The following is a 72,089-nucleotide window of genomic DNA, read 5'->3' on the forward strand; positions in this document are numbered from 1 at the left end:
GATGTTCTGAACCCATGAAACACCGAATAGCCGCTGTCACATCCTTGCCAACAACTGGCCAGTAGCGTTGATAAAAAATAGGAGAAAAGCCATCAGGTCCAGGAGCCTTCATAGGGTGCATTTGCTTCAAAGCCTTGAGGACTTCATCCTCACTAAACTCCTTAATTAATTGGGAGTTCATCTCATTTGAGATAACCTGTGGGAATAGGTTTGTGAACAGCTCCACATTTGTAGGATGATTTGTTGTAAACAAGTTACCAAAATAGCCCAGAACGATTTTTTCTAGCTCCGACTCCTCCGTACACCAAACTCCTTCACTATTGTACAACCCTTTGATCTCATTCCGTCTTCTTCTGTTAGTAGCTTTCTGATGGAAATATCTCGAGTTCAGATCGCCTTCCGTTAGCCACATAACCTGGGAACATTGCTTCCAATAATTATGCTCATGCAATAACAAATCATTTAACTTTGCTTCAAGACAAAGTCTCTCTTCCTCAGGCGGTGCCGACAATGATTTATCATAAAAAGTTGAGAGCATAGCTCTAACCTTCTCTATCTCAACTTTTAGATTACCAAACTTTTCTTTACTCCAATCCCATAAAGCTTGCCTTGTACGTTCAATTTTCATGCATACAGTGTGGAATGGATTAAGCCCCTCCACTTCATTCCAACCTCTCCTTACCACATTGGCACATTCCGCATCCTGGAGCCAGTGTGCTTCAAAACGAAATCTTTTCTTCTTTCGTTTCTTTCTAGGGCGAGTTGTACTGACTTCAATAAAAATTGGGAGATGATCCGACTTTGAAGGCTTTAGGTGTATCACCCGGGAAGAAAGAAACAAGTCCATCCACTCTCTATTGGCCAAGAATCTGTCTAGACGTACCTTAATCTCCTCACCCCCTCTAATACCCCTCCAAGTGAAACAGGGTCCAACGAAGTTAAGATCAGCCAAACCACAGTCCTCTACACATTTTGAAAACGCTTCTATCTGCCTTGGACATCTAGGAGGACCCCCCTCCTTCTCACAGCCTCTGAGTATCTCATTAATATCTCCCCCAAGTAACCAAGGCCTAACGTTGTTATGTCCTATTTTTTTAATAAGCTCCCAAGTAAGATAACGTTGTTCCACCTTAGGATGGCCATAGACCCCAGTAAATCTCCATCTGTTTCTATCACCCACACACCCGACCAAGACATCTATGTGATTGTTTGAATAAGTACTGAGAGCAACATCCCAACCCTCCTTCCATAGTAGACAAAGGCCCCCAGCTCTCGACAGCCTCCCATTAGGTTGTCGAAAGATCCTACAAGGAACTGTAAAAGCATTCTGAAATCCCACTGCAACCTTTACTTTAGTCATCTCATGAACGGTACACTTAGTTTCACAAAGAAAAATAACATCGGGAGAATTGAGGGCGATTAGCCCTTTAAGCCCATTCACTGTCCAAGGGTTCCCGATCCCTTGGCAGTTCCAACTCAAAACATTCATGACTCGTGATGGGTCGAAACCGGACCCATCACGGAGGGACGTTTGTGAGTACGCCCTTGACTCTTGTTTGGAGAAGTTGTAGCCACAGTTACCTTGCGCATCACGTAGCCACTCTTCTTCGTACAGTCACTACCAGAAATAGAAGCCCCACTGCTTTGGGCTGACCCCTCAACACCCTGGCCCATTATGGCCTTCTTATTCTTCAGTGGGCTCAACTTTGACTTAGTTTTACCTCTGGACCCCATCTTAGACTTACCCGGCCTAAGCACATTTAACGCGACATCCAACTCAGAGTCGCTGAACTCCCGCTCTTTTCCAATTGAAACTCCCCCCTTATTTGGCCACTCCTCAGAAGGCAACTGCACCAAACTTGGATCTTGATTAGTGACACCACCTGTCACTCTCTCACTGCCTGCAATCACGCCTGACAAAACTCCGTCACTTGAATTCACCATTAAGACAGTCTCCAAATTGGGCGCCACCCGCACCGGAACATCCCGCAAATTACTCTGTAATCCTATCTCCGCCGTAAGCGACGACGTTCGGCCTCCATGCACCATTGTCTTCGGCTTCTTCCTCAAGGGAACATCAACCTCCTCGTCCACACTATCCATCATGTCCACTTCCCTTGTCGCTCCAACTTTGGGAGCTTGTACAGTGACATCGTCATCCTGCTCCTCCCTAGTTCGAACTAAACCCGAAACTGGTAAATCTGGAGCTGTCATTACCCAGCCAGATTTCTTTCTAGGGTTCAGCCCCAGCCTACCACCACCACTGTCAGACCCCAGACTCTGTATTTTAGCACTCATCTACTTCACTAGCCATTCCTCCTTTTTCTCGGCGTTCAACAGGGCATCGTATGCAGGCTCCGTCAACTCCCCACTTTCCCTTCGAGCGTACTTTCCCCCAGTGTGAGAAAGTAAACCACAGAAAAAACAAAAATGAGGGAGACGCTCATATTCCAACTCGAACTGCTGGCTCTCCGACCATCCAGCCGGCCTAAAGGTGACCCATTTTTTCAAAGGAGAATCGACATCAATCCCCACCCTAATCCTCATAAAGTCTCCTAAGCCGCTCACCCCACGGCCTCTCCCAGCTCTTACGCACTGCCCGATTGCATCACCGATACATCTTCCCGCAGTCTCCACCCTCCGGTCCTCCAAGTACACAGGTGGTAACCCTCGTATCCGGATCCAGAAGAACTGTGTACGGAGGGAAACTTTTTCCGGATCCTCTCGGCCATCCGTCACCGCCACAGCCACCAAAGCCTTGTCGAAAGACCATGGACACCCTTTTACTGCCCACATCAGATCAGCCTCATGCTTGAACGAAAACAATACCCGATTACTCCTTCCCAACTGACACGCCGTAATTCGCTGCCGATCCGGTGGATCCGACTTTGGAATCCATAACCCCTTCATTGTACTGATAAACCACTCCACCCTATAGGGCTTCGCTGTGAGCAGTTCACTCACCAGAAACCAACACCTTGGTCCCTCTTCTACCACCGCAGACGGGATGACCACCTCAACCCCCGTCTCAGACAAAGCAAGCTTCCTCGCAAAACTCCCGACGACCTCCTCCATCAAGCACAGAGATCGAGATAGCAGAGACCAGCACTTGACAATACCACAAAACCACCCGGACATACGTCAACACCGAAGCACCGTCACTAAAGACGCCTCTCTTATCAGAAAGGACAACAAAAAAAAACCCTAACTCTGCACATTTTATATTATTTGTTTGTTTGTTTTGTGAGTGCGTGTGGTGTGGCTTGCTTCTTCTTCTTTTTTTTTTTTTTTTTTTTTTTTGTCATTAACAGATCACTATAACATATCAAAATCCAGAGACAGGATGCCTCACGAAATCAAGCAAAGTGTACAGATTTAAAAGTTTCTTCGTCCGAATAAGTACTGCATATACGTACGTACATTTTAAAAGTGGGTGAAGAAGTACAATAAATTACACACACCTTATAACTAGAATTGAAAGTACATGTTCTTGGAATTACCCTTGATCGAAATAGCAATGGAGGGTCAGATTACTTGGAGCTTTGTGTGTTCTCATGCAGTTCTATCATAACACAAGAAGAAACCTCAGCAGGTGACTATTATTATCATTACAAACATATAATAAGAAAAAACTTTTTTTACACTGAGTCCATGTATAATTCCCATATCCATTGCTAGCTGCGCGCTCTTCAAGCTGAAGATGCGCATAGAGTACTCCGAGTAGCTTTCTCGAATAGAAGATCCTTCATAGATGCCGGGGAATTGTGTGGTGTTGGTGCTACTTTGGGCGGAGGTGGTGGCGACCTTTTGGCGTATCCACTGTTATCGGTAGTATTTTTCATAAAGAGCTTACTGCAACTATCTGCTGTGCCAAGCAAAGAACATATGCGATACTCGGAAGAACTTCGGTCTGCATTATTAATAGCCCCAGTTAAAATAATATAGGAAGGTAAGCAACATTACAAATCTGGAAATCCCAGTTGGGTTATGGGTATATATATGTCGAAAATTTACATTTGTATCCCCTAACTTATGTGTTAAATTATTTTTAACTCTCGATTGAAATTTGGGCTCCCAAAGTTTTTTCGAGTATCAAGTATGTCACGCCCCGGATTTTGAATGATAAATTCAAATCCGAAACCTGAATAATTACAATTACAAAAAACCAAATCTCGAAACTTCGAGTTCATTATTACAATTCACTCTCACAATATATTATAAAGCTCAAATGAGCATAACACACCTCACAACTTACAATTGTTGTAAAACTCTAACAATTGCTCTAACCGCACGATCACCGTCCTGGTTCTCCTGTCCTGTAGGATTACCCGCTACACAATTTGAATAGTGTACCGGGAGTTGCAACAACACAAAACCCGGTAAGCTTTTTACAGCCAGTATGAGTAAACAAGAAAGAACTGTTGATTTATTAGATTTCAAGACTACCACAAACCCACGTTACTTTCTCACTCTCATATATATATATAGACACTTATGAGTTACTCTCAATTTAGCTCATAAGATCACTCACTCTCATATATATATGTAGACACTTATGAGTTACTCTCAATTTAGCTCATAAGATCCCTCACTCTCATATATATATATAGACACTTATGAGTTACTCTCAAATTCGCTCATAAGATTTCCCAACATTTGGTAGACAGACTCATATATATATATAGACACTTATGAGTTACTCTCAATTTAGCTCATAAGGTTACCATATATATATTGACACTTATGAGTTACTCTCAATTTCACTCATAAGGTCACTCCACATTTGGCAGACAGACTAGAGCTCTAACTGAACGTAACCACTCGTCCGGCCACAGACGTGATTACGATTTAATACTATTAATAACCACCAGCCCGGTACGAGAGCGTGATTCACTAATAGATGCCATGGTCACCTCGTGACCTAGTGATCTCCACAGATCACAACAATTTATTGTTCCTCAACAATAAAACTCAACACCTCTCACAATATATTGTTTCTCAACAATAAACTCAATACCTCTCACAATATATTGTTTCTCAACAATAAACTCAACACAACTCCAACAATACATATTATTTCACGTAATAATATATATACAGACATTCACACAGGAATGTCTAATACACCAACAATAGTTCATATGATTGCAAAATAAAGCAATTAAATATATTGGGTTCGTAATATGAACCACGTGAGGTTTACTCACCTCTAATCCAGCTGCGTCTTCTTAACAGCTCCATTAACAATCTCACGAATCGTCCGCCAAATAAATCCATCGATCACCTAATCCAATAATGATCTTAACTTAGCCAACAACTCAAAAGCACACATATACGGAAACCCACGGTCGGATTCTAATTTTAATGATGATCCAACGGTCAGATCGAAATCATACGATGATCCAACGGTCGGATCTGAATTTAATGATGATCCAACGGTCGGATCCTCACGGATCGCCTTTAGGATCATCCTCCAAAATTATCACGAAGACTCCGATCTTCTTGAATCACTCTAACAAACATCTCCATAAAATTATATGAAAATCCGACGGTCAGATTCTCACGAATCGCCTTCCGAATCACTATTTCTCAATTATACGAAGATCCAACGGTCGGATCTTCGCCCGTGACCTCACAAAGTCACCGGGACAGTCATACGATCAACATATCCAAAATTGAAGCAAAACCGATGGTCAGATCTTCACAGATCGTAAACCGAAGATAAACGTAAAAACGTTAAATAGTAACGTCAAAACGAAAATCCACTATTTATCAACTTTTTCTAACATGACCATGTTATATATCAAAACGCTCGTATGGATGCATAGATCATCACCTAGATAATGAAAACTCGAAGTATGGTCTGATGCGCCGCCACAAGCGGTGGTCAGTGGGCGGTCAACGCGGCGGTCAACGCCGGTCAACCACCTCAGATGGCAAAGTGACCAACTACAAACTGGTTCAAAATGAAAGGGTGGTCGACTTTCATACCTGGAGCTAAGCCTGGTTCGGCCTAGATCGTCCTAGATCAAGCGTTGAAGTTGGATTAATCTCGTGCGTCTGATCAGATTCCAGATTGAATCAGGGACGTCGAAATCTTCAACTCGTGATCTTTCACTCCACACTCCAAATCGTCAAGCAAGGCCTATATGGGGATGATCAGGGGGAGGAGGAGATCACGAAAATGGGGACGATCGGCCCATGCAACGCCGGAAAAATGGTTTTCCGGCCGGGTCCGAATGTTGCTTCTGGGTGGCTTCGATCCAGTTTTTGGAGCAGCGGCGGAGCAAGGCGACACCAGAGGGAGGCTGTGCGTGCGACGGCGAGCTCGGGGAAGGCCGGGTCCGGGGCCAGAGGAGGCTGGAGGACCATCGTTTGGCCGGGTCGGGTCGGTCGGAACCCGAGGGTTCTGAAGGTCGAAGGAAGAGAGAGAACGGAGGTTCTGGGGGCTTTTCCGCAAAAAGAATATTTTTTTCGTCCTTAAATGAAAATAAAAATCAGAAATTTCCTATTTATAGAAAATTCCCAATTTTCAAAAATTCATAACTTATTCATAAGAACTCCAAATATTGCGTTCCACATGTCCACGAACTCGTATCGACGAGCTCAACAACTTTCATGAAGGAAGTTTTCCCAAATTTTGAACGTATAAAAAGTCAACTTTGTTGACCCCCTAAAAACGTTCGTTTTCGAAAATAAAATCGTTCGAACTAATTCCACAACTTCTCCAAGCTTCGTACTCGCTCCTACTATCGTGAAATCATTTCTAAAAATCCACCGAATTTAATTTGGATTTTCCGGGGTATTACAGTCTACCCTCCTTAAAGAAATTTCGTCCCGAAATTTGAGCGTAAGTCAATTCCTCTCGATTAAGGTTGACCTAACCATCGAATATCCATCTTTCCCAAAGCTGTAGTAATCTACAAAGCCTCAACCCTTGTATAAAAATACATTCCTATGGCCACTAAATCCTTTCATCACAAACGTAGACTCACACAACAACTACTCAACAACACTCCACATCACATACACAAAATCGTCACATGGATCATCTCATAGATCCTCACATAGATCTTCACATAGATCATCACTCTGTACTGGCATACAAGCACAGTAAACACTCCCACAAAGTGTTTCGCTACTCAATTAGCATCACGGTAAATCTCCATAGTAAAACTTAAGCATGCACCACTCTTCACAACCATAGAGATGCATCACTCAAAACAAATCATCCCCAAAAGCACGCCAATAAATTATGTCATCCAATGATGATGACTTGGGCTTGCTCAATCCTTGGGTTAAGCACTAGGGCTGGCCAATTGGGCCTGAAGAAATCGGACCATCCACATTTCGAACCGGCCCAAACCACTTTGGGTTTAACATTTGGGCCTACTATTCGGGCCGAACAATTGGGCTTACCATTTGGGCCTACCATTTGGGCCTACCATTCGGGCTTACTATTTGGGCTTACTATTTGGGCTTACTATTTGGGCTTACTATTTGGGCCTACCAATCGGCCCACCAACTTCCAGCTCGGCTACGGTATGAAATTGTACATACCGTATATACGTATGCATACCGTACAGATCGTATATACGTATGCATACCGTACAACTGTATATTCGTATGCATACCGTACAGACCGTATATACGTATGTATACCGTACATACCGTATATACGTCGTATATCAAGCATATACGAGATCCAAAAATATTTGTAAGAGGTAAGGTTCGAACTCCCGACCTCAAACACGAAGGTTTTGCTCCCAACCACTGAAGCAAGAGCTACCTTCATTAATATATGCTCACGTGTTATATTTATTATGTCATAAGCGACATAAATAAAATAACGGGGGAGGCAAGGTTCGAAACCTTAACCTGCTGCACAAGGGCTTTGCCCACCAACCACTGGAGCACAAGCTGTGCTTAATATAATGTGTACAAATGTTTTACTTATTATGTCATAAGCGAACATAATAAAAATAAACGAGAGGCAAGGTTCGAACCTCTGACCTCTTGTACATGAGCCTTGCTCTTCAACCACTAGAGCACCAGCTGCTCTCGTTACTATCCATGCAACTTCTTTTATTTATTCTATCATAAGCGATAGAATAACAACAAACTGTCGGTACACTCCACGTGCCACGACACGTCTCTTCCGTGATTTACGGAAAGCAAATCACTTTCGGCTAAAGCTGTCTGCCACAGCGTCTCGAGGTTCGGCCTGTCCCCTTACACGCTCAACACGCGCCAACAGCTTTTCCGGGTTTCGGGGCGACTTTAATCCAACGCGTAGAATGAATCACAGGAATCGTTCATCCAACGGTGGAGATCTGCTCACCTCGCTCTATAAATAGGTGCATTCTGGAGAAAAACTGTTCACTCCAAAAGAAAGAAATTTTCTTCCGAGCTCAAGTCTTTCTCTCTCAACTCTTCAGCCTTTCTCTTCTCAAATCCTTTCTTCATCAATTTCAATCCTTCTCTTCTGATCTTCTCTCCCATCTAGTTGATTCAATCCCATCTTTCCTCTGAACTTTCAGATCTTCAATATTTTCCTCCAAATCTTCAATCCTTCTTTCTCAGATCTTTTCTTCCATTTGAAGATTCGATCTCATCTTTCCTCTGAGAATCTCAGATCTCCAATCACCAGTTCAACAACTCCAATCCTTCTAACAAAATCTCCCTCAAACACTAAACCATGTATTCCTCGATTTCCACATCCTCTCACCCCATGACCCAAGAGCCACGAACTCTGCAACTAATGGAGCTCCAAACCCCGCAACAAATGGAACCACAACAACAGCAACCAACAGAGGAGGGAGGAAACACCCAAGCAGCTGGAAGTAGTGCCAACATGGATTTCTGGCGAAGCCGTACCAGGTGGATTCCTACTCCAGAACAAATAAGAATCCTCAAGGATCTTTACTATGTCAAGGGATTTAAGTGCCCAACTACAGAGCAGATTCACGAGATCTGTCTCCAGCTGAACCAGTATGGGTATGTTGAGGGTAAGAACATTTACTTTTGGTTCCAGAACGTCGGGGCTCGAGAGAAGCAGATGAATAGGTGTAATCAGGCTGCTCCAGTGCCCATGAGAACTAGTTCTCTTGGTACTGGTAGATCCATTGATCTCAATTTTGGGTCCACTGGTTCTACTGGTGCTGGTGGATCCATCGACATCAATTTTGGGCCAGCTGGTGGATCCATTGACATCAATTTTGGGTCCACTAGTTCTACTGATGATGGTAGATCCATTGATCTCAACTTTGGTTCCACCTATTCTACTGGTAATGAAGGATTTCTTGATTTAAATTCTGTTTCATATTCTTCCTCACACTTCAACACTAATACTAGTACAACTCTTTTGGCACAACAGGAGGACAAACATCCCTGCAACAACGAGGAGGAGATCACCAGGAGGTTCAAACTCTTCCTCTGTTCCCCGTGCACGGCGAGGACGTCTTTGGTAACCTGAAGGCTACTTCCGAGGAAGGTAGCGCTTTTGGTTACTATTCTGGTGGCTCAGGCGGTTACCACAGTGGCTCAAACGTTTCTCTTGAGCTCAGCCTCAACCCATCCGGAGCTGCTGACTAGGCTTAGTATAGCATAGTCCTCGCTTTTTTTTTTTTTTTTTTTTTTTTTTTTTTTTGTAATATAAACTCAATAAGATGGTGTGCATGTTTTCTTTCCTGTTTGTTTAACCAACAACAACACCAAGGATCGAACCTTGGTCACCCAATACTGTTTTCAAAACCATAAACAACTCTACTGCACACATCTTTCATAATGATGCAATAAAAACAATCACTCAAAAAGAATCCAACAATCAATTAAGTCGCATCGAGGTCTAGCTAGTATCCTCTGAGTCAAACCAAACACAACAATTTCATCGATAGGATTAGGGATTTATAAAGCTAAACACATCCTGAGTTAGCTAGGAAAAACCCACGTTTTTAGAGTTACTCTTACAACTCTTATAGAATCTCGATAATTCCATCTATCAATTGTTTCAACAAAAACTCACCACAATTCAATCCCTAACATTTAGCGATTCAGAAATCAAATCAAACTCCATATCACATAGTAATTCACTTGAACCACTATGGATACCTAACAAAATCACTAAAATCAATATCCGAAATTGCGTTTAACTATAACACCTAAAATCAATCACCAAAGGCACACACTCTCATCCAACATCATTCACAAGAACTGATTCTAACTCTCCCAATTAATTACACCAAAATCAACTCCATTGCAAAACTTTAAGTGTCCCGCCTACTTAAACTTAAAACACACAACAACTTCAAATTCACTGCAGCCCATCTCCATACTACGATCCAAAACTTAAGAAAACTAGTTCACCACACAAAGGCCACAAAATTCAATTTCATTCACTTGAACAAAACTATATTCACAAGTCACGGTCAGGTCATCAACCCATGGTGTTCAAATGAATAAATTTCAAATCCAGTTTTCCTTGTGAATCGTAACGTATCGTTCCAAAATGATGCAAGTAACATCAACCACGTATATAAGACACATCTCGCGAACTCAATTCAAATTCAGAATCACCAAAACTACTACTAATTCCAATTCTACCAACAATCCTGATTCTGAAGGAATTATAGTACTCAACGACAACCCAAAACAATGGTCTCTCCTCTCTAACCATCGAGCACAAAATAAAATTCTTGTCTCGCACCTTAAACCCTGCTTAACAACTTACAAGCACAAGGAAGAAGTAACCGCAATAATTTCTTCCCTAACCTCAACCCTACTAACAAACTCCACAAGGACATCTCATTACAAAACAAGATATCTATTATTTGACATGTACATCTCATCCAAAAACATATGTACGTCCAACTTAAGAAGGCAACTTTCTATCCATTAATACTCGTATCCACACTAGGTACGTGCATAGGTCCACATCATGCCTTCAACCAAACACTTCAACATCCAAAAGAACCTCACTTCCATACAACAATCCTCGTTGACTTAACAGAGTTGAATCAAGAGGTTCCTATTCCTCAAGGATTGTAACTCGCGGCCACTGAACTTATTCCAATACGAACCTACAAGACAACTGTAAGGTTCTAAGTACAACCCCTTCGAATCTCCATCACCTAAGGAGTATAGTATGCTTGGCTAATACATGTATAACACTTAAAACACAGTATAAGTCAAATACAAATTCATATTAACCAAGTCAATACTATAGGGAATGTATTCACGTTCCCTAAACGACCTAGCGGCCTAAACAACTCCCAACACTCACGCATACCCAATGACTTAGCCAATACCAAAGAGCACACGATGGGGATCCGCTGCAGACGGGCCATCACTCGGAAGGTATTGACACATCACCAAATATGCACCTTACGCTCTGATACCAAACTGTCACGCCCCGGATTTTGAATGATAAATTCAAATCCGAAACCTGAATAATTACAATTACAAAAAACCAAATCTCGAAACTTCGAGTTCATTATTACAATTCACTCTCACAATATATTATAAAGCTCAAATGAGCATAACACACCTCACAACTTACAATTGTTGTAAAACTCTAACAATTGCTCTAACCGCACGATCACCGTCCTGGTTCTCCTGTCCTGTAGGATTACCCGCTACACAATTTGAATAGTGTACCGGGAGTTGCAACAACACAAAACCCGGTAAGCTTTTTACAGCCAGTATGAGTAAACAAGAAAGAACTGTTGATTTATTAGATTTCAAGACTACCACAAACCCACGTTACTTTCTCACTCTCATATATATATATAGACACTTATGAGTTACTCTCAATTTAGCTCATAAGATCACTCACTCTCATATATATATGTAGACACTTATGAGTTACTCTCAATTTAGCTCATAAGATCCCTCACTCTCATATATATATATAGACACTTATGAGTTACTCTCAAATTCGCTCATAAGATTTCCCAACATTTGGTAGACAGACTCATATATATATATAGACACTTATGAGTTACTCTCAATTTAGCTCATAAGGTTACCATATATATATTGACACTTATGAGTTACTCTCAATTTCACTCATAAGGTCACTCCACATTTGGCAGACAGACTAGAGCTCTAACTGAACGTAACCACTCGTCCGGCCACAGACGTGATTACGATTTAATACTATTAATAACCACCAGCCCAGTACGAGAGCGTGATTCACTAATAGATGCCATGGTCACCTCGTGACCTAGTGATCTCCACAGATCACAACAATTTATTGTTCCTCAACAATAAAACTCAACACCTCTCACAATATATTGTTTCTCAACAATAAACTCAATACCTCTCACAATATATTGTTTCTCAACAATAAACTCAACACAACTCCAACAATACATATTATTTCACGTAATAATATATATACAGACATTCACACAGGAATGTCTAATACACCAACAATAGTTCATATGATTGCAAAATAAAGCAATTAAATATATTGGGTTCGTAATATGAACCACGTGAGGTTTACTCACCTCTAATCCAGCTGCGTCTTCTTAACAGCTCCATTAACAATCTCACGAATCGTCCGCCAAATAAATCCATCGATCACCTAATCCAATAATGATCTTAACTTAGCCAACAACTCAAAAGCACACATATACGGAAACCCACGGTCGGATTCTAATTTTAATGATGATCCAACGGTCAGATCGAAATCATACGATGATCCAACGGTCGGATCTGAATTTAATGATGATCCAACGGTCGGATCCTCACGGATCGCCTTTAGGATCATCCTCCAAAATTATCACGAAGACTCCGATCTTCTTGAATCACTCTAACAAACATCTCCATAAAATTATATGAAAATCCGACGGTCAGATTCTCACGAATCGCCTTCCGAATCACTATTTCTCAATTATACGAAGATCCAACGGTCGGATCTTCGCCCGTGACCTCACAAAGTCACCGGGACAGTCATACGATCAACATATCCAAAATTGAAGCAAAACCGATGGTCAGATCTTCACAGATCGTAAACCGAAGATAAACGTAAAAACGTTAAATAGTAACGTCAAAACGAAAATCCACTATTTATCAACTTTTTCTAACATGACCATGTTATATATCAAAACGCTCGTATGGATGCATAGATCATCACCTAGATAATGAAAACTCGAAGTATGGTCTGATGCGCCGCCACAAGCGGTGGTCAGTGGGCGGTCAACGCGGCGGTCAACGCCGGTCAACCACCTCAGATGGCAAAGTGACCAACTACAAACTGGTTCAAAATGAAAGGGTGGTCGACTTTCATACCTGGAGCTAAGCCTGGTTCGGCCTAGATCGTCCTAGATCAAGCGTTGAAGTTGGATTAATCTCGTGCGTCTGATCAGATTCCAGATTGAATCAGGGACGTCGAAATCTTCAACTCGTGATCTTTCACTCCACACTCCAAATCGTCAAGCAAGGCCTATATGGGGATGATCAGGGGGAGGAGGAGATCACGAAAATGGGGACGATCGGCCCATGCAACGCCGGAAAAATGGTTTTCCGGCCGGGTCCGAATGTTGCTTCTGGGTGGCTTCGATCCAGTTTTTGGAGCAGCGGCGGAGCAAGGCGACACCAGAGGGAGGCTGTGCGTGCGACGGCGAGCTCGGGGAAGGCCGGGTCCGGGGCCAGAGGAGGCTGGAGGACCATCGTTTGGCCGGGTCGGGTCGGTCGGAACCCGAGGGTTCTGAAGGTCGAAGGAAGAGAGAGAACGGAGGTTCTGGGGGCTTTTCCGCAAAAAGAATATTTTTTTCGTCCTTAAATGAAAATAAAAATCAGAAATTTCCTATTTATAGAAAATTCCCAATTTTCAAAAATTCATAACTTATTCATAAGAACTCCAAATATTGCGTTCCACATGTCCACGAACTCGTATCGACGAGCTCAACAACTTTCATGAAGGAAGTTTTCCCAAATTTTGAACGTATAAAAAGTCAACTTTGTTGACCCCCTAAAAACGTTCGTTTTCGAAAATAAAATCGTTCGAACTAATTCCACAACTTCTCCAAGCTTCGTACTCGCTCCTACTATCGTGAAATCATTTCTAAAAATCCACGGAATTTAATTTGGATTTTCCGGGGTATTACAAAGTAGTACTGAAATGATTTCCAATTTGCTCATTCTTTACAAAGAATCCCTTAAAGAAACTTAACAGTACGTGTATAGTTAGGATCACTAGAAGACATTATATTGTTAATTTTTTATATGAAAACAGGGACAGTAAATTTAGTTTATGAAAAATGTCCAAGAATCAAAAATTCCAAGAGAAGAAAAAACATGTAGAGAGAGAGAGAGAGAGAGAGTGAAGAAGAAGAAGAAGAAGAAAATTTCTTTCATGCATGCATAGAAGTGTGTGTATGTTATATATTAGCAAGTTAGTTAACAATTAATCACCTACCAACACGCAGTTACATAAAGAATGAAACTATAAATATCTAAGCAGCAGAAATGCAGAATGCCACTAAATTACCAGCTAAATATCTTGCTTCAACCGAAACAGAACCTGAGAAAATTCCTTGAAAAGTAATAGCTGAAATCAAGATGGAACATATAACGATTGGGATCTTCATCATTTAACTTGCTTATACAGTGTTGGATCATAAACAAACTTGGATGTGCTTTGCTTAATTTCTTCTCGGCATATTTATAGTAATGCAGCAGCTACGTACATTAATGGAGCAGGTGAATTCGCCAGCATCATAGAAATCCACCATAGATCCCATCTCTCATTATCTCATTCTCTAATTAAAATGGTCCTCTACAACTCGACATGGTACACCTGGTTTTAAATCCTTAACTAATTTATGCTTTGTGCTGCCCCTATATATAGTATACACGAGGTTGAGTGAAAATGGTCGGTAGTTAATACTAGTTGTTTATGGCAACATAAAGCATTTATCAATTATTAAAGATGAAAAGTGATGTCATGATTCTAACCAAACGCAGACGTATATATGATTATCAATACAAACATCCTTAGATTCTCACAGCAACCAGGAAGAAGGAAATTAAACAATCTCAACATAATAGGGGCCAAACAGAAACTTATGAAACAAGGGAAATTCTAGTGTACTTGTAGGTATCTCATACCCACATTTACAAAAGTGACAACAAATTTGTTGTCAGAGTGGTAATGTTGAGTCCTATTTTTGTGCAATCTTAGTTCTAATAATGGTAATTACACCTCTTACGACATTGTTACAAGCTTTTGAACAAATTCGTTGTCAATGTTGTAATTGTTGTTGTAATCTTAGTTCTAATAATGGTAATTACACCTCTTATGACATTGTTACAAGCTTTTGAACAAATTTGTTGTCAATGTTGTAATTTTTGTTTAACTATATATAAATAGTGTAAATGAATATCGTAACTTTTGTTCTCAATGTTGTAATTTTGGTTCAAATAATTGTAATTTTTTGTTCAAATAGTTGTAAATGACACTACAAGAAAATGACTCTTTTACCGCGCACATTTTACGGCGTGCATTAATGCATGCCGTAATAGGTATATATTTACGACGCATTTTCATGCAAGCCGTTAATACCCTTTCTGATATGGTCTTTTACGGCATGCATTAGATGCACGCCGTTAATGTCATTTTTCATTTGGTCTTTTATGGCATGCATAGATACACGCCGTAATAGTGTTATCTTTTACAGCGTGCAAGAATAGTACGCCGTTAATGTATTTTTCATTATGGTCTTTTACGGCATGCATTGATGTGTGCCGTAAAAGTAAAAGGCGCAAAAATTTTCGCCAAAATTTTATTTCCCTCCATCTCTTCCCACTACACATTTCATTTTTATTTTTTTCATTTCATAACACAAAAACTCCTCTCTCTCCCCGACACAGACCTCAATTTTCGCCATCTCTTCCTTCCACGTCTCTTCCCACCGCCAAGTCGCCGTTCACTGGATTTGCTCCACCGCCGAGTCGCTGGCTGCGTACCTCCCACCACCATCATGTTCTCTGCTCCTCTCATCGAAATGTCATGGATCGATTGAGCTACGAATTAAAGAACATTGAAGTGGTTGCCGCTATTGGAGATTGGGGCCACATGTTTCAGGGTCTTGAAGTTCCTGAAACCCTTTTGGAGAAAGTTGAAAACTTTGGCCTTGTATTGCTCATTTGCTATCTGGGTTTTCTTCTCTGGCCAAATCAAGGTACAATTTTTTTTCACTTATTGTTTCAATTTTCATCTTCTGCTTGATCTATTTAGGGTTTTTCAATTGTGGGAAGGTTTCTTGTCTGCTTGGTTTGCCTAGTTTGTTGGTTTGACTGCTTGTTTGACCGTATGTACCTACATTTGAGGTTTTATTTTGATCAATCTTGATTGTTCTTAGCTTTAGTGAGACTTTAGTTGGAGAGTGTTTCGATTCGGGGAATCAAATCCCATTCTGGGTCTATTGAGTTGTGTTCAAATTTTGAGTTTTCTGCATTTATGATCAAGCCTAGATAGATAGTTTAGAGAAAAAGTTTATATTTTTTTGTTAAGTTTGAAGTTGAATATGTGCTTGGGTTTGAATTTTGAATGGTTGTTGTTTTTGTCTATGATGAAAAGAACACATCACATCAGAAAATGCTGCAGATACCACTCAAATTACCATCTGCTGTAAGCAAAAAAGAAGAAGTTGAAGATAGAGAGAAGAGTGATAGTAGAAGAAGCAAATCAAATGGGCAATTGGTGCAGAGTAGTTTGCTAAGGACACCATCATTGCCACCGTCTTTAGGGACGCCAGACCTCAGCTCTGTTTGCCCAAAAGACTGAAATTCATGATTGAGAGAAAGAGAGAAGAAAGAAGCACAAGAATAAAGCAGAGAAAAGGAAGAGGGGGACGGGAAGCAATCAAAATCGGTAATTTTGTTTTGTTTTTCTTTCTAGAAGCGCAATTTTCCCCTTTTTTTTTTCCCTTTTGAGTTTTTGGGTTTCCTGTGTTTGCATGGTTTTTGGGATCATTGGAAAATCACAATTGTCAGATAATTGAATCTGAGAACTTCTCAAATGGGAAGTTTTCAGATTTTACCATTATCATTTCTCAATTGAATTAGATAATTGAATCTGTATGTTTGTGTCTATATATACATGTACTGCTTTTCCTTCCTTGACAGAGATATTCCTATCCTTCAATTTGGATCATGTCTGTGTCATATATACTGAGGTTAAGATTATGAATTAGTAACTATTGTTCTATCAATATCCGAGCTTCTGAGGAGAAAGCACTTGATGAATATGCGGTGTTGATTTGAGTTCCTTTCGCTTATAAATGAGATTTCTGGTATTTTTCAACCAAGCCGTTTCTTTGGATCATGCACATTCCATGTTATTATTGTTTATTGTCTAATAAATGATTTTTTTTTATTGCCTAATGCTTTGGGTAGAAGCAAAATGAAATCTCTTCTACAAGTAGTTTACTGAAACCAGTGCTCAAATATGAAAATGAAAACAACCCTAAATGCCAGGAGGAAATGTTGCAAGGAACTCTTTTGGAAAGTAAAAAATAATTGGACCACATTCTATCTTTATGATTGCTGCTATTTTTATAAGTTCAGTAGTTAGATAATTTATACCATATTGAAGAGGCTTTGTTATCTCTTTCTGTCCGACCATTATGTCGGTTTTGAAGAATATTGTTGTAATGCACTCTTATTGTCAAATAAACAAATAATACATTCATCCTCTCCACAATAATTTTTTATGTGGCTCTTTCCAGTGACATTTTAGCTCACCATTATTAGAAAAGATGCTGGACAGAAGCAAGAAATACCATAACATGACCGTCATCTTCCTTCATTAGTTTTGGATATTAATTCGGTGTTATGCGTTTCTGTTTTCTTATAACACATACTTGATGGATATTTACTAATTTGAATGTTGGCTTCTGTTCTCGGATGCATAGCATATTTTTATTAACTTCGTAAACTTGGTACATTCAGTTTGATACTTGGAAAAAATAAGTGTAATTTTCTGCCCTTCAGGTCTGGATAGGCAAAGAATTCTTTCTGCATTCCTTGCCTTGGTCAGATTGAGGGAAAGCATGTTGGCATAGGTCGGCTTTGGGTTTAGTCTGTCCAAGAGGTGTGTTATCTTTAGTATCGTTTTATAGTAGGATTTACTATTGTTTAAAATACCATATTCTTAACAGTTGGAACAACTTAACAAGTAGTTGATATTACTTCTAATGTTCATGTCAGGGATTCAAGGGAGGTTCCATTGAAATCAAACTTCTTTTGTTTCTTTCTGGATAAAGGTCTTTGCTTCCTTAAACTAAGTTAGTTCAGTTAAAATTTGCATATAAGTTAACTCATAGTAGCAGGCACATAAAGGCTATTATCAAAATTCACATATTTTGATTAATTCATATGCAAATTTTATCTCCAATGTGTTTAAATATTTAATTGTATCCATTTTTGGTGTTGGAGATGCAATTTTTTAATGTCATCATTGTCATGCGTTATTCTGGCAAAAATATGGACATACCAATCATTGTCTATGCATTATTCTAAAATTTTTCACCAATTTAACTCATATGTTCTTTGTCATTCATTAAAATCATTGCTGTTCAGGTAATGGATTGATTTTTTGTCTTGATTTTGGTGATGCAGGGGTTTATGATTGTTAGATTGGGTTTGTCATGAACAAGGAGAAGGAAGGTGATTTTTGGAATTGCATTGAGGAAAGCACGAGAGCTGCAGGTAAGATACTGTTTCCTACATTATGTTTCCCTTGTTTTGGTTTCTGAAATTGCTCTAATTTCCATATGAGTCGGACCTCGCTTAAAGTATCCAAAGTTTAATGGCACTTGGTATGAATTTCTCGGCCAATCTTGTTCTTTCTTGTTCCCTAAAATTGTTTGAGATCTGCCTAATACTGATGTATTATATGTGATTCTGTGCTTTATAATTTTTGAATCTTGTATTTTGTTACTGATAAAATATTATCAGTATGACTAAGCATTTAAGTTTTAATCAAACTCCCCAGCTGATCAGGGAGGATGAATTTTAATTTGGTGATGATGATTTCTATGACTAGGCCATTGTAAGTGTGTTTAATTAGGCATGATTATGAAGTTAGTTTTGTGCAAGTAGATAATACTTCCCTTTTGACAGTTCGATTATATATGCTGTACTCTGTTGAGAAAATCTTGTGAGTTCATGTTTTCTTCTGACCAAATATTCACTACTGCAATCTTTTACATTACTATAGGAGTTTCAGTAATACTATAGGAGTTTGATTATATTAACTTAAATGTGTGTTTGCTAGCTGGAATAATGACATAATGGACTTCACAAGGCTAGATTGCGTATTTCTTAAGTTATTTGTTTTCTTTCTTTGTTGTTTATGGTTCTATGATACCTTAATTTGTATCACTTGAGTGTTTACCTCCTTGTGAGGATACTTTTATTTGCTACCAATTTTCTTTGTTTTTGCACTTCTGATGTAAGAGTCTATTTGATTGCATTATAATTACAACCAGAGAGTTTGGAACACCAAGTAGGGCTCAAGGAAGTACAATTGCATGGCCTATCAAGTACATCAAGTTGGTTTAGCTAGTATTGAAACTTTGAGGTAATTTATTCTATCATCTCTTTTTCTTCCATATCTGTGTGCAGATATAAGGTTACTTTTGTTCTTTTTGGTTTTCTGGTTCTTACTTCTTGGTTTCATTTAAAATTATCTTACTTTTCATATAGCTTCAGATTTTTATTGCATTGTTGGAAAGTCTGAAAGAGCTGCATTTTTTCAGAGTTACTTTTGTTCTTTTTGGGCTTATGTACAGGTTTTCTTTTACAGAGTTCATATATCTTCTCCTAAGTTGAGAGCTTGGGTTTTACTTTTGGTGTGATTGGAGGAATGGAAAAGCGCTATGGCCGGATACTAGCTCTCTCTTTTAGTGTTTGTTGGTTTATTTTGTGTTTTTAAGTCATTGATTGTTTTCAGAAAAGTTGTGCTGAAATATTAGGTAATTGAACTTGTTACTGTTAGTGAAAAATTGACATCTTCATATATATGTTTAACTCAGATGGTCATTTGCTATTAGATGGTTTGCTGAGTACTTGCTTCTATTTATTATTAACTGTGTTTTACATTCATAACAGGGACTTCCAGTTTTTGAGGGACTTCCAGATTTTGAGGTTTATATTAGGACTAAAATCAGTTTACCCCCCTGAGGTTAGGGGTCGTCATCATGTTAGTCCCTCTAGTTTCAATTTAATCATGTTAGTCCATGTACTCTCAAATTTCATCATCCGTGTCCAATTTTTAGACTTCCGTCCAAATTGGACGTTAAATCAGTCCAGTGGGCCCCCTTTTGGGGGTAAAATGGTCATTTTGAGCTCCAAATTATATTTAAAAAAAAAATTAAAAAAAAATTCTGTTTCCTTTTTTTTTTTTTTTTTTTTTCTGTTTCTTCGTTTTTTTTTTTTTTCTGTTTCTTTGCTTATTTTTTTATTTTTTTATTTTTTTTTATAATTTTGTCTTCAACCTATACACCACAAGTTATAATAGGTTTATAAAGTGAAGAATAATAGGATATATCCCCAACAAAGTGAAGAAATATCTGTAAAATATGATTAAAAAAAATAAATACAGATATTTCTTCACTTTATTGGGGATATATCCTAAAATTCTTCGCTTTATCGGAGATATACCACAAGTTAATGAAGTTATAATAGGTTTATAAAAACAAAAACAAAAAAACTCTAGGTGTTTATTTTTATTTTTTTATTTTTTATTTTTATAAATTTTTTCTTCAACCTATACACCACAAGTTATAATAGGTTTATAAAAAAAAAAAAAAAAAACTCTAGGTGGTTAAAAAGTCGCTCGCTGGTCTACGATATTTGTGATATATCTTCGATAAAGTGAAAAATTTTAGGATATATTTGTAAAATATATCTATAAAATATAATAGGTTTATAAAGTGAAGAATAATAGGATATATCCCCAATAAAGTGAAGAAATATTTGTAAAATATGATTAAAAAAATAAATACATATATTTCTTCACTTTATTGGGGATATATCCTAAAATTCTTCGCTCGCTGGTCTACGATATTTGTGGAACATCTCCGATAAAGCGAAGAATTTTAGGATATATCCCCAATAAAGTGAAGAAATATCTGTATTTATTTTTTTAATCATATTTTATAGATATTTCTTCACTTTATTGAGGATATCTTAAAATTCTTCACTTTATAAACCTATTATATTTTACAGATATATCCTAAAATTCTTCGTTTTATCGGAGATATATCACAAATATCGTAGACCAGCGAGCGGCTTTTTAACTACCTAGAGTATTTTTTTTTGTTTTTATAAACCTATTATAACTTGTGGTGTATAGGTTGAAGACAAAATTATAAAATAATAATAATAATAATAAGCGAAGAAAAATAAAAAAAAACAAGAAAATAAAAAAATAAAAAAAATGCAAAAAAAAAAAACAGAAAAAAATGCAAAAAAAAAAAAAACAAAAACGAAAAAAAAAAATCTTTTTTTTTTTTAGTTTTTTTTTTGTCTTGAAATGACCATTTTAGCCCTGAAAAGTCAGACTTAACGGTCCAAATTGGACGGAATAGTAGAAATTGGACACGGATGATGAAATTTGAGAGTACAGGGACTAACATAATTAAATTGAAACTAGAGGGACTAACATGATGACGACCCCTAACCTCAGGGGGGTAAACTGAAATTAGTCCTTTATATTAACATGCCCTACTGATGATAAAGTGCTCAAAGTGATGGTCGATTGAGAGAATCTGCATTTGGATAGTTAGATGTTCAAAAGATGCAATATATTTTCTAATATGCTATATTCTTAACATAAGTTTAAACTCAAGTTGGCTAGAAATTGTACTTAGTCTGTAGTAGATTGGATATGACAAGTTTGTTAAAACCCTTTCTATTATCTATGATATATATGTTGATTCACCTATACTTTGAGATTATTATTCTTGCTTAGGATTTACAAAATGAAATGTTAGTTGACCATTTTTGGATTATGAGCAGCCACGAAACCTCTCTGCCATAAAGACTTTTATGGCTGCCTATGTGCGTCGTAAGTGACATATAAAAATTGACAGGAAAGCCTTTTACAGCGTGCAAATTGGGCCGTAAAAAACTGAGCAACTAATTCTTTTACGGCATGCAAAAGTGTGCCATAAAAACAGTCTTTTACGGCATTCGAAGTAGGCCGTGAATAGAGTGCTAGATAGCCTTTTACGGCATGCCCTGTGTGCCGTAATAAGTGGTCTAAAAAGTCATTTATGGCGTGCTTTCTTGACATTCACGGCTTGCAAACATCCCATAAATCAAATTGGATATACTTGAGAATATATTTACGGCCTGCTTGGATGCACAATTACGGCCCTCTTATGAACGCCGTTAAAGAGTAATGTCTTTTACGGCTCCAGCATTTACAGCCTGCATTTGTGCGCCGTAAAAGGGTATTTACGGCGCACATTGTGGGCGGTAAAAGACTGTTTTTGGTGTAGTGTGAGTGTATGAGATACCCACAAGTACCATAGCTTGTCTCATGAAACAAAAACACCTACGCCCTTAGGTTTCATTTGTTTAACTTTTAGCATCGTCGAGTGTAAGTCATCTCTTCTGTTTCTCAGGTGACCTGCAGATTGTCTGGCTTTGTATGGTGCAGAGAAGCACAATTCGTCAATGTCGATAATGAGGAACTTCAAAATCAAGAGCAGTCACACCAAGTCTATATAAGCGGAACCATGATGAGTAAGTACTATTTCCCATCCATGCATATGTATTGCACTGCCGGTATTTTAGTATATGGGTTACAGTTCTTCAAAATATTATGTCGTAATCGAGGTAGAAGTCGAGGTTGTGTAAAAGCTAGGCAATCAATAATGATGGTCGAGTAGCTAAAGTTGAAAGAATATATATGTTTGGAGCAGCTATAGTTCGTATTTCGTAGAACTAATATATAGTTGCATACATTAAATTGGTGGAGGTCAAAATGCATGGAGCATAATAGTTTGACATAATCCTCTCACGTTGCGTCGTGCTAAGACAAGCAAGAAATCGAAGAAATGAAGGTAGAAGGAGATGAGAGAAAGGGGAAGAAGTGAAAAGATTTCTGTCGAAATAATACATTTTTGCTGAATTGAATTGAGAGTACACTGATAATTTTTCTCTTGCTAATTAAATATTATGAAATGACTATCTTACTCTTAATACTTTTCAGACTTGTACATAAATCAACCCCGGGTCAAATACTTGATTTAGATTGTTAGAAGCGGCTCCCATATCTATGTGAGTATGTCCAAGATGGACTCACGTACTGTACATGAAACACAATGTTGTTTAACTAGTCAATCAATTCTCTACTCAGTTGTGATAAATTATCATTAGATTTAAATTCAGTCATAGATAATCGGGCGAAATATAAATAAATTCAATATTTTTGATCTTTTGCTATCTAACACTTATAAATTCAAGGTTAAGCAATGTAACAATTAGCATAATGGAGTTCTGGATGTCCATCTTAATATTAAGCACAGTGTTGTAGAGAATTGTAATTGTGTGTTTATTATTGATAATAGGAGCCCTTATATAGGGAGTTACAAGGTACACAAAAGGTAAGAATCCGAATACAATTGAATACCTAGAACCTTTTCCTATTACAACTCTAAACCCTAGTTTGTAGAGGCACACATTATGTCGACATCCTTCAACACTCCCCCTTGTGCCGCTCAAACTTGGTGATGACGCTTTGATCGTTGCCTCACTAAAAACCTTGCCAGGTAACAAAAAACTCTGTGGGACAAAAATAACCCTGGTCGAAGGGCAAAAAGAGCACCACACGTCCTTCACTCTTCGAGATCGAACATGTAGACATCATACCTCCCTCTGATGTCAATATCTCCCCCTGATACAATCATGGGAGTTTGGATAACTTTCTTAATCCGATGCTCTTCACATGTTTCTCGAATGTGGATTTAGGTAACGACTTAGTAAATAAGTCCTCTACATTATCCTCAGATCGGATTTGGTTCACTTCAATATTTAGAAGTGCCTGTTATTGCTGATTGTAAAAAAACTTAGGCGATATATACTTGGTGTTGTCGCCCTTGATGAAACCTAACTTCATTTGCTCAATACAAGCGGCATTATCTTTATAAATGCATGTAGGTTCATCTGTGGTAGACTTCAAACCACAAGTTCCTCGAATGTGTCTAACTATAGACCTTAGCCATATGCATTCTCATACAGCTTCATGTAGAGCAATAATATCTGCATGATTTGAGGAAGTAGCAACAAGGGTCTGCTTTATAGACCTCCAAGATATCGCAGTGCTTCCCATAGTAAAGACATAACCTGTTTGGGAGTGACCTTTGTGAGGGTTAGAGAGATACCCTGCATCAGCAAAACCCATCAAGACATCGTTGTCATTTTGATGGAGGGGAGGAGGAGCACGGAAGGTGGCATTTTGCCTAGTGGGGTCCGATCCCACACTCCCGTTATTTCTTTTCTCTCTGTAGGGATAAAACAAGCCCATATCAATCGTACTTCTCAAGTATCGAAAGATTGTCTTTACACCAATCCAATGGCGGCGTGTTGGCGCAGAACTGTGTCGAGCTAACAAGTTCACTGCAAATGAGATATCTGGTCTTGTGTATTGAGTTAAGTACAATAATGCGCCTATTGCACTTAGATAGGGCACTTCATCCTCTAATAAGTCTTCGTCCTCATCCTTTGGACGAAACGGATCTTTTCCAGGCTCAAGACTACGGCCGATCATGAGAGTACTCACAGGCTTTGCTTTATCTTCATTAAAGCACCTTAGTAATTTTTGAGTATATGTTGACTGATGGATCATAATCCCATCACTACGGTGCTCGAGTTCTAGTCCGAGACAAAACCGTGTTTTCCCAAGATCTTTCATCTCCAATTCGGATTTCAAGTATTTAGCAGTTTCATTTAACTCATCTAGAGTTCCAATTAGGTTCATGTCATCGACATAAACTGCTACAATTGCAAATCCAGAACTTGTCCTTTTTATAAACACGCATGGGCATATTTCATTGTTGACATATCCCTTCCCAATCAAGTAGTCACTTAGACGGTTATACCACATCCGTCCGGATTGTTTCAATCCATATAGTGAGCGTCTCAATCTTATTGAAAACACGCTCCGTAGTTTAGAGCTACTTGATTTGGGTAATTGAAGTCCATCTGGAACCTTCATATATATCTCTGAATCTAGATCCTCATAGAGATATGCTGTAACCACATCCATAAGTTGCATGTCAAGTTTTTTGGAAACTACCAAACTGACAAGGTAGTGGAACGTTATAACGTCCATTACGGGAGAATATCTCTCCTCGTAGTCGATTCCAGGGCGTTGTGAGAAACCTTGCACCACAAGGCGGGCTTTGTATCTAACAACCTCATTTTTCTCATTACGCTTTCTAACAAAGACCCATTTATGGCCAACAGGCTTTATATTTGGGGGTGTCAGCGTTATAGGCCCAAATACCTGTCTCTTTGTTAGTGAATCCAATTCAACCTGGATCGCATTTTTCCATTTAGGCCAATCTGCTCTTCGTTGATATTCTTCAACGGACCGAGGTTCGATATCATCGTGTTCTATAATTCCTTGAGCAATAGAATATGCAAACACATCATCAAGGATAATAGAATCTCGATTCAACGTCTCATGTACACTAGTGTAATTCATGGAGATCTCCCTACTCCCTGGAATTGGTTCTAACATTGGAGCGTCCTCCAATGAGACGGGTTATTTATGTCGATGATTAATGGATCTCTTTGTGCCAAACTCGCTTTCTTTCTTGGGCGAGAATCCATCGAACCTTTGGGCCTCCCACGTTTCCTTACTGGGAGCCCGGCCTGAGCCACATTGCCATCACCATTAGTGGTGGCGGCGCCATGCCCAATACCCGTAGGGGTGGCGCCATGTCCACTATTTTTAGGGACATCAATCCTTGCAGGCACGTTTGCAGCAGGTATATGTGATCTTGTCACTTTAGCGATATCAGAAAACGCATCAGGCATAGAGTCTGCTACGTTCTGAAGATCGAGAATTCTCCCCACCTCAATTTCGGACTGTACGGTTCGGGGATCAAGATGAGACAAAGTGGGGACAGACCACGACAATTCCTACCGTTTCTGTTGAACATTATTGTTCTTATCTCCCCCTAACGACGGGAAGACTGTCTCATCAAAGTGACAATCTGCAAATCTAGCGGTAAATTGATCGCCTGTCAAGGGTTCTAAATAGCGGATAATGGTTGGAGAGTCATATCCAACATAAATGCCCAATCGTCTTTGAGGACCCATTTTGGTGCGCTGTGGCGGCACAATTGGCACATAAACTGCACACCCAAATATGCGTAAGTGTGAGACGTCAGGCTCATATCTAGTAACCAGCTGGGACGCAGAAAAGGGTTGAGTGGCAGTAGGCCTCAGACGAATAAGCACAGCTGCATGCAATATTGCATAGCCCCAAGCAGAAACAGGGAGATTGGTGCACATAACCAATGCTCTAGCGACCATTTGAAGTCTTTTAATGGCAGCTTTTGCGAGACCATTTTGGGTGTGAACATGAGGAACAGGGTGTTCAACCTTAATCCCAATGGACATGCAATAGTCATCAAACGTTTTTGATGTAAACTCTCCAGCATTGTCAAGACGAATTGACTTAATGGGTTGATCAGGGTGGTGAGCCCTTAACTTAATGATTTGTGCTAGGAGTTTAGCAAATGCAGCATTTCGTGTGGACAAAAGCATGACATGTGACCAGCGTGTCGATGCATCAACCAACACCATAAAGTATCTAAATGGTCCGCAAGTTGGTTGGATAGGTCCACAAATATCACCTTGGATTCTTTGTAAGAATGGCATGTTTTCTTTAGTGTCCTTTGCATAGGATGGTTTAGATCCTAACTTTGCTAAAGAGCAGGCTTTGCAAAACGAATGATGAGCTTTGGAAGCAACCAAGGAAGAATTTGGTTGTACCATGAAGTCACAATTGACTTTAGAAGTAGAAAAAGGAACCAAGGAGGCATTAGTGGTGTCAATACCACTTTTGGGCCGCAGGGGGTAAGCGGATCTGGCCCTACCTTGGACCAAATGTTGGTTCTGACTTCTTTTCGTTTTGAAAAATGGATGTCCGTGTGAAGTCTTTAGTATACGGATCATCATATCACGACCTAGGTGTCCCAGACGATCGTGCCAAAGCCTATATGTGTCAGAATCCCATAAGTCATCTCACATGACATGGTTAGATTCAACGACTCGAATAGTGGTTGCATACAACCCACTAGAGCAACACATAAGTTTCTCTAATACTCGTTTATGTCCGTAGTCATTAGAGGTGATGCAAAGGAACTCTTGTCCATTCTCACAATGTGTTTCCACATGAAAACCATTGGCTCTTATATCTTTAAAACTCAATAGGGTTCTTCCAGCCCTAGGAGCATATAGAGCTTCAGTGACATTAATACTTGTGCCATTTGGCAACATAAATTGAGCTGGTCCTCGACCATGAATCAATTGTGATGGCCCAGCCATCGTAGTCACAGAAGATCGACTAGGCGTCATCCATAGAAATAATTGCCTATGTCACAATATAGTATGTGTGGTGCCACTATCAACAAGGCATTCCAACTCTCCAGGAAACATACTGAAAAATAATAAAGTTCGAAATTAAAAACATGTCCATGACATTGAATAATAACACGATACTTTATTAATAAATATAGCCAATGATTACATCAAAGGTTCCAAAAAGTCTAATCCAAAATAAAGAAAATCAAACTGAGACACATTGTAGTCACTCTATCCGTTTGGTAACTCCAATCAAATATGACCAAGAAAGTAGAGAGAGATGTTGGTGGAGCGAGGCTCGCTTAAGTACCAATTATCTCAATGACTTTCCTAGACATCATATTTTATTGGGTGCGCCACATAAGAAAGAGTTTATACAATTGTCATTTATTGACTAAGGCATATTTGCCATTACAAAAATTCTTGGAAAATAAAAAGGACTAATCTAATCAAAGTCTGCAGCATCCTTGTGCACTTCATCTTCAGCTTTGAAGTCCTCTATGGTGAGATTGACATCTCTACCATCTTCTTCTTCTTCTGCAAGGTACACTTCTTGCTCCCTTAGGTCCCTGTATGCCCTGTATCTTGCAGCCAGTTGCTCGCTTGCCTTACATTGCTTGAACCAATGCTCACTTGATCCACATCGATGACACATATCATTGTGGTTGCCTCCCTTCAATTGAGGTGCACGTTGTGGTCGTTCCCTAGGAGGGTTGGCTCCACCACCACGACCCATGGCTCCACCACCATGAGCTATGGCTCCACCACCATGGCTAAGGTTGCCACGACCCCCTCTCCCACGTGTGGCGTTGCCACCACGTGTATACGCTCCAAACTTGCGGTTTCCTTCCTGATTAGGGCGGTTATATGGACCCATACGTCCCTCATATCCCTTATTCCTAAGGTTCCGCTCCTTGCGCCCTCCTTTGGGTGTATTATAATTCGCCTCATGAACGCTCTTAGTTCCAATGGGCCTTGAATTATAATTCCTCACGAGTATGTTATCATGTTTCTCAGCTACAGATATGATATTGATAAGCTGATGAAACCTTGTGATCCGTCCAGCATTGACTTCAGTACGGTATTGCTTTGATACCACAATGGCTGAAACGGGGAAGGTGGAGAGAGTCTTCTCAATTAGCTCTCTGTGATAGGTTGTCCACAAAATCTCAACATGGATTGTATGCGAAGAGCTTCTGAATTATATTCAACAACAGACTTGAAGTCAGCAAAGCGCAGATTGTTCAATTGAACCTTCAAGTCAGGGAGGAGGGAATCTTGGACATTGCCAAAGCGCTTTTCTAGCGCTACCCATAGCTCTCTTGCATCCTTGATCAACATATACTCCAATCTGAGTGCTTTGTTCATATGACATCGCATCAAGATGACTGCTTGAGCATGCTTTGCAGGTGTTCGGACGAACACAAGGTCCGGGTTAGGTGCCTGGATTATGGGTAATATTCCCTTTGAAGTGAGATGGTTCTCAACATCGGTTACCCAGCTATGGTAATCCGAGCCTGTTGAGTCAAGCATGGGAAAGTTGAGTCTAGGTTCATTCGACATCCTGAAAATAAGAAGAGAAGGTATATTAGTTTCGGAGCTAAACTTCCACGAAAACTAAAATAATAAGATTTCCGAGCTATGCTACCAAGAAATCAATTTCCAAGAATCTCTTTTGGATTAGACCAAACAATGATGTTTTAATATGGTCACAATTTGATGCTTACAGACGCTCTTAGTCCAAGCATTATGAACACTCTTAGTTTATACGAATGCTCTTAGTTCGTTTAATTATGAACACTCTTAGTCCATACGAACACTCTTAGTTCGTTAAGCGTGAATCCCCACAATTCCGCTTTGTTAAATACTCAAAACCATTTGGCAACATATATTCCAACATTCTGCAGAAAATAAAAGGAATTTAAACTACAATAAAACAGCAACCTTAATTATAAAACTTACGTGATTTGGGGCTTGAGAACACGCGCATGTTGGAGTAGGCGTGTTTTTGGGGCAGCAACAATAAGTGACATCAGCAACAGCAGGTGATGTACACGGACTCAAGCAGTAGCAGCGCAGGAAGGCAGGTTGCAGGACTGCGGAGGCTTCGGCGCTGGTGGCTGGGGTGCGCGGGCACGGCAGGAGGATGCAGCAGGGGCTGCAAGGCTTGCGGCAGCAGCAGCGCAGTCTTGGCAGCAAGAGGTGCGGCAGCAGGTGTGCTGGGCGAGGAACGCAGCAAGGACGCAGGGGGCGTGCGCTGCTGCAGGTAGCAAGCAGGCGAGCTGGGCAGCGCGGGCTGCAGGTAGGCCGGTGGGCTGGTGCGCGGCAAGGGCAGCAGTAGGCTGCAGCGGCTTGCGGTAGGGAGGGCTGCAGTAGGGCTGGGGGCTGCAGGGAGGCTGGAGGCAGGGGCAGCAGGCTAGGGTTTTCGGCAGTTTTTGGTGTTTAGGGTTTTAGGTTTTTTTTTTCTTTTTTTTCGGCTAGGGTTAGGGCTCGTGCTGATAACGTGTTGTAGAGAATTGTAATTGTGTGTTTATTATTGATAATAGGAGCCCTTATATAGGGAGTTACAAGGTACACAAAAGGTAAGAATCCGAATACAATTGAATACCTAGAACCTTTTCCTATTACAACTATAAACCCTAGTTTGTAGAGGCACACATTATGTCGACATCCTTCAACACACAGGTTTATTCAATTTGAACTACATTTTTTTTTCTTTTTTGCAATACGTACATAAAAAAAAAAGTACACGATTTTGGAGTTACACTCGAGCAATATGAAAGAGCAGTAATGAATGGCCTTCGGAGCTTGCAATTAATTGTCTATCCTCTGCTGCTCTGCAAACTGCAGCATCATCATAACACTAGAAGAAACCCCCCAATAGTTGATAATTATTCTCAATATATATAAACGTCGGATTCCAATTCTCATACTCGTTGATAATTCTCTTCAATCTGAAAATGTGTATGGTGTTCTGGGAGATCTCTCAGTTTCATGATCAATTATAGCGGGTGGTGGACTGTGGTGTCGACCGTTTAATACTGGTGATGGTCACCTCCAAGGTGCAGGTGCATGCAGGCTTTGAGTCACATCCATAATTGTCACCAGTAGTCTGCAAAAATAGCTTACTACAACTATCTGCTGATGAACCAAGTAAAGAACATATGGAATGATCCAAAAATCTTTGGCCTGAATATTAGTACAAACACACCAATTAGACAAACATACTTTCCGCATATGTTTTGATCGATCAATTTGAGTAATGTTTTTAATACAGTGAAATTTGCTTCATATATAGCTGGATAGTAGATGATGCATACAGTACTTGCCAAAACCCAGATGTTTAGGGTTTAGAAATTTAGGAGTTTTTCTCTATTTGAATTTAGGGCACTTTTTAATACTGTTTTCCCTGTTGTTGATTTTTCTGCAAAGATAGTCCTAAATGGTGAGGTCTAATAAATATATATATGGTTAGAAACCATATGTGTTGGTGTTCGATTGATCGAAAGTCATTTTTGTTTGGCTCAAGCGATTTGGGTGGGCGTTGGGAATTTCCTTACAGTTACATGCAACTATATATACTCATGTAATTCGCCGACTACCAGTGAGTTGTGAGTTGCGACATGTTGGTTAGCTGATTAAACTAATATACATGTGATTTTTCAGGACGGAATTATGAACAAAAAGCCAAAAATAAATAATAATAGTAGTAATAATTTAATAATTGTTTTAGGAAAACTGAATTGGGAGAGAATTGAATCATGCTTTCATTGATAATAGAGGCCTATTTATATAGAGGATTACAAGCATAGAGATAGAGTTGTACATGGAAACATAATCGTACATTGATTGGATATCTCCTAAGATTCTCTGAGAATATCTCTAATATAAACCCTATTTCAACTAGAGCAAGTAACCTCGAGTTTGGGCCAGACACATATTCTGGATTTACTTGAACACTCCCCCTTGTGTCGCCCAAACGTGGTGCTCCTCTCGTTGCCTCATTAAAAGCCTTGCCGAGTAACAAAAACTCTGTGGGACAAAAATAACCTCAGTCGAAGGGGAAAAAGAGCACAACACACCCTTCACGTTTCGAGACCATACATGTAGACATCTCCCCCCGGTGTCTGCATCTCCCCCTGATGACAACGGTCATGGGAGTTCGGAAACTTCCGCAAACGATGCTACTAACATGTTTCTCGAAAGTGGAATTTAGGCAATGACTTAGAGAGCAAGTCTACCACACTGTCCTCAGATTGAACCTAGTTCACTTTGATCTTGAGGAGAGTCTGTTGTTGTTGATTATGCTTGGCGTTGTCTCTTTTGATGTAGCCTTGCTTCATTTGTTCAAAACAAGCAGCATTATCCTAAATGCTCGTAGGCTCATCTGTGGTAGACTTCAAACCACAATTGTTCGAACATGCGTAATTAGGGATCCAATCCATATACATTCACTAACTACTTCGTGAAGAGCGATGATCTCTGCATTGTTTGAAGATATAGTGACTAGGGTCTGTTCTATAGACCTCCAAGATATCACGGTCTTTTACCCATGGTGAACACTTAACCAGTTTGGGAATGACTTTTGGTGGGTCAGAGAGATACCCAACATCAGCAAAACCTTCCAAAACACATGTCGTTTTGGGATGGGGATAGTGGACGCAGGTCAGTGTTGGCGGCGTTCCTGGTGTGTAATGGGTCCGAATCCATCATCTCTCTGTAGGAATAGAACAAGCCCAAATCAATCGTACATCTCAAGTACTGAAAGATATCTTTTACACCAATCCAATGGCGTCGTGTTGGCGCAAAGCTATATCTAGCTAACAAGTTCATTGCAAATGAGATGTCCGGTCTTGTGCATTGAGCTAAGTACAATAATGCGCCTATTGTACTTAAGTAAGGCACTTCTGCCTCTTGCATATCGTCGTCATCATCCTTTGGACGAAGAGGATCATTTTCAGGATCAAGACTACAGACGATCATGGGGGTGCTTGAAGGTTTGACCTTGTCAAAATGCCTAAGCATCTATCAACACGATGCTCAAGTTCCAAACCGAGACATAATCATGTTCTCCCAAAATCCTTCATCTCAAAATCAGATTTCAACTGTTCAGCGGTTTCCCTTAACTCTTTAAGGGCTTCCAATGAAGATCATGTCCAACATGAACCGTGATAGAATCCGAAACTTGTTATGGAAACGCGTGGGCATATCCCTTCCCAATCAAGTAGTCATCTTAGTGAGTGTTTCAACCTTATTGTAAACGCGCTCCATGGTCTAGAGCCACTTGACTTGGGTAAATTAAGTTCACCATGAACCTTCATTTATATTCCGTATCTAGATCCCTATAGAGATACGTAGTGACCACATTTGTAAGCTGCATGTTCAGTTATTCGGAAACTACCAAACTGACAGGGTAGTGGAGTGCAATGACATCCATTACGAGAGAATATGTCTCATCGTAGTCGATTCCAGGGCGTTTTGTGTCAGGAGGTGTTGGCATCACTGGCTCAAAAACCTTCCTCTTTGTTAGAGAATCTAACTTAACATGGATTGCATCTTTCCATTTAGGCCAGATTTCTCTACGTTGGCATTCATTCATCAACGGAGCGTGGTTCGACATCATCTGACTCAACAAATTCATGCGCAACAAAATGCGCAACTACATCATCAGTTATGATAGAGTTTCTATCCCACGTCTCATGTACACTAGTGTAATTTTCATAGAGCTTTATATTCTCAGGAATAGGTTCTGACGTTGAGGCGTCCCCCAACGATAACCATAATCCAGAAGATTCTCATGACACGGATTTTGAGTGTCGATGATCAAAGGATTGGGTTGTGCCAAAGCATCCTTCGAACCCACGGGCCTCCCACGCATCCTAGCTGGGGCCATGGCCTGTAACGCCAGAGTGCCACTCTCTTTGGCATTGGCTCCATGCCTACCTCCGTGTAGGGTGGCGCTACGTCCTCTCGTAGGGACGTCCATCTTTGCAGGCATGTTTGCAGCATATTTGTGTGATCTCGTCACTTTAATGTGGATCAAGATGAGACATAGTGGGGACAGACCACGACAATTCATGTAGTTCCTGCTGAACATCTGTGTTCTTATCTCCCCCTAACGACGGGAAGACTGTCGCATCAAAGTGACATCCGCAAATCTAGCGGTAAGGAGATCACCTTGCAAGGACATTAAGTGGCGAACGATTGTTGGAGTCTCAAATCCAACTGAGTTGCCTATTCGTCTGTAAGGACCCGTCATAGAGCGCTGTGGCGGCGCAATTGGCACATAAATGGCTCACTGAAATGTGCATAAATACGATACTTGTACCCAGTCACTAGCTGTAACGCAGAGGTAGATTGAGTGGCGGTAGGTCGTAGACGGATTAGCATAGCTGCATGCGATATTGCATCACCCCAAGCGGATATAAGGAGATTGGTGCGCATTACCAATGTCCAGACTACCATCGTCGTCGTTTCCGCGAGACCATTTGGGTGTGTTCATGAGAATATGATGTCCAACATCAGTCCTAATGCAATAACCATCGAAAGTCTTCGATGTAAACTTTCCAGCATAGTCAAATCCAATTGACTGAATATGATGATTCGGGGAGTGAGCCCGTTGTCATATGATATGTGCTAGGAGTGTAGCATAAGCAGCATTACAAGTGGACAATGGCACAACACGTGACCAGCGTGTTTGCGTGTCAACCAACATCATGAGATATTTAAACGTCCGCAAGTTGGTTGAATTAGTCCATAGAATCCCCATGGATTTTATGTAAGAACAGAATGAGTATTTTCATATCCTTTGCATAGGACGGTCTTAGTCCTAACTTCCCTAAGGAACGGGCTTTATAAAACGAGCGAGAGGCCTTAGAATCAACCAATGAGGATTTTGGTTGGGGCTAAGCGTCTGAAACTCTATTTGAAGCAAAGTTGGTGATTGCAACATCACCTGGGGCGTCATCGCCATGATAGACGCCATCCATGGCATCATGGATAGGGACTGTGCCAGCCCTAGGCTGGTGGTGGATGACGGCGGTGCTAGAGGCAGCAGCGGGGGTCACACTTAGTCCAGGAATCAACTTTTGATTCATGCTTCGTTTTGCTCAAGAGAAAGGATGTCCATGTGAAATCTTTAGTAGACGGATCATCATATCATGACCAGGATGACCTATCCTGTCATGACAAAGCCAATATGTGTTTAAATCCAAGAGATCTTCTCTCATAAGTTCATTGGATTCAATAGCTCGAATAGTGACATAGAGTCCACTAGAGAGACACATAAACTTCTCTAAGATGCGCTTTTGTTCGCAATCATTAGAGGTATTGCAAAGGAACTCATTCCGTTCTCTACATGCGATTTCGCATGGAATTCATTGGCTATTCATAGGTGCGATTTTCCCTAGGAGCGTAGAGAGTTTTGCGACAGTAATCAAGGTGCCTTTTGGCAAGGGGAACTTGGGCTATTCCATGTCCTTGAATCAATGCTGATGGCCCAGCCATCGTAGTCACAAAGTCATATGCTCATAATCAAAATAGAGTCATAATGAAAAGAACTCAAAATTTTATTCCTAAGCCAACAGAGTACATCATTGTCTCTTAACCATTAGGAGAATCTAATCCAAATGCTAGCTAATGCAAAACAATGGTAGTCGTCTAACTTCTTTCGGTAATTCCAAAATAAATGTGACTAGGTGAGTAGAGAGATGTCGGTGGAGCAAGGCTCGCTTAAGTACCACTAATCTCAGAACCTTCCTAGACATCACACTTACTTTGGGTGAGCCTACTTTGAAGAAAGACTAAACCATTGGCATTTACTACAAACACTACTAGGATAAAGTTCATAGACATCAGTTCACAACTGATGTTAAACAAAAAAAATCCGATGTCTTAGTGGGCGATGTTAAAGATCGCCAAAACTAAGACATCGGTTCACAACTGATCGCCAAAATGAGACATCGGTTTAAGGTTCAGAATCGATGTAAAAACGTTAATGTGATCACCATTTTAGTGTGTTTAGCTATTGTCAAACCTTCATATTTTGGCATTAGATGCTTAATGAAATATAGGTCTAACAACACAATTATCCATTTTAACATCGTTTCTGATTTAGAAACGATGTCTGATAATATTTTACACATCGGTTCTCATAAATTTTTGCTTGTGGTTCATAAGCTTTTCGTGTGTTTGGTACATAATATTTCACTAGACATTCAATCTATATTCTGTAGTATAGTTTGAACTGATGTCCATATTTATGATAGACATCGGTTTTGTTTATTTATCGATGTCCATAGTTATTCTAGACATCGGTTTTTGTTTATATCTCGATGTCTATATTTATCCTAGACATCGGTTTTTGTTTATATATTGATGTCCATAGTAATCTAGACATCGGTTTTGTTTATATATCGATATCCATATTTATCCTAGACATCGGTTTTTGTTTGTATCTCAATGTCCATATTTACCCTACACATCGGTTTTTGTTTATATATTGATGTCCATAGTAATGCTAGACATCGGTTTTTGTTTGTATCTCGATGTCCATGTTTATACTAGACATCGTTTTTGTTTATATATCGATGTCTATAGTAATGCTAGACATCGGTTTTTATTTGGTACTAGAAAGCTAATCCACAAATAACATGAAATTCAAATGTACTTTAAATATTAGGGAATTGTATTAATTTCTATCCAAAATTAGAGCTTGAGGTAGTTTCAAAAGTTTTGCCAGAAAGTAAGCTTCTATTACAGTCAACTACTTCAAATCAGAAAAGTAACTCCAATATATAATGTACAAATGAGAGCCTTATAAATATACAAACTCATCATACCAGCCATTGTTCTGTACTCCTCTGTTTTACAAATTTTCTCCATGGCAATAACCCAACGAATTCATACCCCTTCGGAGGCTTTCTCAATTTCTTCCTCTTTCCCAAGAAGCTTCTTTCAGTTTGTAGTTGAAAAAGTGAACTGCAGATTTTCCCATCAAGACTGCTAATTAGATTTTCCCAAGAGGCATCCCTGTGGGGCTTGGTGCGCAGCCCAATACTCTTCCAGAATCGGTTGCCTCCCTTTCTAGGTCTCTTGCCCCTTCTTGTTTTTCTAAGCCAACATTGCCATAAAATCCATAAGAATACTAATCCATAATCAAATTGAATACAACCAAATCCTGATAACAAAATGAAATTGAAGTTGAGAAAATTACCTCAACACTTGGGTTCAGAAAAGCCTTGGAAGAAGAAGAACCACCAAGTACTCATCAACAATTCTCAAAAATCTACAGCTTTGACCAAAAGAAGAAAAAAATCTAGAGGCAAAATTAAGAAGAGATCAGCAATTAATAAGGTGATGAGTAGACATGCAGATGAATCACAGTGTAGTCTTCAAACACAAATAAGGAAAAATAATGTATACTGACATATGCAAAATTGAGGAACAGATGAAATATGATAATGATCTGCTGATCACAACTAAAGAAATTTGAGACTTTCAATGCTTGCGCTAGCCTTTCTATCCCTTTCCCTTATTGTCTCAACGAACTGAGCCCAGGAGAAAAACAATCAATCGTTCAATGAAAATCGAGCAAAAGTGATAAATTAGAAGAACATATGTACCTGATTGTATATGAGTGGAAGTGTCATAGCAAAACCTTATTGCGACTCGTGGCAAAGAAAAGGCTGTCTTTTGCTTAGGAATAAGCGGTTTTGGTGAGAGCGGGAAAGTTATAACTGCAATCTTGGTTTTGGCTGAACGTGGCAAAACCTGTACTGTGTTGCTGTCATTCTAGGATTTCTATTACCTTAGTTACCCTTCTGCCCTTGATGTATTAAATCCTGCTGGTGTAGACATATATATTAGGAGGGGCAATTTCAGGGTTTTCAAAATAAACAGATACCCACGTCAAAACCCACATATACAAACAAGAAAGCACCAAAATTAACATGAAAGCAAGAAATTTTCATCTTTGATCTCAGTGGGGGGTCTTCTTCTTCTATATTGCTTGAGGGGAACCATGTTGATTAACTCAACAGAAATTTATTCTTAACAAGAATATGAGAATTCCAGGTTGATTAACTCAAAACAAGACTCCTACTCAACTTCACTCCTCAAGACATGGTAAAAAAGCTGACTTCTTAAGAATTAGGATACCCAACGTACCCAACTATCTTATTCAAAAACATAAAGTTTAACAATTCATGTATATTCAGATTGTGCATTTTTCAATCTCCATCTCATCAAGAAACTCGAATGAATTCCATTGCATATATACATTTAAATCATACCCATTTAGCAGCAATCACACAAAACCCACAAAATTGTAAATTATATGCAAGTCATATCTAAAAGATCTACTCTTTAGCTTTGTAACAAGATTTGTAAAACAGAGAGCATAAAATTGATGTAGAATGAGAGCCGTAAAACTAGAGAGTTGAAATTAATTTATAGAATTTTTTTAAAAAAAAACTGACTCGGCTAGCTGCTGCTGCGAATAGACACAAAAAGAAAACTTTGTTCTACCTGCAGCAGACTCACATGGGAGCCACTAAAAAACAGAGAATAAGATTTAGTTAATGGATAAAAAATGGAAACGAGCCGATAAATCTTCAAATATATGCACCTAAAAATAAATACACGTACCTGCTTTACACATTCTAGTTTTGTTGTTTCAAATATGGCCAGCTGAGTCTCATGCACAACCAAGAAATGTGCTTGATCCTGATGAAACTGAACGCGAGTATCTGACACTGAAGATGGTGTTCTCCCAGCTGGAAGCTGCAAGAATCTGCTCTTCTGTTTTTCCCATCCATCAGAATTCCACACACAAACCTGAAGAAGAGGAGGAATCATAATCAAACTGCATGTTAGTTTTGCCTCATAAACATACCTGATAACTGAGAAATAATTTTTTCGTGGTAATTACAGATTTCACAATCTACTCAATTTACTTTTCAATATGGAGGCACTGGAAATGCTGTGAACAAGTGTATATAGACCTTAGGTAAACAAATGCATGTAGAATAGGAAACTAAAGCACATTTGTCCTATAACAACTGTATATAGACCTTAGATTTCCCAATAATCTGCGAGTTTTGGTAATTTGTATGCCTGTTAAATATATTATCTTTCCTCGGTTATACATATGAGATTTTTTGCAGGAAAGATATCTGGGCGTCTGATTAGATTTTGGACTACTATCACAGTAGTAAAACTACATAAGAACAAGATCTGATTAGGTGTACCTGAGCATCTGCTCCTGATGAAACTAGCACATTTAATACATGAGAGAATGCTAGGCCAGTTATCCTTTTAGAGTGACCTTTAAGCTTGCTCTTAACCTGCATCAAGAAAATTACGACTAAATAACAACCATCTAATACAGTACGTGCACTGCAAGTAATTAACCAGATAACCTGCATCAAAAAAATTACAACTAAATAACAACCATCTAATACAGTACGTGCACTGCAAGTAATTAACCATATAACCTGCATCAAGAAAATTACAACTAAATGACAACCATCTAATACAGTAAGTGCACTGCAGGTAATTAACCATATATCGCACCATACCTCATCCACATAGACATTATATATCTGAAACTTCAACCCAATAATCTAAAGTAATAATCTCGTCACCCTCCCACAAAGAGAGAGTTAGAGGCCAGACCGCCAGACACCTAATATTTAGTTCACATCCCTCAGGAATGGAACAAAGACCACATTCCAGATGAAATTTAATTGTCTAGGGAAGCATAAATAGTACCTGAGCAGGGGGTAAGGATGAAACCCAATTGGATGCATGTGTAAGAAGGAACCCCAATGTGTTAAGCTGCCAGGAACAATGAATATTTAACAAACTAGATTCCTTTATAGATATCATTAGGCTGCCAGGAACAATGAATATTTAACAAACTAGATTCCTTCATAGATATCATTAGGGATAAAGCAATTAAGAAAGCTGAAGAATAATTCACCTTCCAGACACCAAGTGCCGAGCACCCCCAAATTAAGAGCCATAAAGAGCAACTTTGGGCAAGAAGATCCACTTTGCTGACATTGTAGGGCTCAAAAGCTACAGAACCAAATTAAAAATCACAACATCAAGTAAGCCAACATCATATGCACATCGATTATGCAGCAATGCAGACAGCAAGTATGGTATAGGATTTCAAATATGTTAGGCTATCCATACAATACAAGCTAATACAATTTGACAGCACAATCAATTTAATCATACAATACAAGAGTAACTGACCAATAGTTTCAGAAAGGAGCTTTAGGCTTGAAGAATCAGAAATCGAAACAGAAAGTAACCTAGAATTTCTGCTTTATTGCTTGAGGAAGTAAAACCCAGAAAATCATGGAGATGTTCATGAGAGATAGATCGATTGAAAACCCAGAAAGTAAAACCCGTATTCGACTGTCAGTTCGTCTTACCGAGTTACTGACGAGGAGAGCGAGGGCCGTCGACGCCTCGATGGTCGAAGAGAGGGGCTGAGATGGAGAGGCCCATGGAGAGAGAAAGAAGAGACGGCGACTGCAATATGTGTTTTGGGGGTGATAAGGATGGTCTGTGTCTTCGGATCTCGTCCTTGCTGATTGGGAGCTCCGGCTTCGGCTTCAAACTGGAGAACGGTCAGAGGCGGACAAGGAGGAGAAGAAGGAGGGGGACGGTCGGAGGCGGAGAAGGAGGAAGAGGATGTTGGTGGCTGGACGGCTGTCGCGGTGGTTAGGTTTTGAGAATGAAAATTGACGAAGGGTAGGAAAACATAGTCGTGGGAAAACTGACTAAGCCTTGGGGGGAATGAAATTTTGGTTCCGCGCTTCCAAAATTTTGTACTTAGTTATTTCCGCGTTTTTTCAAAATTTTGAAAAAAAAATCTAGACATCGGTTGAAAATAAAAAACGATGTTAATTGTATTAATAGAAATCGGTTTTTCAAGAATTGATGTTAGAAAAATAATTTACATCGGGTGAAATCTTAACTGATGTAAATGACATGATGTCTATTAATATTATTCTAGTAGTGAAAGTATATGGCAATTGCCTATTATATCTCTTGGAAAAATAAAGACTTAAACAGAATTGGTCAATTGGCGATCTATTGATCCCAGCCAGATTTGTAGTCTTCAACCCTTCACTCTAGATCATCTTCTTGATCTTCTTGTTCCACAGAGTGAGCTTCTCTTGCTTCACAATATGCTTTGTAGGCTGTGACAATTTTTTCACGAGCTCTACAAATGTGTGTCCAATGATTGGATACTCCGCATCGAGAACACACTACACCATAAAGTCTCATTGATAGCAGTCAAAAAACGCTATGGTATCATACCATAGCGTTTTAGTAAACGCTATGTCAGCCACAGCTATAATAAGTCTAGGGTCTATCATAGCGTTTTAGTAAACGCTATGTCAACCACAGCTATAATAAGTCTAGGGTCTATCATAGCGTTTTTCAGAAACGCTATCAAAAGGTTTACATCTATAGCATTTATGAAGTGTTATTGTACAAGTTATTATAGCAATTTATAAACGCTATTACTATACAATCAACAGCGTTTAGTAAATGCTCTTAATACGTTTGCTGTCAGTTTTAACAAACGCTATTATATACTATCCAATAGCATTTTGTGGTGCTACTATCTTTATTTTGTAGCATTATCATACTTTCGTCATAACAATTTGTAAATGCAATAAGTATGAGGTCAGCTTATAATCTAAAAGAATCAAAATACCAAATGACATTCATAAATCATGAAATTATGCAAGTATTACATTGTCACGCCAAAAATCTTTTTGTACTTTTCCAATGTAGATACAAATCCTACTGAGAAACAAGTCAATATTACTAAACTCATCTAGTACTTCTCCAAAACAGTATCCAAACCTTGCAAAATTTCTCCAAACTGCAAAAGAAAAAAAAAACAAAACTTATCTCAAATTCCATACGAATTAAATACTTGTATAAGTTGATACCATTAAGCTGACAAATTATATATTTAATCAACCTTACAGGTATATGATTCTTACCTGCAAGTGCTAGATTTTCAGCCAAGGAAAATGTTCCAATTTCATTGCAATATCTACCCAAACTTTTTACCAAGAGGTTGCTGGGCCATTTTGTATAAATTTCAATGCTCTTTGCTTATAATCTTTTGTAGCTGTCATCAATTAATCAAATAATTTTTAAAATGTTTATATAATGAACGAATCACTTACAACTACCACAGTCCAAACTAGGCCTTAAGATCTCATAAGATAAATTAGTTGAAACTGTCAAACTATTTATGTAATGTGTCAATTGAAATTCAAAATATGAACCTGTAGCATAATTGCTGGACCACCTTGCCAAGAAAATAGCTCTTCCTCTCACATAAGATCCACCATCTTTTTAACAATTAAACTGCTGCATCTCTTCCTGGATGATAACGAAGATACATCAAGACGACACAAACACACCTATATAAACTACAACAGTCTACAGACTGGTCAACTCAAATTTGAGGAGTTAAATAGGAAAAAAGTTATTGTAAATAGGAAGAGAACATAACAAGGAAGAAGTCAAGACCCAAAGTTCCACTAAGCGCAGACGTAGAGCCCTATGCGAAAATGGAGATAGAGTTCACTAGCTCCCACTAACTTCACAAACTTGACAATATCATATCTCCCTTCAAAGTTGTACTGAACAAGTTGTTCAGAATGAATATCAATACTTCACCAAGAAAATAAACAAATAATATTCAAGACATATCCACAAGGCAATCGCCCCGGACTAGCTGTGGACAAAAACTCATGGCACACCCGTCCTCTCTGGGGCGTGTGACCGCTCCAAAATGCATAAGTCTGGATCACATCTGCCCCGCCTTCCTTACTCTTTGCAATCAAATAAGACCACATCTGATATAAATGTTAAAAGTATCATTAGAAAAATTAGAAATGCATCCAAGAAACAATCCTGATTACAGAGACCTCTAGCCTAGCAACATTTTCCTCTAGGAAGCTACATTTTCACAGAGAGAGAGAGAGCAACCTTATAAGTGGTTCTGAGAGCTGCTTTTACACCCAATGCTTTTCCAGTAAGGGCTTAGGTTATATTCTGGGCAATGGCGTGGCCAGGGCCGGCCCTGAGCCTAGGCGAAGCAGGCCCAGGTCTAGGGCCTCAAATTTTAGGGGCCTCAAAAAAAAAAAATGTAGGCCTGCAGATATATTTTAGGGGCCTCAAATTCCAAAGGTCTTATGTGCCATGTTGGCAATCCGCGTGACCTTTCTCTTAACCAATCAGCGCACAGCATCGGGTCCTATATATTAGAACTCCACTGCTTTACTCATTCCATCACAGAGCAACTCCCAACCCACTCTCTCTCAAATCAGGTCTGTGTCCAGGTCAAGCAACGCTGGGCTTCAATTTCCGGTGGGTAGGATCGCCCGATTTCTTAAGTCCGGCCAGTTCGCCGGGCGTGTCGGTGCCGGAGCTCCGGTGTATCTTTCGGTTGTCCTTGAATACCTGGCTGCCGAGGTGAGTTTTAATTTTTCTTAATTTTCTCAATACTTGTTCAATTGAGAAATTAGGGTTTCGGGAATTGGGGATCTGGATTTTAGGGATTTTGTATTTGTTTTGAATTAATTGGTTTTCAAATCGGGAGTTTGGGTTTCACATTTCTGAGTTTAATTTGGGTTTTCAACCCTTCGTACTATATACTCACAGATGTAATATGTATACAAAGGCTATGTTGGCCTTTTCTATCTAAATTATGCATCATAAAATATCAGAATTTGCCCTTTTCTGTTCTCAACATTATGAGTTTTGCTTTGTTCTCTGATGAACTTGCCATTGGCCAAGGCATGTAGCAGTAGAGTTTTGGGGCCTCGAATTTTTTCTCGCCTTGAGCTTCCAAACTCACAGGGCCGGCCCTGGGCGTGGCTGTCACCAACGAGACCGGGCACCTTGACGCCTTCGCCATCACAAACTGCACCTCCGCGATGCTCATTGTCCTGCTAATGCTTTTAATCATAGCTCCAAACTAAGATTAAATAAATATATATACAAGATAACAGTCAACAAAATTCAAATTGAAAAACAGAAACCCTAAACCCCAATTCACATTCTCGTACCCTGAAAAATTAATCAATGCATTGCAATATTAGCCCAGTGAGGCAATTAGACAAACACCTGCTTTGCATAAAATTTACCTTTCCAGACTTCCATCCCAAGTTGAAGTCCCTGTCTTGAATCAGCAAGACCTTCTCGATTTCGTCCTTGAATTCCCGATCGGCCATGTAGGACTCCTTCAACCGCTCAGGTTCAAGTCGGGTCTTGAAGAACTCTTCCTGAGAAGCCCTTAGATTCTCGTACGCCAAACACATACACTTTTTCGAATCGCCTTTCTCTTTGCATTTGCGCACTCGACATTGGGATTCTCTTCCTTCTTCCCTCTCTTCTTCGCCACCAGAAATTTCCTCTCCAATCGAAACCCTAACCCCCAATTTCAGAGTCTCGTACGCTGAAAAATTAATCCCAAATTAATTTCCTAACTTTTATTGAGATTGAGAATGTTCAAAAACCTAAATCCAAATCACACATAACATAGAAGGTACAAAGAACAGAAAACAGAGAAAGGAAGAGGACTTACCAAAAGGAAGGGTTTGGGTTTCTAAACGAGAGAACGAGAGACGAGGGATGAGGACTGGAAGGGTTCGAGAAAAGTTAAAAATAGTTTTAATTTTATAAACGAGGGAGATGCGGCGCTTTTCATTTGAGAAGCCCGCGTTTCGTTTTAGAAGCCCGCCCTCCCATTTTTTTCATAGCGTTTACAAAAAAAACATCTATTATTAATAGCACTTTGATAAAAAACGCTATTATTAAATGCTATTAATAGACACTTTTGTTGTAGTGACATACATCTCTTTGCTCAGACTCCATTGATTGAGGTGTTTTGAAAGCGTCATTTACATGACTCTTAGTGTTGGTGGCGCCACCAATATGGCCAGAGGCGTTGCCTCCCTCTCTCTTTCCACGTTGACCGAGGTCGTGTTCGCCTATTTTGGCGGTTACCTTCCCAAGTAGAGCGATTATATGGACCAGAACGTCCAAAAGTATCCCTAAGATTAGGGTTTCGCTCTTGGCGCCCTCTCTTAGGGGCGCGGCTATAATTGGATTCCGGAATATACTCTGTTTCCACGGATCTCGAATTATAGTTCTTCACAAGGATGTTGTCATGCCTTTCAGCGACATTCATAGCTCCAATGAGCTCATGAAACCTTGTGATTCGTTCTGCAGTAACATCGGTTGGATAGTTCTTAGCAACCATCAATGCAGAGACGGGGAAGGTAGAGAGAGTCTTCTCAATCAACATCGCATCTGTGATCTATTTACCACAGAATTCCATTAAGGATTTAATGCGAAGTGCTTCCGAGTTGTAGTCAAGAACTGACTTGAAATCACATAAGCGGAGGCTATGCCATCTCACTTCTAGGTCATGAAGAAGGGAGTCACGGACGTTGCCAAATCTTTCTTTGAGTGAGACCCATAGCCTTCTGGGGTCTTCTTCAATCATACACTCGTTCTAGAGCGAATCATCCATATGATGAGTCATTACGATGATGGCTTTCTCCTTATTTGCCTCTAAGGCTGCTCTATTTGCTTCCAAAGCTTGAGCTTGCTCAACAGTTAGGACGTCTTGGCTAGGCTTGAGAATCGTATCCAGGATTCCATCGACCTTGAGATGCTGGCGGACATCACGAACCCACCTGTGATATCCAGAGCCAGTTGTTCCCAATGGAGAAAAGTCCAATTTGTTCAGGTTACTCATCCTGAAAGAGAACAAGAAAAATGGTTAGTTTCGGAGCAGAAAAAGCTACCACGAAAACATATAAAATTTCTGAGCGTAATCGCTTCCAAGAAATTAGGAATTTCTGAGCGTCATCGCTTCCAAGAAATTCAATTCCAAGAGGTATTGGATTAGATCAAAACAATGACGTAAGTGGTCAATCATAAATTCTCTACAAACTCTAAGTTTGAAGATCTCAACAAGCTCCAAGCTTGGAGTGAGCACGAACCTCCACAATTCGGCTTAATTAGGTCTCCCTTATAATGAAGAAATGGGGGTAGAAGAAGGGAGTTTGCAAGTCCCCGAAAAAAAGAAAAGAAATTGAATTAAAAACTCTAAAAAAAACATGAACTTTTAGTAAAAAATACCTTGAAATAGGTCTCCGGAAAATTTGGCCGGAAAAAGTCGTCGGAAAACTGGCCGGAAAGTCACCAGAAACGTGTCCGGAAAGTGGCCGGTGTCGTTGACCGGCGTTGACTACTGACCGTTGTTGACCAGGAGCTGACCGAGCTGATGTGGCAGTGGGGTCCAATGATGACATGGCAGTGGGTCCGATACTGACGTGGTAGTGGGTCCCCCGGATGATGAGAGATTGTTCGGCTTTCCAGGGTGTGGAGAAGCATGTGCGTGCAATCCATCAGTCTCGATCATGAGGAATATCGGAATCAAGAGTCACTACTCTAGGGCTTCTCACAGAATGTGTTTCATTTTGTTCAATCCAAACAACTGAACCATGAGAAACTATTTTTCTCCCTATGGTAAGTGTATTTTTCTTAAGTCTCTCTAAACACTAATGAATCCGATCCGGTGACACTATGACTTTGGAGTTGTTCAGCATTACCACCACAGCCTAGTATATTGCATTGAATTTTTCTACATGGGTTACAGTTCTTTCAAAATGTTGCTTTAGCATTGCCTTAGAGGTCGAAGGTGTGTATAAAGCAATAAATGATGGGTAGTTAAATTGGAAAGAAAATGAGTCGGAGCAACTATAGTTTGTTACATATAATGATGGCGTGCATTTGTTCGGGGTCAAGATGCATAGAGCATAAGAGTTTGACATAATCCTCTCGTGTTCCGTCGTAAATCAACCTCGGGTCATGTGCTTGATTTGGATCAATATAACTAGTTCCCATATCTAATGGTGAAGCAAATCCAAGACTACTAAACTTATCATTTTGAATTGGTTTTCTAGTAGTATCCAAAGGATTGGCTGTGGTCATAATTGCAGACCTGATGGCTGCAGGGCTCCATTTCGGATGTGCACTTTTCAAAATAGCAGCTAAACCAGAAACATGTGCACAAGCTGTAGACGTCCCTCAGATCCAATGCATACATATCAAATAGCGGAAGACCATCTAAATGAGCTAAAGTTTTCCTTGGAGTCTTACCAGCTACAACATGGCCCCACGCCAGGTGCCACTACTACAAAAAGTTAATCACACAACACTAATCACACAACATAACAGAAATCATCTGTTGTGTGTTTAAGTAAGCTCGATTGTATAATGGTATTAGGGATATTCTATTGTGTGAATGTCAACAAAGTGATAACTTTTTTTATCAAAACTACATTGCACAACGGAATTAAGTATTGTCGGTCGTCTGAGTGTTCAAAAATTTAGCGGCAGATTTCCCTCCACTTTGGATCTTGGTTGGCTCTTGAAACACTAAAATTTAGGCTACGAGGTACAACGGGTTTCATTATTTCCGTTGTGTGATTGAAAAACTAAGCACCAAAGTTTGAGTAAGCTTGCTTGAATGTCCCCCTAGATAGGCCCTAGTGTAAGTTGTGGTCATCAGACAACATATTTAAATTTTTCTGTTGTGTGAACTTGGAACTGGGCGGCAACATTTTGAGCCAAAATATTGTAGGCGCCATGTTTTCCTCCATGTTTTGACATTTTGATTTTATGTAGTGCACTCATACGACAGTTGGTGAGGTTTCTGTTGTGTGAGCGACTTTAGAATTTATTGAAGTTTAATTGTGCCCTCACCCAGTCCTTGCCACATCGTGTCCGAAACAAAAGGAAAAAAAAAAAACGAAACCTAACCTCTCTCGAGCTCTCTCAGTCGCGAACCCCTCCCTTCTCTATCTCTCTCTTCCCCCGCGGAACCCCTCTCTCTCCTGAAACCTCTCTCCGTCTCTCGATCTCCTTGCTTCTATTCTTTATCCCCCAAAATCCAAATCCTCTTCAGTGATGGAGGAGATAGAGTGTCCCAAATCCACTTTCTCTCTCCTCTATCTCGTCCAAGATGCAGAAGAGGTTTTAGGTCGCGAAAGCTTCTTCAGTCAAGGTTTATTTCAAGCGCGGCGACTCCATCGATCACCCTCACCTTTGGCCCTTCCAGGTTCATTCCAATTTCATTGAATTTCCTTTCCAATTTCATTGAACAGGGCTCAACATTGAAATTCTAATTGAGTTTTCCTGCAGTTTTGGCAAGAGACCGATAAAGCAGCTTATCTTGTGAGACAATACTTCTTGAATAATCTACATGAGGAAGAAGAAGCTAGAAAGAAATACAGATGGAGGGTAAATGCAAACCAAGCCTTTCTTGGAAGTGTGCGAGAGGAGCACAGACAGAAGAGGACTCCGGCGTCCGGCAAGCCTTAATCAATGGGCATTGCCGCTAAATCATGGAGGGAGGAATAGGCCCCTGAAACAGATAACCATCCTCTCTCAACTCCTTATCCTTTCAATTTGATGTTTCAAACATCAATTGGTCCGTCTGGTTCGAGCACTGGGTGAGCATTTGAACCATTAAAAAAGTTTAGAGCTAGTTGTTTCGTTTTCTTTCAAATATTTATATATTACATCATAGTTGCAGTTTCTTTCGCCCAGAAACTGCACAAGGAATATTTGTGAATTTTATGGACATTTACTTTGACAATGGGTACAAGCTGCCTTTTGCTATTGCTCAAGTTGGCCAGGCCTTTGGAAACAAGGTCATAATTTTCCGTTATATATATATATATATATATATATATATATATATATATATATAAAGTCCGGCTACTGTGCGGACGGTACGGATTCAGGTTTTCCACCACTTTCCGATCACATTTTCATATCTTAACCGTTCAGTTTTTAGGTCCTAATGTATAGATCACCTCTGCAAAATTTCAGCCAATTTGGTGATCGTTAAGGCATCCAAAACTGCAAATTACAACAATGTACACGAACGGTTCTGGTTCGACAGATTCGGTTCGTTCGTGTAAATTGCAGTTTTGGATGCCTTAACGATTACCAAATTGGCTGAAATTTTGCAGAGATGACTATACATTAGGACCTAAAAAATGGACGGTTAAGATCAAAATATGTGATCGGAAAGTGGGTGAAAACCGGAAATCCGTACCGAAATTTCGGTACGGACTTCCGCACCTGAGAAAAATCTTATATATATATATATATATATATATATATATATTAGATATTTGTTTTTATCTATTATTACTTTTTATTTATTTATGTTTTTGTTAAGAGATAAGAAGGGATTTGGAGGGGTTTGTTTGATGGGGTGGTGGATCGGGTGTTTCAATCGACGTAATTACCACAAACTACAACAATTGATGTAAAAACGATAATTTTTGTTCTAATTATAGTAATTAGTCCGCCTACAACCTATGTACTAGTTTATGGATAATTTCACAAGTGTGACAATTAATAAATTTGTTATCAGAGTGGTAAATCTTTATGTTTTTATCATTAGTGAAATTATTATTACAATGACTATACATTTTATCACAACCCACAACAGTTGATGTAAAAGCGGTAACTTCTGTTTTATTTGTAGTAATTACTCAACCTAAACTAATGTACTAATTTATAGACAATTTAACAAGTATGACAACAAATTTGTTGTCAGAGTGGTAAATCTTTATGTTTTTATCATTAATGAAATGATTACTACAATGACTACACATTTTACCACAATCACAAAAATTGATGTAAAAGCGGCAACTTTTGTTCTATTTATAGTAATTACTCAATCTAAACTAATGTACTAATTTATGGACAATTTAACAAGTGGAACAACAAATTTGTTGTCAAAGTGGTAAATTTTTATGTTTTTATCATTAATGGAATAATTACTCAATGACTATATATTTTACCATAACTCACAACTATTGGTGTAAAAATGGTAACTTTTGTTCTGTTTGTAGTAATTACTTCAAAAATTATATCATTTACAAGATTACCAACCATTTTACAATTCCGACAACATTTGTGTTGTGAACATGGTAAAATTAAAATTAGACCAAAAGATATGTAAGAACTCAGTATTGCAAGGAGCTTCTCCACTTGATATATAATCAAGGTTCTCCATTTGATAAAAGTTGTCTAATTATGATATTTACATCTTTGACCACTCAATTACAGTAACCACAATAAGTGTTGTCATAAGTCCTAATTGTAGTTCAACTAGGTGTAATTTATTATTTTGATAATATTTGTTACATGATTTTGAACAATGTTACATATCAAGAAAGAGTGTGTTGTTAATATGGTAAATTTTATTTTTAAAAATGACACATGTCGATATTTAATTGAGTAACATGTTGACCAGTTCAGTAGGTTTCCACTATATTAATTTACTAAAAGTAAAAGTAAAAAAAAAAAAAAAATATATGGCATACATCAAGGTATTCTAGACGACCTCATCTACCATGCTGTCCATGCATGTGTTGAAGGCATTTCCTATACTTAATTCTCCTATAAAGTGGCCGGTCACCAATCGCATTGTACTCGTCTTGCCTGTATTTGTTAGCATATTGTTCGATCATTTCATTTGTAAAATCACAAGAAAATTTAATTCAAGGTGCTACTGAGTTGCTCTTATTGAAAGCATACAAAGTTACGATTATACACATACGAAAATTACAACCAATGAATATAAAACGGATAGGAGAGACATTATCCGCAATTAACAATTTGGTGATCATATGATGCACCGGGCAAACTAGAAATTAAAATTACTGGACGAGAGAAGTATTAAGATGAGTAACCTACAGGTCCTCGAAAATATTGGAGAGTGGTAACAATCTCTGAATGAACTTCTGTCTGATATCATCGATGGATTGATCGATGCTTGAACCATTCAAGCTGAAGCTATGTACGGACTTGGGGGAGCTCTCTCGGATAGGACGTCTTCTGAAATTGGTACTTTTGGCGGACTAGGTTTCGGAGCTGGCGGTGGTGAAGGTTTTGGGGCATAATCATTATCTTTGTACTTCAAAAACCAGGTTTTCTGTAACCCTGCATACACTGCAAAATAGAAATTAATCAATTGTGTGGTTCTCAGAAGATAGAAACTCATCATCTTACTAGATCCGTTGACATAGAATCATATATACCGACAAAATATTAATAAGATAAGAAATAATTAATATTTAATTATTTATAATTTTATGCTTAAAAATTTTGGTCTGATCATCACTAACAGTCTTTCTAGGTCGTACGATAGATATAAACTGGGAATGATGAAATGAAATATGTCCAAAACTGTGAAGAATTTTTTTTTCCTAGAAACCGGAGATTAAGAGAGACAAAAAGCCTACTTAAATCTAGAATTTATTGAAAAAATAATTGCAAAAGGAAGGAGACCAAACCAAACCTCCCAAGCAAAGTCAAATAACTAAACCAACACCAACGGCCCAAAACGAAAGTTTGATAACCGTAGTCGGTCTCTATTACAATTAGCATGAATAAAAGAAGGAACCGAGTCCCATTAAATAAAACCAACACAAGATGAACCATAATTCACTAAAGCATTGGCAACATGATCAAAATATATACAATACTACAATACTAGCCATGCAGTTTGCTTGTTAGTTGTGGCAAAATTGTGGAGATAAAAATTTCGACAGTCAACTACAATACTGGGATTTGCCATGCAGTTTGTTTGTTAGTTGTGAAGTGTTACTATGTGCATCTGCTTTAGTCAATAAGTTCAGGAGGATGTATAATTAGAATTAGATCGATCTGTAGAAACAGGCCTGCTAAGATTTCAGTCAATTAGGCCGGGCTGGGCAATATATACAAGCAGGAACTAAGCAGAACTTTTTGACCCAGCTAATATTTAACTAGCAAAACTAAGTTCCATAGTAGGTAAACCAGCAAGCTATGTACCTTGTGAAGTAGTTGCTACTTCAGCCAAAGCAGAAGTACCCAAAGAGATCTGTAATGAGCTGATGAGAACAATTAGAAAAATGGGATTGAGGATAGCCATCTTCATCTTCTTTGGCATGCTAGCTACTGGACTCGGTAGGCATATTTATATACGTACAGAGAGAAAGTTAGGTATATAGAATGGAAGAATATGCATGTATCACTCTCACTGACACGTGCTTAACCTGCTCCTTCATTATATATACAGCAAGTGATGGGATAGAAAAAAAAAACTTGCTATGTATAATTGTATATATATACTGTCTCTCTCACATGCAAAATTATATCATTAATTTTTAAATTGTTAGTTGGAGGCAGTTAATTAGTTCAAGTGTGACTATCTGTCTGGGGAGGGTTCATGTAATTTTTATATTGATTTTCTAATGCAAAGTCTTATTGACTTTACATATATATAGTACGTCCCTAGAGAAACAAAAAGCTGGTATCTGGAATCTTAATTGAATATATTGCTAATTGATTAAAAAATTAATAATAATAAGTTCACATAAATTATTGAGATTAAGATACTTACAGTCCTCTTTTATTTCATATAGAGAGGCTTAGATTTTTCAATAATGGTGAAATTAAGCTTGGGTTTCATTTGTGAAGCGTGATATTATGCATGAGAGTTTTTTGGGTTTTCGGCTAATCTTTATGTAGTAATATTGTCACATTATCAATTTCTCTTGTAAAAATAAATAAATAAATAAAAAAAGAAGAGAGAGAGAGAAGGGGGGGGGGGGGGGGGGGCGGTAGACGAAGAACAGAGAAAGGAAAATACTGTTTTGGTGTTCTTCGATCACTTGGTAATTATACGAGATGCTAACTGACGAGCAAATCAAAGAGTAGAATTCCCAATTATATATACTAACTAGCTGCTAATTACTCTAGTTGTAACTGATTTCCCAGACTTTATGTCCAGATGCTTGACATCTGTCCAAGTTCACTTAAGCTGTAGCCTTAACATCCCCTCAACCTGATGGTTGGGGATCAATCATCAGGTTGCACAACAACAAAAGAAGAAGAAGCTAAGGCAGCAATATAGAACGACATGATACTTGTGTCAACCTGGAGGGATCAGAAGCAGTGATTGCAACTAATCGAGCTCGCTACAGGTTGACACAATTACATTGAGCCTCATATCCTTACAGATTCGCACTCGCTATACCACTACACCAAAAATGTTATCGGGCAACGGCAGAAAACCGTTGTGGGATTTGGAGACCCACCGTTGTAGAGCGAGCCGCTGTCTGATGAAAAATCAGACAACGGTGGAACACAGTTGTGTGATAAACAGCCAGACAACAGGTATGTGTTATAACTGTTGTGTGATAGCTCGGCAGATGGCTCGGCAGATGCCAAGCGCAGCAGTTGAGGCGCTGTCTTCAAACAACAGTGCCAGTTTTAAGCTGTTGTATGTTAAGTGTATCAGACAACATTTTTTTATTTCGTCTGTTGTCTGATTGATCTTCAAACTTCAGTTCTTGGACTATATCTGTTGTGTGATGAACTTTAGGACAACAGATAGAGTTCAATTGGTTCTGTTGTGTGATTAACTTTTAGGACAACAGAGTTCAATTAATTCTGTTGTCTGAGTATAAATTAGAAGACACTGATTTGTTAAAAACCGATGTGTGATATGATTGATTACAATGTGTTTTTGTCCTATTTTTGTTACCTGATCATTGTGTGATCAGAATTAGGCAAAATTAATGCTCCATTATTACCTAAATAATGGTACGTCTAGATCGTTGATCAATTGGAAAGAAAACACATTGCAAATGCTCAAATGAGTAATCAAACCAATTTCATATATCTCTTAATGTTAACAGAACGAAAAACCCCCAATTTACCACCTCCAAGAACCCTAATCCAGACTTTTAAAAGATGGTTAGAAGATGGTGGGAAGATGGTGTTTTGATGAGAGACCCATGGTGCTTTGATAATGCTGAGAGAGCTGCTCGAAGAAAGCGAGTTAAGGAAACGGCTATTTTGACAAAGTGTTGAAGTACTAAGGCGGTGAGGTTAGGGTGACGTAGGAGAGGAGCTTGGGGAGGTTGTTGATGTGGGTTCTGGAGCTTCCGAGCTTGGTTGTTTTCTGCTTCTGCTTTTGCTTCTTCAAGAGAATGGAGGCCACAAATTTAGCTTCGGTAGATTTGGAATCCTCTTTCACTGCTGCAAAAATGCATTGAAACAAATCAAATAACAAAAACCAATCGGACCCCGATTCCCTAAATCCCTAAACCCAAATGCGAAAGAGATCAAAGCAGTGAGAGCGTACCGATTGGGGAAGTAGGGCTTCGCTGTAGATGGCTTTCAGCCTCTAGAGCTTCGCTGTTGATGAGGGAGTCCTTCTCCGCCTCTAGAGCTTCAATTTTGTTTTTGCTGCTTCACTGACCTTGCGCTCAGAGCGATGGGGACCCCGCATGGGTAATAAGTTGGAGAGAGCGAGTTAGGGCTTTGATGGTTGACGAAATTTTGGGGTCAAGAGCTGACGGGTTGATGATTAGAGATCAGGGAAGCAGGTTTCAGTGGAGAGATAGTGAAATCCACTAGGCGCTTCGATTGGAACCCCGATTTTCATTTGAGTCGGACACGGAGGTTGGTTGTGGATGAAGATGAAGGTACTTGTCTTTCGGGGAGAGAAGACAAGTGATGAAGAAATAGTGCTTTGATGGTGATCTGTCTGGGTGTTGGAAATAAACAAAGTGGGAGACAAAAGTCACTAGCCCTAGCCAATTAAGTTGTCAAACGCACCGGTTGTTGGCTATTTTCATTTTGTATTCATGTATCAGACAACATAACTTTGCTATGTGTTGTCTGATTCCGCACACATTAAATTTGAGTTGTGGCAGCAAGGAGGGAAAGTTCCCGCTATGTGTAAGTAAAGTTCAGTTTGGGAGCGAAGGAATGAGTGGCGTATGGAGACGCATCGAAACCTCTAATATATTTTCCTTGATCATACAACACAAAAACAAAAACTGTTGTGTGACAATTTGCAAACTACACTCATACAACAGATATAACTATTCTGTTGTACAATGAAGTACCAATTTGGAGCCAAATTTGGGGTCGATCTAGGAGGGAAATCTGCCGCTATTTTTTTTTTCATTCACACAACGAACTATTCTTATAACCGTTGTGCAATGGCCTTCTAAACAAAAACTTCAGAATTTTAACCACCTTATACAACGTAAGTTTACTAAACATGTTGTCTGATTCACTTTTCTTCATCACACAATACTTTTTTTTTTTTCGTTGTGCAAAAAGTGTTGTCTGTTAATGTTTTTGGTGTAGTGCTAGCTACTCGTAGCACCAATGCAACTAGGGAACTTATCATATTGTCCGACAAAACTAAGCCTTACTTAATAGATCCATTATGCTAGATTTAAAACCTTGTAAGTGTTCTCTTGGTCTTGCTTTATTCGTTTTTAATTCGTATGGAAGACCGGGTAAATTTATAAAGTTTACTTATAAGTGATAATGTAGAAGTAATTTAATATACCATGCATTCGTGGAAGAGGCCTTTCACCAGTCGCATTGTACATGTGTTCTCTTAGGCTGTAATTGTTACTCCAGTGTTTTCAATCAATTATGTAATCACAACTAATTGAAGGAATAGCCAATAGTACTGCCATTAATTAATTAAGGTACTCTTACTATAAGCATGCATACAAGTTGAACTACATGAAAATTAAAACGTTAAATTAAAAGGAAGAGGCACTATCTGTAATGAAACATTACGGTCATCTGATGCACCGGAGTTCGAATCAGAATTTACAAAGAAGTTTGGACGTTAGTTGTACTGGGATGAGTGTTACCTGCAAGTCCTTATTGAATTGGTGAGAGACACTCTTTATATCTTAGCAGTCACTTGATGTGATGCTTAAACAATTCAAGCTAAAGCTATGTATGGACTTGGAGGAGCTCTCTCTGATAGGAGATCTTTTGAAATCGGTACTGGTGTTGGTCCAGGGTTCAGAGGTGGCGGTGGTGGTGAAGGTTTTGGGGCATAACCATTATCTTCGTGCTTCAGAAACCAGGTTTTCTGTAACCCTGCATACACTACGTAGAAAACATAACTTAATCAATTGTGTGATTATCAGAAGATAATGCTAAATCCTAGTAGATCGATCGATTAGATACCAGCCAACATTTAACAAAATTAGTAAGACAACTGCTGATAATTATAACTTTATGTAAAACCTTTTGAGCTGAATAACAGTCACTAGATCAAGCGTACGATTTGAATGATGCATTTCAAAAAATTCCAGAACTATAACAACCGAAATCATAACAATTATTGACCTCCATGTGAAAATCTTTGAAAGAGGCTTGCAAAAACCACATGATTCAATCAACTAATTAGGAGGGACATAATATATATATACACACACCACACACACACGGAGAGGATCAAAAGCGGACGTCCGCACCTGATGTAAAAGTGCGGACGTGGCTCACAGAGGCTAGAGGTGGCGCGGATGGTGGCTTTGGTTTTGTCTTTGGAGACCAGGGACACCCCAAACGGCGTCACCATCAAGGTGAAGGCCAACGTGATCGAAGTCGCAGCTCTATGCCGGAAGTTCAACATAAACTCCGAGCAAACCAATTTCGACTTCGAACTCGTCACTGAGGAGTCTACATGCAAGAAGAATCTCAAGATGGAGGCCTGATTCGGCACCGGCAAGATCAGCGCCACCATCCACGCCGCCCCAAGTTGTTCTGAGCGACGTCCGCCTCTGATCCGGCCTATATATATACACACACACATGCAAGCAGGAATTAAACAGAGATTTTCAAAGCTGACCAGCAAAATAAAGGTCCATTATAAGAAAATCAGCAAGTGACTGACCTTGTAAACTTCTCCTTGATTCAACCAAATTAATTAACATGCACCCAAGGAAATTTGTAGAAAGCTGATGAGAACAATGATGAAAATGGATTTGAGCATGGCCATCTTCTTTGGCATGCTACTGGCCGGACTGAGAAGGCATTATTTTATAAAATATATAATACATCCACACTTCCACAAATATATATATATATATATATATATATATATATATATGTGTGTGTGTGTGTGTGTTGTGTGTGTACATATATATGTGTGTCAATATATATATGTGTGTGTATGTATATGTATGTGTGTCATGCTATAGTAAGCAGCGTATCTCTTTTATTGGATGTACTTACATAAGCATTTGCAAGCATAATTAGCTATAATAAGCCATGCTCATGCTACCGCCAGCGGTACCAACTCCGGCCAAGGGAGTGACCTACGGGAACACAGCCAAGCCGGCTACCGCCTGAGCCCCGGCGTACCCCCAGATCACCGCTGACACGCCGCCACGCGCCGCGCTAAGACAGCATCAGAAGCTCCAGAAGCTGGGGACTGAAGCATATCAGTCCCACATCGAAAACATGGAGAAGATCAGTTCCCTCCTCACCTATAAAAGGTTTTCTCCTCTCTCCTCATTAATTACGCAATTACTACTTACCTACTGTTACTTTGTCAACATAAATACATTGACTAACTTAGCAGGCATCGGAGAAGAGAAGACCGCCCAACGCGATCTCCCTCTGACGCCCTCTGTATTTTACTTGACAGGTAGCGGAAGCTCTAAGAATATCAACAGTAGCGGTCCGCCCATTGGACTAGCGTTAACCAAGGTTTAGTTACCGCTAAATCTTAGACATTAACATTGGCGCCGTCTATGGGAACCTTTGAACAAAAGGCCATCCCACCACAACCACCATGACTAACGGTAGCGGGGCAAACGCTGAGGAGCAAGCGGATCTGTCACGCCCCGAATTTTGAATAAATAAATTCAAATCCGAAACGAGAGAACAAACACAAGAAAAACACTTAGAAAATTTTTCATTTAAATTAAGCAACTAAACAACTGAGCTCACAACGTCAATACCGACTCATTCTTTAGAGTCGCGTATTACATTACAAGAGTTTACAAATTAAACTGAACAACACTTCAATGAGTAATCACACTCACCAACTCACTACACAACGGAAAACTACAATTAGAAGCACCCTTCTACACCCACGCTACAGAATGTACACCTCAGCTTTGACGACGATCACTCGATATTCTAACCTGCAAAATAAACCCTACACCTAGAATAGTGCACCGGGATTGCAAACAACAAACCCGGTAAGCTTTTAAGCCCGTATGAGTAAACTAAAATAAAGTGACTCACGTCACGCATGCTTATAATTTCTCAACTCGTGAGAAGAATTAAAGCAACAATATTTAATTCCACAAAATACATGCTTTCACCATCTTAGCCTAACAAAAACAATGTGCAATTATCACAACAAAAACGTCAAGTTCAAATTAAACAATAACATGCTCAATAATTTCAACCCAACTAAAAACCCACATGCTCTGTCTCTCAATTCATTTTATCTTATTTCCCACAATCTCCAATTATACAAATAACTCCCAATATTTTAAACATTTTACGTCCCCACAATCTATCAGATCACCATTCCTTTGCCTCAACGGCACAACCAGGAAATCATACTCATTTCCCTCAACATAACGTGGTTGCCAAAATCATGCCATCCCAACTCATTTTCCAATCACTACAGATCACAACCCACAACTGTACCCACAATAAGAATTAAGCAAAATCAGTAATCCCTGCATAGAAACTTAGTTCAGGAGATCACATTAAAAGCAAACAATAGAAATCATATAAATCCCTGCATAGAGTTTAGTTCAGGAATTTACATTAAAACAAACAATTCAAAAAGCGGTAATCCCTGCATATAACTTAGTTCAGGAGATTACAATTAAATCAAACAATAGAATGAGAAGGAAAATCAATAAGGAAGTCAAACAACTCACACTAAAATCAATGATCACCCATAAACTCCAAACTAAAGTCGATTATCATCCATCAACTCCCAATAAATCATATTATCTCAACTCACACCCTAATATAAAATCAAGTCCCTCCTCAGACAACAAAAGAAAGCATACACTCGAAACTCTCTTTTAAAAACATGTACCCTTGAGTGCCATAACACAAAGTTATCCCCCAAGAAGTACAACTGCAGACATACTAGAGCTCTAACTGAATCGTAACCTGTCACCCCCGTCGGGGTTCAGTCTTACGATAATAATTGCCTCGTTACCAATGTGATAAAAGGTCCTTAGACCAAAACATTCAATGTACAATTTTATCAATCACTCACATGATGGATCGTACACCGATAATCAAAGTACAATTTCATCAATCACTCACATGATGAATCGTACCCCGATATTCAAGTACAATTTCATCAATCACTCACATGATGAATCGTACCCCGATATTCAAGTACAATTTCATCAACACCATAAAATCAACACTTCCCCAAATACCACACCATTCAATATATATTACACGTAAATATATATATACGTAGTCACCCTCACAGGAATGACCACTAATACCAACTATAATCCATAAATTATACTTCTCAAAAATCATTTTATATCAAAACATTGTTTTAACTTACCCATGAACCGTTGTCGATCAAGTTCATATATTTTAAAACAAATAATTTCATTTGATAGATACGATTTCTCATGCTAACAATTAAATCTACTAAAATAAAACATAACTAATTATCAACCGAAACACCGTGAGATTTACTCACCTCCATATCCTGCTGCGTCTTCACACAAAACCAAGACAAGCACCAAATCGTCCAAACTCCACTCACACAATTCCGTCAATCACCTAATCACATCAAGGTCACACTCAATACAACACAAAGCACACAATTCACAAAACACAATTATACGACCATCCAACAGTCGGATCCTCATCCGAGACCATCCAACGACCTCGGAACACTGCTACGATCAATAAAACAAAACTACAAGTCGATCGAACTGCCGAATCCTCACAGACCGAAAACCGATCGAATCGAAAATGCTAAAACCCTAACATGCTCAAACGATCTCCAAAAATTACAAATTATATTTCGAAATTCTCGTATCGACGAGTAGATCGAAATCAGGAACAGAAACTATCCCTGAGGTGGCCGGAAACCGCCGGAAAACACCATCACAGTGGCGGCACCGCCGCCGGCCCAAAGTCGGAATTTGGAAAAACTTCCAACACCAAAGTTCTTCATCTCAACTCCAATTACAACTTTCATAACTAGCACAAAGTCTGAATCGAAGCCATATGGCCGGAATTTACCTCACAATCTCTTAAACTCGATGAACCCTAGAATCACAATCTTCAAAATTCGACCTCCACAGATCAAATCGTTGCAAGCCATTTTGTGGAGAGTATCTACGTCCTCTGGGCTAGAAAAGCCCCCAAGGATCACCGGCTATGGTGGCCGGAAACGTGATCTCCGATCTGGGCGATTTGCAGCTCCACCGTGCGACTTCTCGGCCTTGTAGCGTCGTGCACAGGTCTACCCACACAGTGAAACTTCACAGGGTGCTAGATGGGAGTGAGGCGAAGAAATAAGGACAAAAATCACGGCCTATGGTGGCCGGACGGCGGAGAACAATGCCGCCGAAGTTGGCTGGGCGGAACTGAGGTCGGGAGAGAGGAGAGAAAAGTTTCCCAAAATGGAAACTCTGATTTTTCTGATATTTTTCCGGAAAAATCCCATATATACCAAAATGGAAACTTTTTCCGATGGCCATAACTTCTTCATACGAACTCCGATTTTCGCGTTCCGCATATTCTCGAACTCGTATCGACGCGCTCTACGACTTTCGTGAAGGACGTTTTCTGAGAAACCTAATGAATAAAAAGTCAACCTTTGCAACCCCCCTAAAACCAAATTCTTCGAATAATTACTCATCCGAAACACTTCCGCTCCATCCATGAGCCACGAAACCGTCCAATAATCACAAATTAGATTCCGGAAAATCCTCGGAAAATAATAACTAATTTCCGGGGCATCACATGATCAATCCGCCAACCCCCATCCCACCAACCCCGAGGCTAACATTACCCCAGCGGTTAATGTTAACCGTGCACTATTCAGCACGCCAGCCAACCCTAGCGTGGGGCCCTATGGCTCATCCCAGGTCCCGCTGACCCAAACTGCAGCGGAGACCCAGCCGGGTAGCAGCCGCCCACCGGTCCAGGACCTCGCCGCTATGTATGAGCTGGCATTGGCGGACCTCCACAAGGCAAACAAGGAGGGCGAACAAGAACGCCGAGAGAAGGCGGAGGCCGAAAAGCAGGTGGCCACGCTGATGTCCAAGTTCGACGAACTGAAAAAAACGCTGGAGGCAAACGCTAACACAACACAGAGCGAACAATCGCGGAGCATCAGAAGCAGTCGACCCAATACCGGCGGAATGGTACCCGTACCAATCATACAGATGCAGGTACCGCTGAACCCACCAGAAATAATGGGCCCACCTCCTCTGCCCCGCCTAATGATGGAGCAGGAAGCGGAATCACAACCAAACACCAACCGCTCGGCAGCTAGGGCTAGAACTGAAGGTAATCCGCCTGCCCCCGGGCAGGAGCTGGTCCAGTGGAACCTCCAGGCGGGGCCAGTTGGTGATGCCACCGCCCTAATCCTGGAAAGGATGCAATAGTTGGAGCAAAGGCTAATGCGGGCGGAGGCAGGCGCCCCAGCGCCAATTTCAAATCCGCTTTTTACATCCAGACCAGGGCCATTCACCGCCAGGATCCTGCAAGCTGTCAAACCAGCACACGCAAAGACACCAAAAATGTCACACTACAGCGGCATGTCTGACCCCTTCGTCCACATGGACACCTTTAAAAAAGTCATAAACAACAAGGGATTTGATGACGCCACCCTCTGCCACTTGTTCAGCGAAACATTGGATAGTGAGGCAATGAGTTGGTTCTTTGAATGCCCGCCAGGATCCATTGACTCATTTCATGCACTGTCAAATGCTTTCCTTGCTCGGTTCATCCTGCTGGCCGCCGGACATCACAACACAACTCAGTTGTTCAACCTCAAACAGGGGACAGAGGAAACATTGAAGGCATTTGTCACCAGGTGGCGAGCGGCAACATCTCAATGCCGCGATTTTGATAAAACAATGGCGCTGGCAGCCTTCAAGCAAGGACTCCTCAAGGGGCCATTTCTCTATCACCTTAATTACAATCATCCAAATGCCGCTTATGACCATGTCATGAGCGAGGCTGTCATCCATGCACAGGCAGAATTCATCACATATTGAGAAACCCCCCCACCACCACCAACACCTGTAAAGTCCACCCAACCCTCCGCCAGCCATCAGGAAACCGCTAGCAAAACCTCTGCTACGCCACCAACTGATAAGAAGAGAGAGTGGCAACAAGGCAACTACCAGAGCAAGCGGCAGAAGGACCAACATTACAATAAGGGCAACCGCTCATCTCATGGGGATAACCGTAATAAACAGACGGAGTCCTCCCAGCAGTACGCAGTGTTTAAATTCCTCACGGCCTCGTACGAGGAAATATACGACCAGTGCAAGGACCAGATTCCGCCTCCACCCCCAAGAAAATACCCAAGGGTGGGAAAGCCCAAAAACACCTGCAAGTGGTGCAAATACCACGAGGACAGCGGGCACAATACCAACAACTGCAACACCCTCAAAACAGCCATTGAGACCTTGTACCGAGATGGTAAGATGGAACAATTCAAGGTGCACCAACCACCACCCGTGATCGCTAACATTGAACCCATGGGCCGCATCAACACCATCGACGGCGGTGCTCCAATCACCAACATGTCTCATAGAGCAAAAAAGCGCTATGCACGTGCTAACCACCCCAATGAAGTTTGCAACATTCGCTATGAGAGGTCCGCTAAACTCCCAAGGTCTGGTTGGGAACCCATTACCTTCTCGGAGAAGGAAGAGCGCGGAGTACATTTGCCCCACGACGATCCATTCTTGATCGATGCCATACTCGGCAAATGGTCAGTGGGAAGGGTCCTTGTTGACAGCGGGTCCGCTGTAAATGTCATCTTCAATGGTTGCTACGACAAACTCCAGCGGAATAAAAAATTACTACACGATCATGAGCCATTGCTTAGCTTCTCCGGTGACGTCACGCAACCATTGGGTTCTGACTACATGCGACTAGTTATCGGCGCTAGTCCACGTACGGCGGAAATCCATACGGAGTTCATCATTGTGGACTGCTTCAGTTCATATAATGCCATCATTGGTCTACCATCACTTAACAAGCTCAAATGCATCATAGCCGGATACATGCTTCTCATGAAGTTCCCTACACCCAACGGGACAGGCTGTGTCAAAGGAAGTCAACAACTGGCACGAGAATGCTATTCCACAACCGTGGCACGATCAGCGCGCCGCCTTGAGATCCTAACGGTGGGAAACCATGCACCAGCACCAGATATCTTTGAGGACCCCAGGGATGACGAGAAGAAATATGTCAAAAAAGAGCCTGTCAACCCAGAAACATCCTTAAGGGTTATCAGCATCTCCAACGAACACCCTGAGCGGACAGTCAGCATCGGCGCTCAGCTAGACCCAGAGGTAGCGGCTGAACTCACCCAATTTCTACGTGATAACGCCGCAGTCTTTGCATAGTCCTACGCTGACATGCCAGGCATCTCCCCTGAGATCATCACACACAAATTAAGCATCAAACCATCCGCCTACCCTGTCAAGCAGCGGCGAAGGGCCTTTGATGAGGAGAGATATCGTGCAATAGGGGAAGAGGTGGCCAAGCTCCAGAACATTGGATTCATCCGCCAAGTCAATTACCCTCAGTGGATTTCCAACTTGGTCATGGTCAAAAAGCTCAGCGGAAAGTGGCGGATGTGTGTCGACTTCAAGGGCCTCAATAAGGCATGCCCCAAGGACAGCTTCCTGCTACTTCGCATAGACCAACTGGTCGATGCAACCGCTGGACACGAGCTGCTCAGCATGATGGATGCCTTCTCTGGCTACAATCAGATCAAGCTGCACCCCGGCGACCAGGAATGCACCTCCTTCACCACCGACAAGGGCCTATACTGCTACAATGTCATGCCTTTCGGCTTGAAGAACGCCGGTGCAACAGCGGCTGATGAATGCCATGTTCGCTGAACATCTGGGCAAAATCATAGAGGTTTACGTGGACGATATGTTGGTAAAAAGCATAAAGGCCAGCGGACACGTGGCAAACCTCAGAATCATATTCGCCATTCTCTTGGCTTATGGTATGCGCCTCAACCCAGAAAAAAGCTTCTTCGGCGTCACCGCCAGCAAATTTCTAGGTTACATAGTCAGTGAACGAGGTATAGAGGCCAACCCTGACAAGGTACAAGCCATCCTCAACATGAAGGCTCCAGAGTGGAAGAAGCACGTGTAGAGCCTCCACGGCAAACTAACCGCCCTTTCTCGGTTTATATCCAGACTCACTGACATATGTCTCCCATTTTTCAAAGTTCTGAAGACAACCCACAAGAAAGTCATCGACTGGAACCCAGACTGTGAGGCGGCGTTCCAGAGCTTGAAAGAGTACTTGGCAGCAGTCCCACTCATCTCTATTCCTGTGCAGGGGGAGACATTGTATATATACCTAGCAGTATCACAGTCAGCGGTATGCTGCACCATTGTCCGGCGGGACGGCCAGGATGAGCTCCCCGTATTCTACACAGGCAAAGGCATGAACGGGGCAGAAACAAGATATCCCCCCCTTGGAACAGCTCGCTCTCGCACTCATCGTCGCCGCTAGACGCCTTCGCCAGTACTTTCAGGCCCACACAATTCATGTCTTAACAAATCAGCCGCTGAGGCAAGTAATGCAGAACCCTGAACACTCGGGGCGTCTCAGTAAGTGGGCCATCGAGCTCAGCGAGTTCAACATTGACTACAAACCAAGAACCGCCATGAAAGGCCAGGCGGTGGCAGACTTCATTGCTGAGCTCACCGAGCGTCAGGTTGAACCCAACAAGAAGGCAGAGCCCAGCACGGAAATGATAACCGCTGAAGAACCAGCCCCCCAGCAGTCGGACTGGAACCTACACGTGGACGGCTCCGCTTGCGCCAAGGCCAGCGGCGCTGGAGTCATCTTGACAGGGCCAGGGGGACTGAACGTGGAATACGCGTTAAAATTCAATTTCAAAGCCTCAAACAACATGGCGGAGTATGGAGCGCTCATTGCCGGCTTACTCCTCGCCATCGACTCGGGGGCTGATAGTGTCAACATATTCAGCGACTCCCAGTTAGTCGTCAACCAGGTCAACGACAGTTTCTATGCCAAGGACCAACAGTTGGCGGCATACTTGGGTTACAACAAGACGCTCCTCAAAAAATTCAAATTCCACACCATCACGCTGATCCCCAGGAAAAAGAACGCCAAGGCTGATTCACTGGCAAGACTAGCAACCGCCCAGCCACACCAAAGTCCAGCGGACACAAGGGTGGAATGTCTTGACAAGCCAAGCATCACAAAAACCCCTAGCGGAGATTTTCAACATTGAGGTCAATCCTAGTTGGATGGACGAAATCATCGAATACAAGCGCAATGGGACACTGCCAGAGGACAAGGTCGAAGCACGACAGCTCAAGCGGAGAGCAACCCGCTACAACATCCAGAACGACAAGCTCTACCGCCAGGGGTTCACCCATCCCAACCTCCGGTGTCTAACCCTAGAGGAGGGAAGGGTCGTTCTTGCAATGATACAAGGCGGGGAATGCGGAAACCACTCGGGCGCCAGATCCTTGGCCAATCGCACAATTCGACAGGGCTACTTTTGGCCTACCCTCGGCGACGACGCCAGGAGGGTATCAAGATCTTGCCACAAATGTCAACAATATGCTGATCTCCCACATGCCCCGGCGGAACCACTGTCGATCATCATTGGTCCATGGATTCACTCAACGTGGGGCCTGGACTTGATGGGAAAATTCCAAACCGCCAAAGGCCAGTTCAAGTACATCATTGTTGCCATCAACTACAACAGCAAGTGGATAGAAGCGGAGCCACTGACGGCAATAACTACTGCCAAGGTAACTCACTTCCTCTGGAAGAACATCTACCGCCGCTATGGTGTCCCTCACACAATCATCACAGACAACGGCACACAGTTCAACAACAAGGAACTCATATCTTTCACCACTAACCTGGGCACCAAGATGAGTTTTGCATCTGTCGCTCACCCCCAAACCAACGGCCAAGTCGAAGCAGCAAACAAGATAATCAAGAAGCTGCTAAAAAAGAAACTCGACGACGCCAAGGGTTTGTGGGCGGAGAAGCTTCCAAAAGTTCTGTGGGCCATCAGGACTACCCCAACTTCCGTTACCGGTGAGACACCATTCTGCATGATGTTCGGAACTGAAGCCGTCCTACCTATTGAGGTAACTCAACCTACCGCTAGGGTCGAGGGCTACTGCCCTGAGATCAACGGCGAAGGCGTCAACCTCGACAGGGACATCCTAGAGGAGAAACGACACAAGGCCCATTTGCACAATTTGCAAAACAAGCAGCGGGTATCACGTTTCTACAACACCAGGGTCAAGGCCCAGAACCTCCAACTGGGGGATTGGGTAATGAAGGAAGTCATTCCACCGCCAACGGCACTCCGCCCAACTTGGGAAGGTCCGTACAAAATTGTGGAAGTCGTTAGCCCCGGCACCTTCTACCTAATGGACAAGGATGGCGTCACAACGACCCACCCTTGGAATACTGAACACCTTCGGTATTACTACAAATAGATGTCATTACCCAAGAGCATCTTGACTTAGCTAAATTTTTGCTCAATATTTAGCTAAGGAAAGCTACCCAACGGGTACAACCCCGCTTTTTGTAAACGCTGACATATCAGCTATCAATGAAACAAGGAATTATTCAAACCATTGTCGCCAAGTCCAAGCACAAGAATTAAATGGCAACGCCAACAATGTGCGGCGGACTACGTCCGCTACATCGTGCACTTGGAACAATTTTAATTCCTATAATGTTTCATTAAGTCATAAAAAGCAGTCAAAACTCTAGCGGTTCATAAGTATTCAAACAATGCAATCAGCAAACATATCCTCGCCCTCCGGTGGCGGCTGTTACTCGATCAAACGACTCGTCTGATCGGACCCACGAGCGGTAGGGGTGGGCGTCACCATGGTGCCATCCGCTCGCGTGTGGGAGGCAAGAAAGCCAGCACGGGAGACCTCGGACTAGGTAGGAGGTGGAGTCTGCCGGACGCGCACCACTCTCTCCGCTACCTGAGCGGGCACCCACAACCTGGGCGGGAACCACACCCCTCGCGGGAGGTGCGTTCCGACCTGACGGCCCAGCAGGCTGGGACCCCTTGACCCAGTCAATGGAGCCCTTCTGATTCAGCAGTTCCAAGTTAGCGGTAGCGCAAGCCTTTGCCGCCTCCGTCATTGCCTGTTTGTACACCGCAGACTGCTTGAACGCCTCCACGGCGGCGGCCTCAGTGCGGCTCCTATCCTCTTCCCGTTGGGCAACCTCACCCTCCAACCTCTACACCTAGGAGGACTTGGCGCCAGAATCCCGCTGAAGGATCTCAATCCTCTTGACCTTGGCCGCCAATTGATCCTTCAGCAAGGCTATGTCTTGCTCCAACTGGGACACATGGTCTTTCCGCTAGAGGTCTCGCTCGATAGCGACATTCAACTTTCCGTGAGCATCCGCAGCATCACACTCTGCCTTGGTCAACCACCGCTGAACGTCAGCCAGCTTGTCTTTGGCCTCCCCGAGCTCCCGTTGGAGACCATCAATCTCCTCCCTCAGCTGCCGCTCAACCCGGGGCTGGTTTGACGCCGCTAGGAACACCTCATGCAACCCAACAGAGAGATGTCCAAAGGCCGAGCTGAAGGGCGACTGATCAATGGTGGTCGAACGCACAATCCCCTCTAAGCCGCCAAACCCGAGCCGCTCGCAAAGGTGTAATAGGAACTCCCGCTCAGGGTCGGTCAGGAACTCAGCATACCTGGCAAACGAGTCTAAAGCGCTCGTTTACACCTCCCTGGCAGCAGCCACAGACACCTTGGGCGGAGCTTGCCTTGCCTTCTTTTGTTGGCGGGCCCCAATAGTCTCCGCTTCAGTTGCATCATCCTCTTCCTCGGCGTCATTTTGTCGCCGCTTCCTCTGAAGCACCGCCCGTGTGGCACCAACAGCAACAGGCCGCGAGGCCACCTGCGGCTCCAGCACCGCAACAGTAACTTCCTGCTCTGCGATCACTCTGTCCCGCTGAGGCCCCCGGCGGTTGGCGGGCACTCTCTCCCTCACCCTCTACGGAGCGGCCTGTACCTGGCTCCCGCCGGCAGCCCCATGATCGGCGCCAACTCTAGCCTAAACGACGGGCGTACCATCAGGGCCAAGATGCGAGTGGTGAGGCATCGACAACACCACTGGAACCTCGGACTGGCTCAGCGCCAGTGTCTGGGGGTCGACGGCAGTCTTTTGAGCCTCCAGCCCAGCGGCGTACATGGTCTCCAAGAAATTGTTCATCTCTGCACGATCCATAGCCTTCTCAAACGCCTCGCGGCTCGCTTTGTTGCCCGGCAGAGAATCTATACAAAAACAACGAGTTAGCCTGACGAAAACCGAACTAAAACACACGTTAGCGGAAGATACTTACCAAGGGCTCGTGTCAACTGTTGATCGACCAACAGCTCCTACCCGATGAGTAGGCGAAGATCTAGCAGGTTGCGGTTCTGCCAACAGCCTCGAATCCTTGCCACGTAGCACTCTTCTTCACGCGTCAGGTTATAGCGCAGGCCCGCTACAAAAAAAAAAAAAAAAAAAAACGAAATAATCATTACAACAGAAGAAATTATTGTGCAACCAAAACCAACCCTGAGCAGCGGAGGCCTGCGACAACCTCGGATAGGTTGAAATTCCGACTTAATCCTGAATGTCGGCTCCCCCTCATTCAACCCCGCTTGATATTCCCATCCGGCGGTGGCAACGCAAAAGGTCCCCCACCAAGGTGACATGGAATCCTTCAAATTCTCGACTAATTTGGGCGCCCCTTGACGACGACTCAGGTTCACCTGCTCACTGCAACCTTGGCGTTTCACGTATATTAATTCGTAGAAGTGTAACACCGTTAGACCTTCACAGCCGAACAAGCGTCATAGCGAGTTGAGCACCATCAGCAACCGCCACATGTTAGGGAAAATTTGCCCAAAGACGAGGCCAAACTCGCAAACCAAAATCTGGAGATTTGGCAGTAGCGGGAATGTCACTCCCTGGCGGAAGATCGCCTCGTGCACGGCGGCATGCCTCGCTGGCAGGAACGACGCTCTCTCATCCTTCAGCGGCGGCCGCAGCTTCACTACACCTGGCAAGCGGAACACCCGCTTCACACGGTTGACGGTACCCACCGGCATCGGCCCTCCCACCTCGTCAACCGCTGTGCCGTCGCCGAGAACCCAGGCTGACTCAACCTCTTCCCCGCCAGCCTCTCCTACCCCACCAGCGGAGCCGCTAGCGGCGCTATTGCTCGCCAGCCTCTCCTCCCGCCTTTTACGAGCGGCGGCATCCTCTCTTGCCCTAGAACTCTCAGCACGACCAGCACGACCCATGGCAACTTCCCAGCGTATAGTCTGTAACGGCACGATGTCTAGCGGTTCGGACAGTGAGGTTCCTGCAGGGGCAGACGGACGCAACGAGTTAATAAACATCCTATCCGCCACGTTGAGCGAAACGTCAGACCCGGAATCCTCACTGCTCGAGATCTCTACGACACTAGCCATCACAAACCCTAAAACCCAAACCAGTCAGTTCCAACAGGATCTAAACCCACCATTACCTCTATTTTCACCCAGAAACATTAAGACACCCATACCCAGAAAACCCAGAAAGTGCCAAAACAAGAACAAAACGCACACTCCAACCCATATTCAACCATCTAGCAAGGCAAGAATCCTCAACCCCAATCAGACATCCAAAACCCACCCCCAAACACAACTCTAGATCCTTAGAGACACCGGAGAGTGCCAGAAACCACTTTGAAAAACAAAACCCAGAAATCGACAAAAGCAAACAAAAACCAATAAAACAGGAACGAGATTTGGGGCTACCAACCTTAACGATGGAAACTCTGGTATTCTCGTGGGTGCTCGTCTTCACTTCAGATGGTCCTCGTCTTCCAAAGATCGACAGCTTCACTGAGATTGCAGATTCTTCTCGGATCCCAGAGCAAAGCTTGAAGACGACGATAAACAGGCAAAAGCACAAACTGTTAAACCTCCAGGTTTCACTCTCTTTTATGTCAACATCAAAGCAATTCGGGCCGTCCGCTGAAAAATGACATCACAAGATAGCCGAACACGTGGCCCACGATCGCACTTAATCTCCGGATTAACCGAGGCGTCGCCTCGATTACAAAATCAATAATTACTCGCATTTATGGCTAAGCGACGGGCGTGCTGCGAGAACATTATTCCACACGATAACCCAATACATGTTGGCCACGTGTCGAACGCCGTCAGACGAAGCGTCTATCCAAGGTAACCATTGAAAAGGAAGATCACTAATCATCGGGAGACAATGCGAGATAGTCTCCACTAAGCGCAACTCCGCTAGCGGAACTTCTCCCTTTTCATCTTGCAAGCGAGATAGTCTCCGCTAAGCGCAACTCCGCTAGCAGAACTTCTCCATTTTCATCTTGCAAGCGAGATAGTCTCCACTAACGGAACTTCTCCCTTTTCATCTTGCAAGCGAGATAGTCTCCGCTAGCGGAACTTCTCCTTTTTCATCTTGCAAGCGAGATAGTCTCCGCTAGGCACAACTCCGCTAGCGGAACTTCTCCATTTTCATCTTGCAAGTGAGATAGTCTCCGCTAAGCGCAACTCCGCTAGCGGAACTTCTCCCTTTTCATCTTGCAAGCGAGATATTCTCCGCTAGGCGCAACTCCGCTAGCGGAACTTCCCCCTTTACCTCGCAAATGAGGCCATCACGCTAACCGTAACGCCATTCATTGGCCCGCCGACAGGCATGTGCCCGCGACACTGCTGGCCACTTACTATCAGCGGAGGGACTTCCGCCAACGGCGATTCTTGAGGCAACGCCTCACTTTGACAACGACCGCCACGTGGCATTGCAGTCAAACCAAGGTCCTCCGGGACAATGGGGCGTGTCAACAGTCTTCGATGACCCTGATCAGGCATGTCGACCCCCGCCACTTGGGTATCAAAGATTGGGTTCGCTACCCAACACCCTCTGCTTAGTGCAGCTCCCCTCAACAAACAATACACCGGTCAAACGGAGGTCTATCTTAGCCGGGGAGTGGGGGACTCCCTGGGGGGCCTAGCAGGGGCCCACCCGAAAAGGTATAAAGCGTTTGTTCAGTAAGTCCATGGTTGACAACGCACTGACGCTAATTATGCTTTTGCAAGACTGGCGGAAGTAACGCTTCGAACCGCTAGGCAACTCCCCAATCAAGATTGCCCTCCTTGCCCTAAACATAAGCGTTTGCAAGCATAATTAGCTATAATAAGCCACGCTCATGGTACCGCCAGCGGTACGAACTCCCGCCAAAGGAGTGACCTATGGGAACACAGCCAAGCAGGCTACCGCCTGAGCCCCTGCTTACCCCCAGATCACCGCTGACGCGCCGCTACGCACCGCGCCAAGACAGCATCAGAAGCTCCAGAAGCTGGGGACTGAAGCATATCAGTCCCACATCGAAAACATGGAGAAGATCAGCTCCCTCGTCACCTATAAAAGGTTCTCTCCTCTCTCCTCATTAATTACGCAATTACTACTTACCTACTGTTACTTTGTACGTCAACATAAATACATTGACTAACTTAGGCATCGGAGAAGAGAAGACCGCCCAACGCGGTCTCCCTTTGACGGCCTCTGTATTTTACTTAACAGGTAGCGGAAGCTCTAAGAATATCAACAGTAGCGGTCCGCCCATCAGACCAGCGTTAACCAACGTTTAGTTACCACTAAATCTTAGACATTAACACTGGACAAATGCTTCACCTGTTTGTTGGGTTTTATAATTTAGAAAATTACATAGTAGCACCTGACCAAAGATATAAACACAGAAAACCCACCTTCAATTTGTTTTATACAAATAAGGACACAAGCTCAGGCCCAAAACCAAATGAAGCAGGCCTGATTTTGAATTTTGATAGAAGATGACTAAAATGCTCAATTTTTATTATAATTTATGATCATGCCACTGGCATAATCCTCAACGACCAAAACGTAAAATCCCAAAACGCAAAACGTCCAAACCCAAATCAGAAACCCAGCGGCCAACGCAGTAGTAGCTACGATTCCGTGCTCAGCTTCAATGGAGACCGATAACCCAATTTTAGGGGGGAAGATACCCGCAAGGGTTTTACCGGTCGCCTGTATTCTGCACTAAATCAGAAAGGAGTTCTCACCTTTAGGGATGACCCAGAGCTTGAGAAAGGAAAATCCATTAGGCCTGAACTTTTAGCTGCAATTGAGGACTCTAGATCTGCGATTGTCATTCTCTCACGGAGATATGCTTATTCGTCATGGTGCTT

The 72,089-nt window shown here is 41.4% G+C and overlaps 2 protein-coding genes and 3 long non-coding RNA genes across 9 annotated transcripts in view; 2 read left to right on the plus strand and 3 right to left on the minus strand.

Moving 5' to 3' along the window:
• The window catches only part of LOC133728462 (uncharacterized), a 19,104-nt gene extending 17,615 nt beyond the window's left edge, over positions 1-1,489 (minus strand). Inside the window, exon 1 of the mRNA XM_062155878.1 lies at positions 1-1,489. This exon is cut by the window's left edge and continues 95 nt beyond it. Coding sequence (XP_062011862.1) covers positions 1-1,489 — 1,489 coding nt within the window.
• Positions 1,490-15,704: 14,215 nt separating this feature from the next.
• LOC133737909 (uncharacterized) lies at positions 15,705-20,157 on the plus strand. 2 transcript variants are annotated; one of them, XR_009859904.1, is made up of 6 exons: positions 15,705-16,187; positions 16,586-16,879; positions 18,001-18,100; positions 18,217-18,272; positions 18,628-18,717; positions 19,500-20,157. It is a non-coding gene; the product is annotated as an uncharacterized LOC133737909 (long non-coding RNA). The 2 variants fall into 2 exon arrangements; XR_009859905.1 differs by having other exon boundaries at positions 16,613-16,879.
• A 16,108-nt stretch (positions 20,158-36,265) lies between these two features.
• Positions 36,266-40,445, minus strand: LOC133724979 (uncharacterized). Of its 4 annotated transcripts, none has more exons than XR_009854173.1 (8): positions 40,065-40,442; positions 39,602-39,699; positions 39,391-39,456; positions 38,868-38,963; positions 38,266-38,454; positions 37,046-37,460; positions 36,833-36,934; positions 36,266-36,729 (listed from the first exon to the last, which is right to left on the minus strand). It is a non-coding gene; the product is annotated as an uncharacterized LOC133724979 (long non-coding RNA). The 4 variants fall into 4 exon arrangements; XR_009854172.1 differs by having other exon boundaries at positions 37,242-37,460; positions 40,065-40,441; XR_009854171.1 differs by having other exon boundaries at positions 36,833-37,463; positions 40,065-40,445.
• A 9,799-nt stretch (positions 40,446-50,244) lies between these two features.
• Positions 50,245-51,761, minus strand: LOC133737919 (uncharacterized). Its single transcript, XR_009859906.1, has 2 exons — positions 51,586-51,761; positions 50,245-50,721 (listed from the first exon to the last, which is right to left on the minus strand). It is a non-coding gene; the product is annotated as an uncharacterized LOC133737919 (long non-coding RNA).
• A 20,149-nt stretch (positions 51,762-71,910) lies between these two features.
• LOC133737924 (uncharacterized) overlaps positions 71,911-72,089 on the plus strand; it is a 2,729-nt gene continuing 2,550 nt past the window's right edge. Inside the window, exon 1 of the mRNA XM_062165385.1 lies at positions 71,911-72,089. This exon is cut by the window's right edge and continues 295 nt beyond it. Coding sequence (XP_062021369.1) covers positions 72,081-72,089 — 9 coding nt within the window. The 5' untranslated portion in view covers positions 71,911-72,080.

The sequence above is a fragment of the Rosa rugosa genome, chromosome 1 (genome assembly GCF_958449725.1).
Source record: "Rosa rugosa chromosome 1, drRosRugo1.1, whole genome shotgun sequence".
NCBI classification, from domain to species: Eukaryota; Viridiplantae; Streptophyta; class Magnoliopsida; order Rosales; family Rosaceae; genus Rosa; species Rosa rugosa.